The following is a 57,815-nucleotide window of genomic DNA, read 5'->3' as shown; positions in this document are numbered from 1 at the left end:
GACATTGAAATGAACAATGTATTTTCTTTCCTTCCAAGAGAGCAGTCTTTCATTTGGACAGCTGAGGCCATTATCAATGTTTGGCTGAGTTTCAAGTGCAAATGGGTTTTGGCACAGCAGTTGTTCCATTTATCTCAAAATGAATGACAGTTTCAAGAGGTCGTAAAACAAAGGGGGCGATTCTCCCATCTCGCAGCGCTAATTTTTTAGCGCGGTGGGCCGGGAGAATCGTGTGTCGACTGATTTGTGGGATTCGTGCATGTGTTCCTGCCGCGTGCGCATCTCCTAGTGCCGGATATCCGGCACTGTCTGAGCCGGGCTGGAAACTGGTGGGAACATAAGGTAAGTACGGTAGCACAGTAGTTAGCACTGTTGCTTCACAGCGCCAGGGACCCAGGTTCGATTCCTAGCTTGGGTCACTGTCTGTGTGGAGTTTGCATGTTCTCCCCGTGTCTGCGTAGGTTTCCTCCGGGTGGTCCGGTTTCCTCCCACAGTCTGAAAGATGTGCTGGTTAGGTGCATTGACCCGAATAGGCGCCGGACTGTGGCGACTAGGGGAATTTCACAGTAACTTCATTGCAGCGTTAATGTAAGCCTTAGTTGTGACTAATAAATAAATACACTTTACTTTGCATCTGTTTTTAATCGTATTTTAATATGATTAGTGGGCCTGGGACAATGTCAAGGGGATGGGGCCTAGGGGGCGGGGCTTATGGGGGCGATCCTTGAGGATGAGGTGTCCTGCTGCAACTCTGCATTGGGGCCGGAGGGAGGCCAGCAATCGGGGTAGCCTGGGGGGGGTCAGCCTGAGGGGGTGTGCTGGGGGGAATCTGCAGGCGGGGGTCTGCCTATCAGAGGGTAGTCTGCTGGGGGGGAGTGGGGGGGAATCATCACTGCTGGGCGTTGGGGGGCTGGAGATTGGGGCTGCTCTGGGATGGAGGGGGGGGTCGAGGCTGGCCCAGGAATGCTCGTGGGGGCTGCAATTGGGCTGTGGGGGTGTCAGGAGGAGCAGCACTGTGAGGGTCCAGGCTAGCCAGCAATCAAACTGGCCAGCAAACTGCAGGCTCACTGCTAGGGGCCATTGCGAACTGTCAGCCTCTGGCTTGAATAGGCTCCGCCCCTGAGCTTTGAATGAGATTCACGATTGTGACCTCTGCATTGCACAGTGTGTGGGAGATTCTGAGTGTGAAGTTGCTCTGAAAAAACCGGCGTGATTTGCAACAGTTTTCCTGCGAATTCGACATTTAGAACTTTTTTCGCAGGATTGCGGCCAAATTGTCCCTTTTAATGTGGTTCCAGGATTGTTGGCACAGGCTAATAGGATTACAAGTATTGTAAGTTTTTTCACATGGTAGAATGATTTTTTTTCTCATTATCAATCATGTGGAGGGCTTTATTAGATGGTGAGGTATCTATTTTTTCCCAAGGAATGCAAAATATGTTGCATTGATATCGCATGGAATCGGAGGAGTGAACATTGTGCATAGTGGGTCAATGGAGGATACATGGAAGTCATGGAGGTGGCCTGGGTGATCTGGGAGGGCATTGAGGATACATGCTAGGCATGGTGGTTGTACTGACAGCGCTCCGAAAGCTTATGGTATTTGCTACCAAATAAACCTGTTGGACTTTAACCTGGTGTTGTGAGACTTCTTACAAGGTTGTACTGAGTGGCATGGGTGATTTGAGGGGGCATGGGCTGGCCTTGGGGTGGGTACAGTAAGAGTTTTAACAACACCAGGTTAAAGTCCAACAGGTTTATTTGGTAGCAAATGCCATTAGCTTTCGGAGCGCTGCTCCTTCGTCAGATGGAGACTCCAGGTCAGGCTTTCTAAGCCCAGAGGATGATTTGCGCCAAAAAGTCAAGTCCAAACAGCATCCCACTCTTTTTAATACAGAAACTATGTTTAAAGAGTAGATACATACATAAAATAATGAAGATATGATCATTTATATACGAGATATCATTTAATATCCTGCGCTGGATGCTCTACTGGAACAGAATTAAAATAGAGTTTAAAATAAATAGTTGACCATTATAGAGAATTTACAATAGTATTTTCTTTCGGTAAACAAAGCCTTTGCAAAATTTACAATAAATACATTCACTCAGTAATGGAAATAGCGGTGCTGTACCGTGCTGATATGTGGATATTAAGGGGATACATTTTCGCTGTGAATGAATAATGGAAGCTGATGTGTGGGGGAAGAATGGGGTGAGGGATGGGGAAGATACAATGAACTCTTTACAGGCAAACACAGTTCCTGTGGGATGCTGTGTACAGTTCACCTTCTATAGAAACAGGAATAAGAATAGGCAGTTGAGCTGCTTGATCCTGCTTTGACGTTTAATTAAATCATGGCTCGTAAGATGCCCCAATTCCACTTACCTGCCTTTGCTCCATTTCTCTTGATATTCCTACCAACAAAATGAATCTAACAGTCTTAAAAATATCCCCCAGCACCCACAGCTGATTGGGGGAAGTGTTCCTGATTTCTACTGCACTTTCTGACTTCACTTCCAAATCATATCTCTCTAATTTAAACAATATGGGCGGGATTATCCGGCCACACTCGCCTCGAAACTGGAAAATCCCGCCCGGGACAACAGACCTTTACATGGCCCGCCCTTCGCCCGCTACGATTTCCATGGTAGGCGGAATGGGAAAATTCGCCCCTATGTCTCCTTGTTCTTGAATCACTCACCATTAAAAATAATTTCTGTGCATCTAGCTGACTGAATCATTTAACTGTGTCTCTCGGATGCATCTGTGCAGCACCCTCTCCAAGGCAAATATATCCTTTCTGAAGCACAGCCTTGGACCGATTACTACTCCAGATGGGTTCTGAGCAAGGCGCTATACAACTCAAGTACCAGTTCAGTTTGATTAAAGGCTCCGGCTGCATCTTGTTTTCCCAGAAATGTCAAGGGAGCAGTGCATTGCCATATCTTGTTTGTGACACATACCCAGCTAAGGATGAGCAGAAGGTTCTGGCAAGGGAGAGGCGGAACAGCAGCTGGTCAGTGAAGTAGGTGTATTTCATCATGTGAGCGAGTTGTTTGAAGCGGCAGATATCTATAGGTCACTAAGCCCCATAGATTTTTGTCAGGTAAGGCTTTCAAGGGATTTGTAGCAGAAGGGCCAGTGGAGTTGAGATAACTTGATGGAATGGTGAAACAGACTCAGTGGGTTGAATGGGATACTCCTGTTCCTGTGGTCCAGTGTTATAGTGCTGTGGGAAAGTTTAACTTGTAACTGAGTGGGAGTGATTAGTGTAAGGGGAGTGGGCTGGGCTTAGCAGACTACTAAATTCAATTGTGCTTATGAAGAAAAGTAGAATCATTTGAATTTCTGTAGTGGCTTTCACAAGCACCAGACTTCTCAAAATGCTTTACAGCCAATGAGGTGTAGTCACAGTTGTAATGTAGAAAATGTGACAGCCACACAACAAGCTGCAGAAACAGCAATGTGAGGATGATGTTGATTGAGGGATGAATGTTGACCAGGATATAAGGGATGACTCCCATGCTCTTCTTCAAAATGGTGCCATGGGATTTTTAACACCCACCTGAGAGAACAGGCAAGGCTTTGGTTCATCCACACCTTTTCAGTAATGCGCAGGATTGTTAGCCTTGGTTTTTTTGTGCTCAAGTCCTGGAGTGGGACTTGAACTCACAAATCTTTGAATCAGAAGCAAGAGGAAAACCAAATGACACATGGCTAACACCCAAGAGTTTAAACGTTTAGAAGTCTTGCCATTCTCTGGAAGATTCTTGTTCAGATGCTGGAATAGTTTGGGATCACTCGATCTTCATTCTAATACAATTTAGGGAAGAAATGCTTGTGAGATTTGTTTTGGAAATTCTTATCATTTGCCGAAGTTAAATGAAAGGTTATTAATCATGTAAGCTTCCTGAGGATAAATCCTACCTCAAACAGACTTATTTTCCCTGCAGGAGAGTTCACCACAATCCTCGGGGATTGGGGAATTATCAGAGTGTGAGAAAAGCAATGCAGTGGACACCACACATGAGCACAGGAGCCACCTACTAGACCCCAACTGCCGGATCTGCACAGGTAACAGAAGCATCGACTCACGGAGTAGACCACTGTGTTTACACTTTTCTCGAACTGGTCACAATAACAGTTCACAGGCAGCTCCACAGAATCCACAAAGGGATTTGAAATGGGGAAAGGAGAACAATTACTCCCATCTGGCAGGGTTTGACTTGAGCCACTCCCAACATGAGCTATTGTACAATTAAAATCCACAATTTGTAAAAGAAAACATTTCAGTCCTTTCCAGTACTGGACAGCTCATGTGTCCACCAGTGTTGTCTCTTTACGTTTAAGCAATAATTTTTTATGTGCATCCTGACATTCAGGTTTATCTGTAAACTCTAAACTGAAAGCACCACAAGGAGAAAAGCCTTATTCAAGCACAAGATAATTCCCCCCATGTGATGTGTAGGGTTTGAGAGAGGTACACCAGCCCATATCACTCCCATGCTGTGGCTGAACACGTTTCTGACAGTTTGTGATTCAGGAAAACTGGAGTGTGTTGCAAGTCCCTGGCTTTTCTCCAATGGCATTGTGAAGCTAGCTAGTCACAGATGTGAGCGAGTGTGCGCTGCTCTCTCCCCTTACACTAATCAGAGATGTGAGTGAGTGTGCGCTGCTCTCTCCCCTTACACTAATCAGAGATGTGAGTGAGTGTGCGCTGCTCTCTGCCCTTACACTAATCAGAGATGTGAGTGAGTGTGCGCTGCTCTCTCTCCTTACACTAATCAGAGATGTGAGTGAGTGTGCGCTGCTCTCTCCCCTTACACTAATCAGAGATGTGAGTGAGTGTGCACTGCTCTCTCCCGTTACACTAATCGGAGATGTGAGTGAGTGTGCACTGCTCTCTGCCCTTACACTAATCAGAGATGTGAGCGAGTGTGCGCTGCTCTCTCCCCTTACACTAATCAGAGATGTGAGTGAGCGTGCGCTGCTCTCTCTCCTTACACTAATCAGAGATGTGAGTGAGTGTGCGCTGCTCTCTGCCTTTACACTAATCAGAGATGTGAGCGAGTGTGCGCTGCTCTCTCCCCTTACACTAATCAGAGATGTGAGTGAGTGTGCGCTGCTCTCTCTCCTTACACTAATCGGAGATGTGAGTGAGTGTGCGCTGCTCTCTGCCTTTACACTAATCAGAGATGTGAGCGTGTGTGCGCTGCTCTCTCCCCTTATACTAATCAGAGATGTGAGTGAGTGTGCGCTGCTCTCTCCCCTTACACTAATCAGAGATGTGAGCGGGTGTGCGCTGCTCTCTGTCCTGACACTAATCAGAGATGTGAGTGAGTGTGCGCTGCTCTCTCCCCTTACACTAATCAGAGATGTGAGTGAGTGTGCGCTGCTCTCTCCCCTTACACTAATCAGAGATGTGAGTGAGTGTGCACTGCTCTCTCCCCTTACACTAATCGGAGATGTGAGTGAGTGTGCACTGCTCTCTGCCCTTACACTAATCAGAGATGTGAGCGAGTGTGCGCTGCTCTCTCCCCTTACACTAATCAGAGATGTGAGTGAGCGTGCGCTGCTCTCTCCCCTTACACTAATCAGAGATGTGAGCGAATGTGCGCTGCTCTCTGCCTTTACACTAATCAGAGATGTGAGCGAGTGTGCGCTGCTCTCTCCCCTTACACTAATCACAGATGTGAGTGAGTGTGCGCTGCTCTCTCCTTACACTAATCAGAGATGTGAGCGGGTGTGCGCTGCTCTCTGTCCTGACACTAATCAGAGATGTGAGTGAGTGTGCGCTGCTCTCTCCCCTTACACTAATCAGAGATGTGAGTGAGTGTGCGCTGCTCTCTCCCCTTACACTAATCAGAGATGTGAGTGAGTGTGCGCTGCTCTCTCCCCTTACACTAATTGGAGATGTGAGTGAGTGTGCACTGCTCTCTGCCCTTACACTAATCAGAGATGTGAGCGAGTGTGCGCTGCTCTCTCCCCTTACACTAATCAGAGATGTGAGTGAGTGTGCACTGCTCTCTGCCCTGACACTAATCAGAGATGTGAGCAAGTGTGCGCTGCTCTCTCCTCTTACACTAATCAGAGATGTGAGTGAGTGTGCGCTGCTCTCTCCCCTGCCACTAATCAGAGATGTGAGCGAGTGTGCGCTGCTCTCTGCCCTTACACTAATCAGAGATGCGAGCGAGTGTGCGCTGCTCTCTCTCCTGACACTAATCAGAGATGTGAGTGAGTGTGTGCTGCTCTCTCCCCTTACACTAATCAGAGATGTGAGCGAGTGTGCGCTGCTCTCTGTCCTTACACTAATCAGAGATGTGAGCGAGTGTGCGCCGCTCTCTCCCCTTACACTAATCAGAGATGTGAGCGAGTGTGCGCTGCTCTCTCCCCTTACACTAATCAGAGATGTGAGTGAGTGTGCGCTGCTCTCTGTCCTTACACTAATCAGAGATGTGAGTGAGTGTGCGCTGCTCTCTGTCCTTACACTAATCAGAGATGTGAGTGAGTGTGCGCTGCTCTCTGTCCTTACACTAATCAGAGATGTGAGTGAGTGTGCGCTGCTCTCTGTCCTTACACTAATCAGAGATGTGAGTGAGTGTGCGCTGCTCTCTCTCCTTACACTAATCAGAGATGTGAGTGAGTGTGCCCTGCTCTCTCCCCTGACACTGATCAGAGATGTGAGTGAGTGTGCGCTGCTCTCTCCCCTTACACTAATCAGAGATGTGAGTGAGTGTGTGCTGCTCTCTCCCCTTACACTAATCAGAGTTGTGAGTGAGTGTGCGCTGCTCTCTGTCCTGACACTAATCAGAGTTGTGAGTGAGTGTGCACTGCTCTCTGTCCTGACACTAATCAGAGATGTGAGTGAGTGTGCGCTGCTCTCTCCCCTTACACTAATCAGAGTTGTGTGTGAGTGTGCGTTGCTCTCTCCCCTGACACTAATCAGAGATGTGAGTGAGTGTGCGCTGCTCTCTCCCCTTACACTAATCAGAGATGTGAGTGAGTGTGCACTGCTCTCTCCCCTTACACTAATCAGAGTTGTGAGTGAGTGTGCGCTGCTCTCTCTCCTTACACTAATCAGAGTTGTGTGTGAGTGTGCGTTGCTCTCTCCCCTGACACTAATCAGAGATGTGAGTGAGTGTGCGCTGCTCTCTCCCCTTACACTAATCAGAGATGTGAGTGAGTGTGCGCTGCTCTCTCCCCTTACACTAATCAGAGATGTGAGCGGGTGTGCGCTGCTCTCTCCCCTTACACTAATCAGAGATGTGAGTGAGTGTGCGCTGCTCTCTCCCCTTACACTAATCAGAGTTGTGAGTGAGTGTGCGCTGTTGCCTCCCCTTACACTAATCAGAGATGTGAGCGAGTGTGCGCTGCTCTCTCTCCTTACACTAATCAGAGTTGTGAGTGAGTGTGCGCTGTTGACTCCTCCTATGATTCCTCTAACCTGGGTGTAATTTTAATCTCGCCTGTGGCAGGAATTTCATTGATCTCCTTGGCCACCCAGTCCCACCCTGCACAGTTTCACTCCCTGTTACTGTCAGTGGAGAGTAAAATTGAACTGTGTATATAACGTGGCTGATCTGATCCTGTCAGTTTTCTGCCTGAGAGGTTTGACTACCATTGCCACCCAGACTCTGCTCAACAAACACAAGAGCATGACTCACGGTAGGAAATCAGCATGCAGGGACGGCAGGTCGGAAACTTAACCTGTTGTTGAAAGCTGCAATTTGCTTTCTCTGGCCTCTCCGCAGTTGTGTGCCATTTCCTGCCTAACTCCCTCTGCCAGTCACACTTTATATCTGCCTGATGATTGATATGTGTGCTGTGCATCTCTCTGACTTTTCCTCTACCTTTGAAAGGTTTCGCAGAGAGGAAAGCACAACAACTGGACTTTATATTGTATTGATGACCCAGCTGAGATCAGGGCCTGGTTATAGAATCAAGAGTATATGGCTATCATCTAAAAAGTATAGCTCGGCCATTCAAGACTGGAATTGCTAATGGTAATTAGCCATAGTTTACAAGGGATCATTGGCACCTTTCTCCATTAGAGAGAGACAATTAATTGCATAGCTTGATGGGCACTGCTCCACATCAAGTAAGAGGACAGGCTAAAGCAGAGCCAGGAACTACCGAAGCTGGTCCAGGGATTGAGCCCGTGTTGTTGGGATGATATTGTCAGCTGAGCTAATTGACTAATTGGGAAGCATTTTTCACACAATCTGGAACTCTCCCCCCCGAGAGTATCCTTTCTGCGACCCCCTCTTCGGTCATGTGCCATTTCCTGATGAGAGCTACCCAACTCCCTCGGCCAGTCATGTTCTATAACAGCCCAATGACTGATTTGTGAGCAATGCATCTCTCTGACCTTTCCTCTGCCTTTGGAAGGTTTAGTGTATGCACTCAGGAAAGCTAAATAGAAGCTTTCAAAATTGAGGTCAACGATATTAGTGGGGTAAAGTTCTCAAAGATTATGGAGCTAAGGCGGCTGAATGGAGTTAAATTGCCAAACCGTACCTATCCGATTGGTAAAGATAGGGTGGCACAGTGGTTGGCACTGCTGCCTCACAGAACCAAGGACCCAGGTTCAATTCCAGCCTTGGGTCACTGTCTGTGTGGAGTTTGCACATTCTCCCCGTGTCTGCGTGGGTTTCCGCCGGCTGCTCCGGTTTTCTCCCACAGTCCATAGATGTGCAGGTTAGGTTGATTGGCCATGCTAAATTGATCCTAGTGTCAGGGGCTTAGCAGGATAAATTTGTGAGGTGATGAGAATAGAGCCTGGGTGGGATTGTGGTTGGTACAGACTCGATGGGCCGAATGGTCTCCTTCTGCATTGTATGGATTCTATGAATAACAGAAGTAGGCTGAAGGGGCTGAATGGCCTTCAGTTATTCCTGTGTTTGGCTTTGCAGTTTGGAGTGCATGTCGTTATTAGCCAAACTGACTTGACGCTGCTAGTGAGATTTCCACTCCATCTGACGAAGGAGCAGCGCTCCGAAAGCTAGTGGCATTTGCTACCAAATAAACCTGTTGGACTTTAACCTGGTGTTGTTAGACTCCTTACTGTCTTTACCCCGGTCCAACGCCGGCATTTCCACATCTTGACGCTGCTAGGCCAGGTGAACCTGATGTATTGAATTTGTGTGCCCACACCAGAGGTCAGGGTAGCCCTGAGCCACCGAGCTCTGATATTAATGGAAGGGAGTGTGCAGCAACACATACACATGTGGAAAACTTGTCCACACTGAGGGAGTAGAAGCCGTCCCTCAATTAAATAACACACCGCAGTCTCCTGTCCATAGTCTAGCCTGGTTGATAGTCCGTCTGGTACCTGGGATCAGAGACAGCTGGACGCTGCAGTCAGGGCCTTTTGATTTGATTTGATTTATTTTGTCACATGTATTAACATACAGTGAAAAGTATTGTTTCTCGCGGGCTATACAGACAAAACATACCATTCATAGAGAAGGAAACAAGAGAGTGCAGAATGTAGTGTTACAGTCATAGTTAGGGTGTGGAGAAAGATTAACTTAATGCAAGGTAAGTCCAGTCAAAAGTCTGCCAACAGCAGGGAAGAAGCTGTTCTTGAGTCGGTTGGTATGTGACCTCAGACTTTTGTATCTTTTTCCCGAAGAAAGAAGGTGGAAGAGAGAATGTCCAGGGTGCGTGGGATCCTTAATTATGCTGGCTGCTTTGCCGAGGCAACGGGAAGTGTAGACAGAGTCAATGAATGGGAGGCTGGTTTGCGTGATGGATTGGGCTACATTCACGACCTTTTGTAGTTCCTTATGGTCTTGGGCAGAGCAGGAGCCATACCAAGCTGTGATACCAACCAGAAAGAATGCTTTCTGTGGTGCATCTGTAAAAGTTGATGAGAATTGTAGTTGACATGCCAAATTTCCTTAGTCTTCTGAGAAAGTAGAGGTATTGGTGGGCTTTCTTCACTGTAGCGTCGGCATGGGGGAACCAGGACAGGTTGTTGGTGATCTGGACACCTAAAAACTTGAAGCTCTCGACCCTTTTTACTTTGTCCCCTCTGCCAGGTAGGTGGCCCATATCTCTGTTCCGACTGTGACCAAAAACATATTATTCTTTCAAATCTGTTTTCCCTTCCTAGCTCTGCTGGTTCCACCTGTTAAGAGTAGTTTGAGAAGATCGAAAGAATCTTGTGCAGCTTCCCACATGTTGAGTTGGGCTCCAGACATTTCAACTGAAGAGATTTTGCTGCAATCAAAATCTTTCTCACCAATGGAAAGCACGGCTGTATCAAACCCCACCAAATACACTGCAGCTTCCAAAAGGTAATGGGTTTGTATGCATTTCCTCATGAGAGCAAAGTAAATACCTTTTATATGTGTCCTTTGAGACTGGCACCTTGGGCTGCTAATTTACATTTCTCAGAACTTTGTTGCAGAATCACAGCCGGTCAGGCAAGCAATGCCTCAGTGGATATACTTGGCATGTGGTATGAGTAAGAAGTTTAACAACACCAGGTTAAAGTCCAACAGGTTTATTTGGTAGCAAAAGCCACAAGCTTTCGGAGCCTTAAGCTCCTGAAGGAGCTTAAGGCTCCGAAAGCTTGTGGCTTTTGCTACCAAATAAACCTGTTGGACTTTAACCTGGTGCTGTTAAACTTCTTACTGTGTTTACCCCAGTCCAACGCCAGCTTCTCCACATCATGTGGTATGAGTCACAGAGACCAGGGAAGCCCTAGGTTAAACTACTGGTGTGTGGTGAGTTAACTGATGTTGGCTAAAAGGTGCTTTAATTGATTTCAGCGGCCCAATATTAGGAAGAGAAAAACACCCAAGGTCAGACTCTTGATGGTTAACCAGTGACACCTTTTGGAAGAGTGTGTGTGTTTGAGGACATTGGTAAATAATGTCATTGATTTAGCTGTGATGGCTGTTGAGTAGTAAATAGTTTATGTGTGCTCTTCCTATCATCACAAGTGAGGAATAATCATTGTGCGTGGTATCAGTGAGCAGCTGAAACCAAGGCTGTATTCTATAATGAGTTATGTGCATTAAATAAAGAAAGAAAGACTTGGATTTATAGAATGACTTGCATGGCCTTGGGACATTTGGAAAGCATTCCTATTTGTTCTATTAACATTTTTAAAAAATTAATTTATGGGATGTGAGCATCGCTGGCTAGACCAACATTTATTGCCCATCCCTAGTTGTCCTTGAGAAGGTGGTGGTGAGCTATGTTCTTGAACCATTGCAGTCCCTGATGTGTAGGTACACCCACGGTACTGTTAGAGAGGGAATTTCAGGATGTTGACCCAGTGACAGTGAAGGAACGGTGATATATTTCCAAGTCAGGATAGTGAGTGACTTGTAGGGAACCTCCAGGTGGTGGTGTTCCCAGATATCTGCTGCCCTTGTCCTTCTAGATGGTAGTGGTCATGGGTTTGGAAGGTTCTGCCTAAGGAACCTTCGTGAGTTCCTGCAATGTATCTTGTAGATGGTACACATGGCTGCCACTGTTCATCAGTGGTGGAGGGAATGAATGTTTGTGGAAGAGGTAGCCATCAAGCAGGCTGCTTTGTCCTGGATGTTGTCGAGTTTCTTGAGTGTTGTTGGTGTTGCATTCTTCCAGGCAAGTGGAGAGTATTCCATAACACGCCTGTCTTGTACATTCTAGATGGTGGACAGGCTTTGGAGAGTCAAGAGGTGCGTTTACCACAGGATTCTCAGCCTTTGACCTGCTCTAATAGGCATAGTATTTAAATGGCTAGTCCAGCTCAGTTTCTGGTTAACAGTAACCCCCAGGATGTTGATAGTGGGGGACTCAGTAATGGTAATGCCATTGAATGTCAAGGAGTGATGATTGTTCGATCCTTTCTTGGAGGTGGTTATTGCCTGGCACTTGTGTGGCGCAAATGTTACTTGCCACTTGTCAATCCAAGCCTGGATATTGTCCAGGTCTTGTTACATTTGGACATGGACTGCTTCAGTATCTGAGGAGTTGCAAATGGTGCTGAACATTGTGCAGTGATCAGTGAAAATCACCACATCTGACCTTATGATGAAGCAGCTGAAGATGGTTGAGCCTAGGACATTACCCTGAGGAACTCCTGCGATGATGTCCTGGAACTGAATTGATTGATCTCCTAACACCGCAGCCATCTTCCTTTGTGCCAGGTATGACTCCAACCATTGGAGGGTTTTCCCCCTGTTTCCCATTGACTCCAGCTTTGCTAGAGCTCCTTTATGCCAAACTGAGACAAATTCTGCCTTGATATCAAGGGCAGTGACACTCACCTCACCTCTGGAGTTCAGCTCTTTTGTCTATGTGAGTGTCACTAGCAAAGCCAGCATTCATTGCCCGTCTCTAATTGCCCTTGAACTGATCGGTTTGCTCACCCATTTCAGAGGGCATGGCTGTGGGTCTGGAGTCACATATTGGCCAAATCAGGTAAGGACGGCAGATTTCTTTTTTTAAAGGACATTAGTGAATCAGATGGATTTTTATGAAAATGGATGATAGTTTCATGTCCACTATTACTAAAACTAGCACTGAGGCACAGTGGTTAGCACTACTGCCTCACAGTGCCAGGGACCCGGGTCCGACTCCCAGCTTGGGTCACTGTGTGGAGTCTGCACGTTCTCCCCGTGTCTGCGTGGGTTTCCTCCGGGTGCTCCGGTTTCCTCCCACAGTCTGAAAGACATGCCGATTAGGCGCATTGGCTGTGCTAAATTCTCCCTCAGTTACCCAAACAGGCGCCGGAGTATGGCGACTGGAGGATTTTCACAGTGACTTCATTGCAGTGTTGGGATAAGCCTACTTGTGAAACTAATAAATAAACTTTATATTCCAGATTTTATTAATTAAATTTAAATTCCACCAGCTGCCATGGTGGGATTTGATCCCTTGTTTCCAGAGCATTAGCTGGGCCTCTGGATTACTAATCAGTGACTATGCCACCATCTCCATCTTTTGAAAGATTTTTGAAGTATTGTTAGTGTTGTAATGTAGCAACATGGCAGCCAATTTTCACACAGCAAACTCCCACAAACATAAGGCAATAATAATAACTTCAGTACCTCACGAGGTACATTGTCACTTGCTCCTCTCCACTGATGTTGCTCGATCTACTGAGTATTGAGGGTGTTCAATGATGTTTATTGAGGGTTAAATATTGGCCAGGCCCTGGGGGAGCACTCCTCTCCTATTCTTCGGAAAAACGCCATGTGATCTTCCACAACCACCTGAAAGGGAAGAAGTGGCCTCAGATTAATGTTTTATCTGAAGGGTGCCACTTATGACAGTGCAGCACTCTGTCAGTACTGCATTGGAGTGTCAGCCTAGACTTGCACTCAGACATTTTGTAGGAAAGGGGATGAACTTAGGGGAGTAAAACTAGGCAATCGATGAGATTTTTTTGCTCTTGAATTTTGGTGTAACATCTAATCAGTCTGCTTGTCGCGGAGACTCGAAATCTGAGTCAAACTAGGGACTGTGTGAACCCCAGGGACTGCCAGAGACAAGTAAGTGTAACAAATCATAATAAATACATGATCTGTAAAAACTAAAGATGTAAGTAGAAGACCCGTTTAATGCAGAATTGAATTGACAGGCATTTCCTTGGGATTCAAATATTTCCAGTAAAAATATAAGGCAAAACAATGTTCACTGATGTTGAATGCTCCATCCTGTAATGTGCTCTGTGATGTTCCGCAATGAGATCTAGAGAAATGCAGGTTGTTGTTAAACCCACAGTAAAAAGCAAAAATAAAATGCTGAAACTGGAAATTGGAAACAAGCTATGAAGTTCTGCAGAGCACACAGCAGTCAGGCAGCATCGATACACACGTCACAGGAGTTATGTTTCATGTGTGAACCCTTTGATGAAACACTTCTGACAACAGGCCTACACCCTAAAAAATAACTCATCAGCTTCTCTCTTTTGCAAGAGGGGTGGGGTGAGTGACCTGGTTTAAAGTTTATTTATCAGTCTCACAAATAGGCTTAAATTAACACTGCAATGAAGTTACTGTGAAAATCCCCGAGTCGCCACACTACGGCGCCTTGTTCGGGTACACCGAGGGAGAATTTAGCACAGCCAATGTCCCGAACCAGCACGTCTTTTGGATTGTGGGAGGAAACCGGAGCACCCAGAGGAAACCCACGCAGACACAGGGAGAACGTGCAGACTCGGCACAGACAGTGACCCGAGCCGGGTTTCGAACCCAGGTCCCTGGCGCTGTGAGTCAGCTGTGCTAACCACTTGGGTTTTGATTTGATTTGATTTATTCTTGTCTCCTGTATTAGTATACAGTGAAAAGTATTGTTTCTTGCGCGCTATACAGACATTGGGCGCACATCTTCAGTGAAAGAATTTGGAAAGCAGTTGCAAAAGATCTTCCTAGAGATAAGGGGTGACTTTTTTTCAACTTGCTGCTGGATTGTAAAGCTAGCATTGCATGTCGGGTGCTGTTATAGGAGTCACCTAATTTTCTATTGGTTTCAGTGGAAAAGCAAATTAACAGTTTCTGTCAGGAGTACATTGCTTCAGTGATTATTTGAAAATTATTGATAGCAGTGCTTTTTGATTAGTTCTTGGGAAGTGAATATTCTTTTCCTTACCAACTGTGTGCAGATTATTAATGAAATATATTCCCTTTGTCACGGATCAGGAACTTGAGCCAAGCTTTCAGTGAGAAGATGAGATATTTGTGGGTTTTAACGCAGTATGAATTCTAAACAAACTTTGCCTCATCGGTGTTAGGCTTTTTTGGGAGAGGCTTATGATGGGAGATTGCACAGGCAGATGAGAAGTGTTTAAAGTGCAGAATGGGTCGCTGTTCTGCCCAGATCTCAAAGGATGATCAGTCCATTAACAGTGTCTGGCAACTCGGGAGAGTATATATCACCGTGGTGTTGACAGACTCTTTTGATCACAATTAGTCTATGAAAGAAGGCTTTGAAGATCAGGCTACAGTCGCCAGAAAAGTCAGGCAGCCAGCAGAAAGGTGGCAAAGATGTATGTTAATTGGCTGCCATGTTTGCCCATAAAATAACATTCACTTATTTAAATTCCTCAGCTACAGAGTGCTAAGGGACATCCTGAGGTAATGGAAAGCACTTTATAGATGCACGTTATTTCTTTCTGCGCCTGTGAAGTGCTCTGGGATGTCCTGAGGATGTGAAAGGTGGTATATAAATACGACTCATTCCTGCTATTTCTGCAAATGTGTTTCATCTAGAGCTTTGTTCCATTTCTGGAGACAAGTTCCATTTTGAAGCCAGTCTATTTCTGGAATAATGATCTATTTTTGGAGCTGTGTTCTGTTTCTGTAGAAATGTCCTGCAGATTGCATCTCATTTCTGGAGAGGTGTTCCATTTTAGCAGCTAGGTTCTATTTCTGGAGCTGTGTCCTGTTTCTGAAGATGAGTTCTATTCTGGGAGGTGTTCTGATTCTGCAGACATGTCCTGTTTTGAGAGGTGGGCTGTGGAGTTTTGGGAAGGAAAGATGCTTTTCTGGGATAGCTGCCTTTTTTTTTGAATGACAGGTGTTGCTTATTGAGTGAGATATATTTTGGGATGGCTGCTTTTATGAGGAATCGCTGTCTGTTGGGAATTATGTTTACAGGAAACTGATTCTGTTTTAGGAAGGTTACTCTGTTTTGGGAGTTGCTTCTCAGGAGGGTTCCTCTGTCTTGGAAGAGTTGTGCTTTACAATGTGCGTTTTCTTTGCACATTACCCCTCATTACCTTTTTGCCCCTTTCACTCGGACATACTTTTGGCCTCTGTCTCAGGCTACCACCATAGGTTAGCCTAACCCAGTCACACTATCCTGATTTATCGGCAAGCTTGATAACATACCTGAGATAATAAACATAGGCTTTTCTTTGGATTTATTTAGCTGGTGAATCTACCCTATGCCTCAAGAAGCAATGGGATGTCATAGCATTAGGACCTAAGTTTAGGCTTTAACTAACAAATGTTTGCTGAACAGGAGTTGAATCACCTTTGTTTTAATTCGTTCATAGTATGTAGGTATTGCTGGCAATTGTCAATCCCGAATTGCCTTTACAAAGGTTGCAGTGAGCTGCCTTCTTAACCTACTGCAGTCCATTTGGTGTAGGTATACCCACTGTGCTTTTAGGGAGGCAGTGACAGGATTTTGACCCAATGATGACCAAGGAACAGTGATGTTGTTCCAAGTAAAGATGGTGTGTAACTTGGAAAGGAACTTGCAGCTAGTGATGTTCTCATATATTTGCTGTACCTGGTCTTCTAGGTGTTACCGGTTGCAGCTTTGGAAGGTATTGTTGAAGGAGCCTTGGTGAGTTGCTGCAGTGCATCTAATAGATGGCACACACTGCTGCCACTGTGGTGAAGAGAGCAAATGTTTAAGGTGGTGAATGGAGTGCCGATCAAATAGGCTGCATGGTCCTGGATGGTGTCGAGCTGCTTGAGAGTTTTTGGAGCTGCACTCATCCAGGCAAGTGGAGAATGTTCCATCACACTCCTGAGTTGTGCCTTGTAGATGATGGACAGACTTTGGGGAATTAGGAAGTGGATTACTTGCCACGGAATACTCAACCTCTGATCTGCTCTTGTAACTACAGTATTTACGTGGCTCCAGTTCAGTTTCTGGTCAAATATAATGCCCCCCTGCACCCCCCTGGACGTGGGGCATTTGGTGCCAGTGTTGTTATTGAATCATAGAATCATAGAAACCCTACAGTACAGAAAGAGGCCATTCGGCCCATCGAGTCTGCACTGACCACAATCCCACCCAGGCCCTACCCCCATATCCCTACATATTTACCCACTAATCCCTCTAACCTACACATCTCAGAACACTAAGGGCAAGTTTTAGTAACTGGAAGTGATTAGTCTCTTTCTTGTTGGGGATAGTAATTCCCTGACATTTATGTGATGCAAATATTACTTGCCATGTATGAGTCCAAGCTTGAATGTTGACCAGATTTTGCTCTCTGCGGGCACAGACTACTTCTTCATTTGAAGAGCTGTGAATAAAACCCAACACTATAATCATTAGTGAACATCCCCATGATGAAAGGAAGGTCACCGATGAAGCAATTGAGGATGGTTGGGCCTAGGACACTACCCTGAGGAACTCCTGCAGCCATACCCTAAGATTGAGAGGATCAGGCAGTTGTGAGCTTCCCATGATTCTCATTGCCTTCAATTTAAGGGCTCTTTGATGCTGGATTCCACCAACTGCTGCCTTGATGTCAAGGACAGTACCTCTCAACCTAATCCTGGCACTCAGCCCTTTTGTCCATGTTTGGACCAAGGCTATAATGAGGTCTGGAGCTTAGTGCTTAGTGATTCTGACAAAAGCCAAATTGAGCATCAGAGAGCAGGTTTTTAAAAATTCATTTATGGGATGTGAGTGTTTGTTGCCCGTTCCTAATTGCCCTCCATTTCAGAGGGCATTGAGAGTCAACCACATTGTTGTGGATCTGGAGTCACATATAGGCCAGACCAGGTAAGGATGGCAGATTTCCTTCCCTAATGGACATTAGTGAGCCAGATGGGGTTTTTTTATGACGGTCGACAATGGTTTCATGGTCATCCATGATAATTCAAATCAAATTCAAATTTCACCATCTTCTACGGTGGGATTTGAACCCAGGTCTCCAGACCTTGCCCAGGGTCTCTGGATTACTAGTCCAGTGACAATAGCCTCCCCTATTGGAGAGTGAATACTGCTTGATTGCACTGTCAATTACACCTTCTATCATTTACTAATGGCTGAGAATTGACTAATGGCACAGTAATTAGCCAGACTGGATTTGTCCTGCTAGTAATTTTGCACTTTGTCACTCTAGATGCCACTGTTATTGTTGTACTGGAACAGCTTAGCTAGCGGCATGGTGGCACAGAGGTTCGAACTGCTGTCTCACAGTGTCAGGGACCAGGTTCAATGTCGGCCTTAGGTGACTGTGTCGAATTTGCACATTCTCCCCGTGTCTGTGTGGTTTCCTCCGGCTGCTCCGATTTCCACCCACACTCCAGTTGTGCAGGTTAGGTGGATTGACCATACTAAGAGACCTACAATTTTGCAGGCTTTGTTAGTATCAGTGATCAGGTTTCAGAACTCATTGGATTAGGTCTTACCGACAGGCAAAAGAGAAAGTCACTCACGTTTAAAGGGGCTTCAGAGTTAATATTCTGGAATGCCAAATCTGAGTCTTCGCTCCACAGCTGCTATTGCTGCCTCGGAGCTCACAACCCCAATCACTCGCCCCCTGACCTATAGGTTGGGAACTCCTGCTTTATGGGGTCTGGAGTCAGTTTTGGTGATTCCCACGGACATTCGCTCCAGCCTGTATACCATTGTGCTGTCACTTCTGGTGGGTCTGTCCTGTTGCTAGGTGGATGGTGGAGCCTGGGACATTGGATGATTTGCTCGATGTAACTGTTATCAGCTGTTGCTTGACTCGCCTGTAGAGTAGTTCTGTCAAGTCCTCCATTGTTAGTGAGGATGGCTTTACAGGATTGACTGGACTGGGTGTGCCTTTGTTGTATTCAGTGCCTAGATTGATGTCAAATGGCTTCTGGGGGCGGTGGCACAGTGGTTAGCATTGTTGCCTCACAGCTCCAGGGACCTGGGTTTGAACCCAGCCTTAGATCACTGTGTGGAGTCTGCACATTCTCCCTGTATCTGCGTAGGTTTTCTCTGGGTGCTCTGGTTTCCCCCCCAGTCTGAAAGACGTGCTGGTTAGGTGCATTGGCCATGCTAGATTCCCCCTCAGTGTACCCGAACAGGTGCTGGAGTGTGGCGACTTGGCGATTTTCACAGTAACTTCTTGCAGTGTAAATGTAAGACTACTTGTGACACTAATCAATGAACCTTAAATAAATAAACTAAAATTTTAAGCTTCTTTAATTTTATTATCAGACCAGTTTTGAGTAGTAGTTTGGTACACCTAAGTGGTTTGCTGGGCATTTCAAAAGGCAGTTAAGAGTGCCTACAGTGTGTTTGGAGTCACTTTTAGTCCAGACTGGGTAAGTAAAGCAGATTTCCTTCCCTAAAGGACATTAGTGAAAAATAATGTTATGTCTATGAACAGACAGACACCAATGGTAGTTATCGATGAAATATTTTACTGTTGCTGAGAAGTTGCTTATGTATTGATTGTGTATATGTTCTTGCCAAATACTGAAGCTACCTTGTCTGATTTAGTCTCTGAACTAATATATACTAAATAAAATAATTGTCAAATCTTCCTAGATTGTAATAGCTGTCAGCGCCACTCCACAGGATTGGTAATGGAGAACACAGATTTAAACTAATTGGCAGGAAGGTGACAGGGAGATGAAAAGACTTTCCCTTTACTCTGCAAGCTGTTGTGATCTGGAATGCATTGCCTGTAAGGGTAATGGAAGTGTGTTCAATAGTCACTTTCTGAAGAGAATTAGATCTCGACTTGAAATGAAACCATTTCCAGGGCTCTGGGGAAAGAACAGGGAAGCGGGGTTAATTGGTAACTCAGTCAGTGAGCAGAATTACTTTGGGCAGAACGGCTGTCTGAGTTTACAGACATAGGATTACAGACGACATAGACACAGGCCATTCAGCACAACACTCCATGCAAATGTGTAAGCTCCACTCGAACCTCCTCCCATCTTTCCTCATCTCCATCTCTCATTGAACCCTCTGTTTACTTTCCCTCGCTAACCTGTCTCATTTCCCCTCACATGCATCGACACTATTTCTATCAACCATACCCTGTGGGAGTGCATTCCACATCCTCACCACTCTTTGGTTAAAGAAGTTTTTTCTGAATTCCATATTGAATTTCTTGGTATCTTATGTAATGGCCACTAGTTTGGCTGGCCTTCACAAAATGAAACATTCTTTTTTTGTCCGCTCAGCCAAAACCTTTCATACTTAGAAGGACCTCTATTAGATTACCCCTTTCTTCACGAGAGAAGAGACCTATCCTGTCAATCCTTTCCTAATATTTGAATTTCTGGTATCATCCTTGTGAATCTCCTCTGCATCCTTTCCAGAGTCTTTGTATCCTTTTTATATCATGGTACCCAGGTCTGCACACAGTGCTCTAAGCCTGATCTAACCAAATCTGTAAGGTGAGATTCACTCACCTGAAAGATGCTAATGATCTCATCTCAGGGACCCCGCTGGCCAGACCAACTGATCAGAGATCGGGGCTCCGCACTCGAAGACAGGACCCCTTCCCCCAAAAAAATAAAATGGTGCGCCCAACACTTGTTGAATTTTAAAACTATCGTCCCCCTCAAGTAGCCAAACAAAAGTAACAGTGGTTCCAAGATGAACTTTACTATAGCCAGCCACAGACCCTGAATGTCCATTCAGACCATTCAGAGTGAAAAATTCAGAAATACATAGGTAATGAAAGACTCAGCACTGCTTACAAGTAATTAGCATATACCAATATCAGAATAGGGGTTATCTCTATCCAATCAGAATTATGGTTACATCATGCATTCATAAGGGTATAATGTCCAATTAAAGTTTGTGCATGTTATATCATCAAGAAATGATAGCTGTATCTCTGACCAGTGGATCTCAACCTCCCTTTCCATTGTTCCTCATTCTAGTGGGCAGATATGAATTGCACATCATTCGATTAGATCATCCTTGAGTGTTATCCGGGCTTATAGAATCATAGACTGAATCATAGAAACCCTACAGTGCAGAAAGAGACCATTCGGCCCATCGGGTCTGCACCGACCACAATCCCACCCAGGCCCTACCCCCATATCCCTACATATTTTTGATTTACTGGACTTGAATAAGGATTTTACACTGCATCAGTTAAATATAAATAGCAGGAGTAGACCATATAGCCTGTGGAGTCTGCTCCACCATTTAATAAGATCATGGCTGATCAGATGTAGCCTTAATTGCACTTTTCTGCTGGCACCCCATAATTTTCTGATTCCCTTGTAGATCAAATTTCTGTCTAACTTCACCTCAAATATATTCAATGGCACAGCTTCCACTGCTCATTGGAGAACACTAATGGGTGGAGAAGTTCCTTCTAGTCTCCATCTTAAATGTATCCTAGTTCCAAATTCTCCGACAAAGGAAAGCATCCTCTCAGCATCTACCTTTTAAGCCTCTTCAGAATCTTATATATAGGGCAAGATCACCTCTCATTCTTCTAAACTCCAATGAGTATAGGCCAAACTTGGTCAACCTTTCCTCATGACAAACCCCTTCATTCCAGAAATCAGCCATGGGAACCTTCTCAGAACTCCTTCCAATACAAGTATATTCATTCTTAAGTAAGGCGACAAGAACTGCATATAGTATTGTAGGCGCAATCTCAATGTCCTAACTGTAGCAAGACTTAATTTAATCAAAACCTGTCATTTGCACATAGCTTTCCCTGTGTGACTGAGGTTCAGCTTGTAGCTTATGTGATTTCTAAACTTGTCTGATTTTTAACTCTTTCAGTGGGGTTCTGAGGGGGGGTCTCGGGGAAGGGGGGCTGAGTTGGTGGTCTGAGGGAGGAGGGGGGCCTGAGTGGGGATCTCAGGTGAAGGGGGGCTGAGTTGGTGGTCTGAGAGGGAAGGGGGGTCTGTGGAGATCTGGGGGGGGGGGGGGAAGGGGGCCTGGGGGGGAGGAGCTGAGGGTGGGTCAGTTCGGGTCAACCTCATGCTGCGTGGTGTGGGGACGAGAATGCCTCTTGTTGCTGAGGGGTTGGTGGCACTCCCTAGACCCTCGGAGTCCAACAAGTCTGATTCGCGATTGTGAGGACCTGTACCAAAGCCTGCCTGGTGCAGAACACACTAGAGAGGCAGGTAAATAGTGGGAGGAATTGAAGTGAGCTTCAAGCCCACTAATAATATATAAACTAGTGAATTTGAATATTTGTAGCGGATGGGAACCTGATCAGAGCTGGCGGAGTGGGCCAGGAGCATCACGATGGGCCGGTGCCAAATCTGTTTTATGCCCGATGCCCTGATTCTCTGGGCTGTTGTGATTGTCGCTGGGAGCTAGCAGACCTGGAGAATCCTCCTCGTATTCTTTCACTCTGTGAATAAAGGTATTCCAAGTCTGGCTGCAGTTCTTCCTTTACCAATTGGCTATCGGGCTAAAACAATTTGTTATTTTTGTACCCAGTGTTCCTTTTGGAAGGTGGCACAGTGATTGGCCATGCTCAATTCATAGAATCATAGAATGGAAGAAACCCACGCAGTCACAGGGAGAATGTGCAAACTCCATAGAGACAGCGACCCAAACCAGGAATTGAACCCAGGTCCCTGGTGCTGTGAGGCAGCATTGCTAACCACTGTGCCACCGTGCCGCCCCAATTGATTTGATTTATTATTGTCACATGTATTAGTGTACAGCGAAAAGTAATGTTTCTTGCGTGCTATACAGACAAAGCATACCGTACATGGAGAAGGAAAGGAGAGAGTGCGGAATGTAGTGTTACAGTCATAGCTAGGGTATAGAGAAAGATCAGCTGAATGAGAGGTAGGTCCATTCAAAAGTCTGATGGCAGCAGGGAAGAAGCTGTTCTTGGTTGGTACATGACCTCAGACTTCAGTATCTTTTTCCTGATAGAGGAAGGTGGAAGGGAGTATGTCTGGGGTCCATGGGGCCTTGATTATGCTGGCTGTTTTTCTGAGGCAGCGGGAAGTGTAGACAGTGTCAATGGATAGGAGGCTGATTTGCGTGATGGACTGGGCTTCGTCCATGACTCTTTGTAGTTTCTTGTGGTCTTGGACAGAGCAGGAGCCATACCAAGTGATAATACAACAAGAAAGAATGCTTTCTATTGTGCATCTGTAAAAATTGGTGAGAGTTGAAGCAGGCATGCCAATTTTCCTTAGCCTCTTAAGAAAGTTGGTGGGCTTTCTAAACTATAGCGCTGGCTCGGAGGGACCAAGACAGGTTGTTGATGATCTGGACACTTAGAAACTTGAAGCTTTTGACCATTTCCATTGATGTAGATAGGGGCATGTTCTCCATTACGCTGCCTGAAATCGATGACTACCTCCTACATTTGACTGACATTGAGGGGGAGATTATTGTCGTCAAACCAGTTAACCAGATTCTTTATCTCTTTCCTGTACCCTGTCTCTACATTGTTTGAGATCCAACCCACTACGGTGCTCTTATCACCGTGTTGCCCCTTAGTGTCCAAGATGTGTAGGTTTGAGGGAATTAGCCATTGTAAATGCACCGGGTTACAGGGATAGGGCAGGGGCTGGTTGGCCTGGGAAGGATGCTCTTTCAGAGAGTCGCTGCAGACTCGATAGGCCATAGGACCTCCTTCTGCACTGTAGGGATTCTATGGTTTTATGGTATACATCCCCTAGGAATTTGCTCTTCCCGTTAGACCCTGGAACACAGGTTCAGCTTGTAAAAAATTCAAAGAATGACATTTACCCTCCAGAAACAGACCGTTCAGCCCAATGGATCCAGGCTGCTGTTGATGCTCCACACAAGTCTCCTCCCCCTTTCTTCCTTTAACCCTATCAACATATCTTTCAATTTCCTTTCTCATGTGTTTACCTGGCTTCCCCTTAAAGTATTTCAATGACACCTTGTAAATTCACATTCTAACCATTCTGTAGTTTAAAAGGTTTATCCCATATTCCCTGGTGAACATATTAATTGTGATCTTATATTTATTATGATGTGGAGTTACCGGCTTGGACTAGGGTGGGGACAGCAAGAAGTCTCATAACACCAGGTTAAAGTCCAACTGGTTTATTTGGAATCACGAGCTTTGACTCACCTAATGAAGGAGCAGCGCTCTGAAAGCTTGTGATTCCAAATAAACCTGTTGGACTTTAACCTGGTGTTGTGAGACTTCCTATTATATTTATGAACCCCAGTTCTGGTCTCCCCTGCAAGTGGAGACATCCTTTGTGCGTCTATACCCTATCCAACCCTATTGTAATCTTAAAAGACCCCTGTTAGGCCACTCCCTAGGTCTTCTCCTTTCGGGAGAAAAGAACCTCAGTGTGTTCAATCTTTCCAGTCATGTCAGTTCTGGCATCACTCTAGTATTTCTTTTCAACCTGCCTCAGTGTTTATACATGCATTTTTAGAATGTGGAGACCAGTACTGTTCACAGTTGCACACAAGTTACCGTGTATTTTACTCAGAACCATTATCAAAGTGCTTCATCTGCAGGTATGTATAGTGAGGAGTCGAGTGAAGACTTGCTGAGGGTTGATTTTGAGGAAATACAAGAAGAGGAAATGGAAGATTGCTGTCAGCGGCAGGTGAGGGGAATGAAGTAGGGAGCAGAACTTTTGAGTTAGAAAGACACTGCGAATAGCACACTTGAAGCAGAAGGAAGCCATGATCCTGTGCTGAATTAATCGATGGAAAGGAATTCGGAATCTGGGGAGAACTAATAGGGATTTGAGAGGAGTAGACACAGGAGATGGAGAAAATAACGTGGCCAAGGTGGACAATGAGCCAATCAGTTCTAGGACAGTAACCAATATATACACAGTTTAACCACTATTGCTGCTGTTTCACTGTAACACAAACAGTGTGGGAACAAAGGGAGGTCAGCATATATACAAGCTCTTTTCAGAAACTTTAGGGAGGAAGATTAAAAAATCTGGGACATTGGTACTAAATTGCAACCATTCAGTGACACTCTCACATCTATTCCCAAAGATTAACATCCCCTGTTTTGATGTAAAATTAACAGGGAAATGTACATGTATATTAATTTTTCTTTAAAAAAATATATTTTTACAACAGGTTTCGACCTCAGGCCCACACCATTTGGAAGGGATTCATGCAGATGTCAAATATGAAACGATTCTTGGCGAAAGCATACCCTGTGCTTGGTCACACGGACCATCTCTCAAAGGTACGGATTATTAAAGTTATGGGGTGGTCCAGTTTGGACATCATACTGCCAGACACAGGACCTGGTGGCTTGAGGGTTTGGGTTTGTCATGCTGAGAATTGCAAATCAGGGGAGAGTTGATTAGTCCATGTTCAAAAGGCCAATGCCGTTGGACAACCTGAAATGTCTAGTGCTCTGGATGAGTTTTGCCGCTGGAAATGTTCACCTTGTATGTCTTTCATGATGCCTGATACTCTGTATGCCTTGCACACTTCTAATTAATTCAAAACTCGAGCCCAACCCAACCCCAACCCGAGGGCTTCTGTCTGTCTCCCTGTCTGTCTTCCCCTTCCCTTTTTCTGTTTGCCTGTCTCTTTCTTTCTCTCTATCTGGGTGAAATCTTGTCAAATAACCACAGGACATGGGAATTTCTGGGTCCTTACACTGCACTTGCTGCCAACAGGATTTCCTAGGAGGTGGCCTCCAAGTTGACCACTTCCAATAAAGGATGGCAGGCAGACTCCTGAGCTTGTAGGCTATCAATGGCTGGCTGCCTTGGAAGGCCCCACTGGCAGCTGCAGGATGGAGACCATGAGGGTGTCTGTGCATTGAGCTGCTTCCTAAAGAGCCTTGGATTTAAAAAAAAACTCTGACCACAGGATGGCCAGTGGCCGCAGCTGTGGCCCACAGACCAATGCTGCTCCAGTTGGGGGTAAGATGATGTGGTCTATGAGCAGAAGGCCTCATGGTACTCTCCCAACCAATTGCCAGAAAGCCACTTCCAGGCACCTGCTGGGCTTTGGCCTCTGTGTGTTGGGGGGGAGGCATATGGCTGTTGGGAACATCCTGGTGGCATCCCCAACTAGCCCACAAATGGGGCAGTTTATTATTTCAATGGGCTACCTGCTACTGCTGGGCAGGTGTCCTCTGCTCATCATGACTTATCTCTGGGAGATTGCCTAGAGATGAGAATGCTTCAGGCCACTGACTCCAGTTTCAGATAAACTTAGCTGAACAGCTAAAGTTATAGTAGATCTCCTAGCTTGGAGAAAAAGAAGAACACTCAACAGCCACTGGAGGCTGAGAAAGGTATCAAAAGAAGCACCTCCTTCCCTTGTGTACCAAATTCCCGACTCAGCACTCGGTCTTCGTCCTACTCTTTGCTCTCATTTTGTCTGGTAGCAAAATGTCTCTTTTATCTCGAGGGCTGATGATTCACTCCCAGGTTACAACTGTTCAGTCAACTTCCTATTAAAAAAATAAACACCAATTCAGGCAGCTTGCAGTTAATTGATAGATAACTGCTCCTACCAAGCAGTTTCTGTTAAATTAGGTTTTTAACTAGCTTGCAGTTTTAAAGTTACAAGTCAAAGCTTGACTGTTGATCTAAATTATAGTTTGGGAGAAGCTTACCAGAGATTTCACACATGTTCCTCACTGAGCTCAGTCCTAGTCCTCGTCTCACTCTGTGCTCCCACTCTAATTAGTACCTTTTTAGTGGTGGCCATCAGCAGCCGTTTAAGGATTCTGGTTAGATCCTACATTTTCCTGAGCTCACTTGCCTCCTGATTCACATGTACAGAAGAGCCTAATGCTATAAACACCTCTTCTTCAGCCTTTAACCTGTCTCTTTAGTTTTACAATCATGTGTTTTATGGTATTATATGAGTTGATGTCTCATATAGACTTTCAATAACCCATGCTACAATGTTATCTTGATCCTTGTGTTCTCTTCAGTACCTCTATCTACGGAAGAAATTCTACACCCTCACTAAACCCCCCCCACCCTGCTTCCCCCTCTCTCCCCCGCCACACACACACACGCACACACACACTGATCTTGCAGGGTGGGGGAGTTAACATTTCTCCCTATGTGACTAGCTTCTACGTCAGGCCCATTCACTGTATGGCGGTCGCTGTCCTCTCCTGAACTATTGCTGTCCTCTTTTGACTAGGTTTTGTCTACTACCATCACTGTGGCAAAGTGTGTTCGACCTGAAGCGATTTGGGATTCTGTGGACAGGTTACCCTTTTCTGGGACAAAGGTAATCTTGCACCTGCAAAATAACAAACTGCAAGAACTCAGTGCTGTGTTTATGGTGATACTGACACAAATGGATTGTACAATTGAACGAATAAATTGTTGCCTTTCACCAAGTGTGTAGTTTACATGCACAGGAGCTTATACCCACAAGCATACAGACAGGACTAGATGGTTCCCTTTTATCCAGTGTGTACTGTGTAGATACAGGAGCCAACATTGAAACACTCACGAGCCGTGCAGTACCAATCATGAATGAATCGCTTCTTTTCACCTCTTGTGTACAGTAGATGTATACGCCAGCTGTACAGTATCAGAGAGGAGTGAATTCTTCCCTTCAAGTGTGCACTGTGTAGATACTCAGGAGTCATAAAATACCTGTCAGGAGTGAATTGCTTCCTGTTGTGTACTGTACACTTACAGCAGGAGCTGGGACTGACATAGATGTGTGCTCAGTGCCAGAGTGAATTCTTCCCTGGTACGCAGGGTTTACTGTAGAGTGGTAATTTTCCAACTTGACTCTAGCAATTTCCCAACAACAGATGTTTGGCTAACTGGCCTATAATTACCTGGTTTTGTTCAGTCACATTTCTGTGAGAGGATGAATGATTTCCTTCTGTGCTGTTAGATTCTCTGATTGTTTGAAGCGACCCTGCCAACGTTCTATCACAGGAACCACCAGATAGAAGGTGGGTAGACAAAGCGATTGGGACATAGATTAGGTCAAGGGTAAGTAATATGACAGCAACCAGTGCAAACAGGGCGGCCAGGGAAGCTCAAATTGTCTGGCTGAGAAAGTGAAGCAGCTACTAACACTGAGTGAATCTGATTCCAGCTTACGTCACTGGCTGAGCTAAAGGTTGAAGGAGTAAGGCAGCTGGGGCAGGCTCTGACCTTCAGTTGGTAGTTTTGGAAGATGGGTGTTCCATGAGAAAACAAGTGCTGTCAGTTTACAAGGAAACCAAAACATTACAAAACCGGACAGTTCCCACTTTGAAGTTAGAACGCACACCTTCTGGTTTAACTACTGAAAATTACACGGCTTCACATCAGTCCCAATGAACCAGATGGATTGTTGTGTGTTCCGAAGGGAAGAGTTCTGGATTAAATAAGACTGATTATATTTACTTTCAAATCTTCCTGGCCAATAGCTTCTGGCTGTAGTTACATTTATTATTATTGGAGACTGAAGTTACTTGGCCATAAACCAGGTGCCTGTCAACCAGTCATTGACGCTTGGATATTGTTATTATTGAGTTAGAACCATAGAATCCCTACAGTGCAGAAGGAGGCCAGACAGCCCATCCCAGTCTGCACCGACTCTTCAAAAAGCACTCTCATGAGTTCACTGCAGGGTGCATGGCACAGCCAGAATTACTCAGTGTCCTTTGGCAACGTCACAAAATCAGTTATTTTGGTGCAAAAGGAGACCATTTGACCCATCGTGCATGCATCCTGTCCCTGAAATTCACCAGGAACCTTCGAGGGGTTAGAAAGCCAGAACTATTGCCCACGAGTTGAGTACATCACCTACCATGTTGCAAGGCAGCCAGTGTCAGTGAGGATTTATTCCCCTTTAGGTGGAGAGGCAAGAATCCCCACCACCTGACAAATCCTGGTCCGTTTTTCCCTGACTTCTGGGATCTAACCTCCTGGCAGTTACAATGTTGAACTTCAAGTTCCTCCACCTTCATAACAAACAAGTCTTCTTCCATCCTGAATGGAGGTGTCCGACAGGACAGAGGAACCGACAAAGGAAATTGCAGTACACCCCCTTGATCTGCCAAGGCATCTGAACCTTTCCTTCAGAATCCTGGTTTTCTTCTCAGTGGGCACTACGTGGAAATGTTGACAGTTTAAATTTCTTTGCATTCGTGGGTTAGCAGTGCAGTATAAATACCACACAGCTATGTTAATCCACCACTAGCCTGGAGCATTTTCTCCCAGGCCTCTTATTGGTGAAGTGTGGTGGGTTTTGGATATTAACACTGCTCCTGGTAGATTTACTTCTGCCAGCAAGGAAGGAACAAGTTTCATTTTTGGTTCAATGCAAGAATATCTGAAACAGCCTTGTGAGTATCAGAATCTGGAAGGGCTCCTTGGACACTCCCCTGGACTTGCTTTTGGAAGAAACCAGGCTGGAAAAGCAAGATTGTTGGACACTGGGAGCTTGAGATGTTCAACCCCACATCCCCTACTGTCACATATAGATGGGGAGATGGGTCAGATCAAATTCACAGCAGAGCTCAAGGAGCGATATGGACAGAAGAGGAAGAAACTGAACTTTTTTATTCTCTCCCTATCTGTCCGTAAACTGAGGTTTTTTTGAATTATTTTTATTGTAGGCAATGTATTTTTTTAGACCTTCAGTTTGTGTGATCCAATTTAAAAATAACTCACAACAAACTCATGTTATGATGAACTTATTTACATTCCAGTGCAGGGTGGGGGGGGGGGGGGGAGGGGGCGTGGTATGGTTGTGGTGTGAGTGCTCGCAACCTCCAAACCATGCATGTACACACACGCATACACTCACATACAGTGAGGGGGGATGGACAAGAGGAAGATATACACTGTGGGCAATAACAGTAAAAGAACCACAGGAATGAATATTAGTTCACATGATTTCCAGAGTCCGAGAAGTTGAAGCCCAGACGGTGTTTCCTTCATGGTAGACTTCAGCCCAAATGAGTATCTGGTTGGAGACAACAAGACAAAAGTCCTTGAAACAAATTATGGTGCAACATGATGGGCTTTCTTTCCTTAGGCCACTGGCAGACAAGGATCAGAGACTTCTAAAATCAAACAGGCTGCTTGGCTAATCAAGAGCTGTCCGAGTTTTCCCCAGTTGGTGTTGTGCAATATTCTGAGCTGTGAGGCTAACAATGTAATATTGATTCAAAAGGCTGGGAGCGTGGGTCATGTAACGTGGCTCATCAATGAGTTAATTGCAGCTTCGCAAGCAGTTTCTGTGCTCCTGGCAAAACTCATTGTTTCTCTTAGGAGCGAAATGGTGGCTATTAACACTTCTTCAGGGAAAATGAGTTTAGATGTTTCTGTCTTTGCTTTCATCCTGGATGGGGGGAGTAGGGGGGAATAGTTAGTTTGTCTGTTAGTCATCTAGTTAACGTGGCCTTAAAATGGGGTGTGAAGTTGCGCAGGAATGGGAGTGGAACTGTTGTGTTCTTGTAGTCTCTGTTGGACCCTTCTAGAACAGATGACCAATCTTGTGAGTCATGTGACCAGTAGCAGCCATTTTGTGGTTGAGCAGAGGTCCATTTTGTGATGGTACTATGCCTTTAACAAATGTACTTTAATCACGGTTCTCTGCAGGATATTTTACCATTCCCTGGGATATTGTCGGCATCATGTTGTCTGTTGCAGTGTCCTTTATTGTTACTGAAGCAGTATAATTGACATTATGTTAGTTTTAATCGGGACTAATGCAGTGTCCTGTTGTTTCAGTGTTCCCCTGGAATGGCGGAGTAGAGCTTGATTTGGGATAACTGCCAGCTCAGGTGATATGACTGGGGACAGCTATTTTTCACAGAGTATTCCAGTTTTAGTTTCGTTTTTCAAAAGCTGATTGAAGCTGAGAGAGACAGCCGTGTTTTTCCCCTCTCAGAGGTTGGAGATTCTGTTGTCTGGGTGGCTGTTTTTGGAAGCTGCCAGAGATTGAGTTTACCTCTCTGAGGTTTTGCTGCTTGGAGGATATATCCTTCTCTGAAAACTGCTGTCGGGTTCTCTGTTCAGAAGTGTTCGAAAGCTGGAATCTGGCATCACGTGAGCACACTTGTTTTTGTGCTCACTGATGCTGACAAAGGGTGTATGTCAGTGGGATTTTGCTTTAAACTGGAACAACAGAGAGAGCTAATTTTAAAAGTTACACTGTGTATGTTTGAATTTTGTAATTGGTAAAAGTTACGCTAATTACTTCTGTTATATTTTAACTCTGTTCTTAAATAAACTTTGTTTGATAAAGGCTTCCAAGTGGGTCACTTGAATCATACCTGGAGTGAATCACCTTAAGCTCACCCCAATGCCAAAATCAAATATGAAATTTATTGTCTAGGCTAACTTAACAAAACACCCTAGAGTTTCTGGCCTGAGTCTTAACAATTTTCAAATAACAAGAAGGAGTAAAGTTTTGATACAGAGAGTTTTGAGTATTGTGAAAATGCTAGGCAGGACAAATCAGAATCACAAGAAGCCAAGCAATGGACATCAATAGATGCTACATTTTTAACATGAAATGAGTGAGTCTCACCCTAAATGAACAACAGTTCAATGAGATTAGAACTAATTCGTAAGATTGGTTAAACGAAGAAGGCTCTTTGAATTTTGATCCACTTGATCCCAAACTTCCAGGACATCAACCATATTGAAGTCTTATTGTAGCATCTCACTTCTTAGTGAGATGCTACAATAAGAGTCCATTGTCCTGGCTTCAATCATTCCTCCTGGCAAATAGTCCCTGTTTTTGAGTACTCATTATGTAAAGAAGTGCTTTCTCATGTCTGACTTGAACATATCTATTACAATCCTGAGCTTGAGCCCTGCTGTCTTCACACTAATGTTAAAGTATATTATTTTATCTTTAAGGCCACTAATGTCCCACATGGGGGAGTAATAATTATGGATTGTAATCAACACTAGTTCATCCCTGATATATATAAACAACGTAAGAGTTTCAACAACACCAGGTTAAAGTCCAACAGGTTTATTTGGTAGCAAACACCATTAGCTTTCGGGAGCGCTGCTCCTTCGTCAGATGGAGTGGAAATGTGCTCTCAAACAGGGCACAGAGACACAGAAATCAAGTTACAGAATACTGATTAGAATGCGAATCCCTACAACCAGCCAGATCTTAAAGATACAGACAAGGTGGGTGGAGGGAGCATGAAGCACAGGTTAAAGAGATGTGTATTGTCTCCAGACAGGACAGCCAGTGAGATACTGCAAGTCCAGGAGGCAAGCTGTGGGGGTTACTGATAATGTGACATAAATCCAACATCCCGGTTTAGGCCGTCCTCATGTGTGCGGAACTTGGCTATCAGTTTCTGCTCAGCGACTCTGCGCTGTCGTGTGTCATGAAGGCCGCCTTGGAGAACACTTACCTGAAGATCAGAGGCTGAATGCCCGTGACTGCTGAAGTGCTCCCCCACAGGAAGAGAACAGTCTTGCCTGGTGATTGTCGAGCGGTGTTCATTCATCCGTTGTCGTAGCGTCTGCATGGTTTCCCCAATGTACCATGCCTCGGGACATCCTTTCCTGCAGCGTATCAGGTAGACAACATTGTTCGAGTTGCAAGAGTAGGTACCATGTACCTGGTAGATGGTGTTCTCATGTGAGATGATGGCATCCGTGTCGATGATCCGGCACGTCTTGCAGAGGTTGCTGTGGCAGGGTTGTGTGGTGTCGTGTTCACTGTTCAGGAGAACAGAAACTGATAGCCAAGTTCTGCACACATGAGGACGGCCTAAACCGGGATGTTGGATTTATGTCACATTATCAGTAACCCCCACAGCTTGCCTCCTGGACTTGCAGAATCTCACTGGCTGTCCTGTCTGGAGACAATACACATCTCTTTAACCTGTGCTTCATGCTCCCTCCACCCACATTGTCTGTATCTTTAAGATCTGGCTGGTTGTAGGGATTCGCATTCTAATCAGTATTCTGTAACTTGATTTCTGTGTCTCTGTGCCCTGTTTGAGAGCACATTTCCACTCCATCTGACGAAGGAGCAGCGCTCCGAAAGCTAATGGTGTTTGCTACCAAATAAACCTGTTGGACCTTTAACCTGGTGTTGTTAAAACTCTTACTGTGTTCACCCCAGTCCAACGCCAGCATCTCCACATCATATATAAACAACCCCACGAGTCCTGAATCATAAACTCTGCTGTGAGCATGTATGGAAGAGAACCCTAGTCAAAGACTCTAGAGGTGTGGCAGCAATCAAAACCCAATCCAAGCAGGCCCCTTACTCATTTACCAGTATGACAGGCACAATTACTAAAGGTAGTGGAGCTTAATTGGTGGTTTTAAGACTGGGGTTGAGAGATTTTTCTTTGGATTATCAAGGAATACAGATCAAAGATGGGCAAATGAAGCTGAAATGCAGCTCATCTCTGACCGTTGAATGACACAACATAATTGAGGGCCAAATCCTGTTCCTCTGATCCTTTTGAAGGCAATTTATTATAATACATACGTGTCAGTGATTTAATAATTTGTTCCTAACGTAGATTCTTTTTCTATAGGAAATGTGTGTAGTGTGTTTTAAACCTGCCAGCAGAGGAGATGCTTGCCCTTACTCCTTGTATTACTCATATTTAAACAGCCGACAGAGGTATGGTGTTGTGGCACTTGAGCAGGAATCGCCTGAAAATGTGTATCTCATACCTCTCCCCGCATTACAGAAAGTTCCATCCAGATTGCCACCTCTCAGTGGACCAGGTAAGGCAAGATGTTAAATAGAAACATGATTATCACTGGCCTGCTACATTCAGGGTTCTATTAAGCCTTCGGAATCCCGCAGGATTCTATTTAACACACCCTTGAAGTAGCATCAAGAATTTCTCACATTTGCATTAGAAGAAAAGAACTTGCATTTCTAGAGCGCTTTTCGTAACCTCAGGACTTCCCAACACGTTTTAGAGTGGAATCCAATTTTTACAGAGTAAGAGCTCACAAACAGCAAAGAGATAAATGACAAGACCCTGTTTCCGTGATCTTGGTTGAGGGCTAATTATTGAGTTGGGCACTGGGGAGAACTAATTCTTCTTCAAAATAATGCCACAGAATCTTCACCGTTCATTGGAGAGAGTGGGTAGGATGTGTGATTAACTCTAAAAGACTGGATGGACCTCCAGCAGAGCAGCACTGCTTGAGGTGCCAACCTAAGTTATGTGCTGAAGAGTCAGGAATGAGAATGAAACCCATGACCATTTGACTCAGAGGTGAGAGTGCTGCCCATTCACTTTATTATATTGTCACACTGGCTAATATCTGATTTTTTTCCTAGCGCTGTTGCAGCTGCTGAACTTCCTTTCACTCGCATGGTTCTCTTCTTACAACAACTCAGTTGCTGCATCTCTTCCCAACTCCTTTTATCCTTGTGGATAATCCCATTAAACATCACCCACTGCACCACGTCCTTAACCAATGACCTAACCTGCTTCTTACTCTCTCACTGTATCCCTCCTATTATCTCAGGCTCACAGACTTCCTCTGCTTCAACTTAGTCACCCTTAGCTGGGTCTACTGTGGAATATGATGCTTGCTCATCCAACTCGCATTGCACCCACCTTGTCAGCTGCACTCCCTGGAAAATGCTTCCTGCTTTTATTTCTTTTTTCTTCCTCACATTCTTTCATTTCTCTTCAGTAATCACTCCATTCTGCATTTGATGGTCCCAAGCAGCCTCTGCTACCAGTGCTCCGTGTATAGTGAACAATTCATTCTCCTTCATCTTGGATCTGAACATTGGCATCTGAGACCTGACTGAAACTTGGCTCACTGACAGCAACTCTTCCCCCTCCGTTCTGACTGACTGCACATTTAACCATGTGCTTCTCTATTGTGAAGGTAGTTTTAACGTGAGTTCCACCTCTCACCTTGGTTTACCGTCACATTTCTATCACACTGCTTCCTTGTTTCAACACCTCAGTTGCTTCTCTCTTCCCAATTCTTTTTGAAGATCCATTAGAACCTATCACCCTTCTACATCCATTGGCTCTTCTGTGTCTTCCTTGCCAGTTGTAGTCGTACCTCAGGTGATGTTGAGCAATCCCTTATTTAATCCTTTTATCCAATACTTGAACTCACCCGACCTTGTTGCCTCACATTACTCAACCTGACCCTCTAAATGTAATAGCCTCACCAGCTACAAATTGACAGGGCCATTTCTGAGCACTGCCTCATCATCCCTGACCCCTTCCTGTCTCTCACATCTTCATTCTCTTTTTACACCATGAAAACATTCTCCCCCAACTCAGTTTGGAGGAAAGTGTTTTTCAATTCTTTTTCAACTCTTCTTTGACCTGCAGTGATGTTATCTCTCAGAAAATTGCTCAGCTGCCGCTTAGCCTCCATTTTTGATGCTGTCAGCCACACTGGATTGAGCAGGCTTCCCAACCGCACTATCCCTTCCGTACAATATCTGATCGCTGCTATCAAGCTCTTGCCCTGGAGACCAGAGCACATGTACCTCTCTCTTTTCTATGGCCACAATCTCTGTGCATTCTAGAGTCAACCTGGAGAGCAAGGATAACCAGAGACTCCTCTTTGTCACCACTAACCACCTTCTTCATCCTTTCTCTTGCACACCCTCTGTTCTTACCTCAGGTTCGAGATGTGACAAGTTCGTGGCTTCTTTGTTTTCAAAATTGAGGCCATCTGTTTAACCATTTTTGCCTTCCTCATTTCTCTCTGTTTCTCATCGTTTTCTCCTCTGATTCCCGTTCTGGATCTAACTTCCACCTTCCTATACACCCTGCAAGTTCTCATCTGCATCATTTCCTCCATGGAATCTGGCCTCCTCCTCAACCACCTTCCCTAATAGCCTAAGGTTGCTCAATGTTCCCTTCCTGCCTGTGTATTCACAGACATTGGCAACCTTTTACTTTCAATCAGGGTTCTTCAGTCCACTTCACTGCCCTTGCTGTCTCTTTAAAAAGCCTACCTGTGGTCTATTTATTTTTGCAACCTGCCAATATATCCCGTGAAGGTTTGGTTCAGTATTTCAGCAGGTTTTTATGGAAGTGTGGTTTTCACCCTGCGAGGGTTAATGGTTGGTTTCATATCTGTCAATCTTCTCCCATACTTACCAAGATGTTTGACTTCCACTGTGTTTCAGTTCCAAGAGCAGTGACTGATACTTCACAATACTTCAGGGGTGAGGCCAGAGTGTTGGAAAACTTGGAAATATGCAAAAATAAAACTCATTTTATCTTGGCATCTTTCATGACCTGAAGAATTTGTTCAGCTTCATTTCACATTGAGCATTTACCAATAGGGGAATTCATTTTTTAAAAAACAATAATCCTTTCCATTCTATAGTGAAAGAGGATTTAAAGGTTGGTGAAGAATTGGCAGAATATTTTATTCAAACTCTGTTACTATCTTTAACAGGGTTGGAATCATCTCACCCAGATCTGTTGCTGGCATTAGCATTCCCCAAGAAACAACACTCAGCAAGTACCTTCAGGAAAACCTGTGAAGATAGAAGGGGGCCTGATAGGTGCCTGCAGGAAAACAAATCCAGACAAAAATATATCGAAGACACTCACAGAGAGCACCTTTCTGATCATTCCCAGCTTTCTCCATTTTTAGCTGAACCTGGAGCTTACCCGTGCATCCTGCCAATGTTGCCCACCATGCCCTTCACTCAACCAAGGGAGTTTCTTCACCATTCATGTCAAGTCAAGCTACCAGATTTGCAATTGGGAGATGTATTGTGCAGTGAAGAGCAATTCTCCCTGACTGACACAAGTAACTTTGCTGATGAGATGATGCAGCCTTTCTACTGTGCAGAGCAGGAGTCAGATGGGATAGAAAATGTGTTTGGAGCTTCTGCTTTTATAGGCGATGGACAAAACGAGGACTTGGATACAAATAAACAACAGCATCATGGGGATGATGCAGGCAAAGAAACTGAAAGCACAACAAGAAGTGGAAGTTTAAACTTCGAAACAAACCTATTAGCTAATTTTAAACCAGCAGATATCCTACCGGAAAACTTTCTGCTCTGTATGACTCAGTTGAATTCAGTCCTTCAACCGGGAAATGAGTTGCACAACACAGGGAACATGTCGACAAATGAACAGGAGGCTGATGGGGCTGCAAGTGCCCAATACATAGAAGATATGCAAAGCTACATTGAAGAACTGAATACGTTGTTCACGAATGTTCCTCTGGGCACACTTTCACAACGTGAAGATTGTCGTCATCTGTGCTGCAGCATCCACTGCTGTGCTAATGTTTTGAACCATCCTTTATCTACTAGTGCCAACAGCCTAGCCCCTGAGGTCCAGATCCCGATGGGCTCACATGGAAATCTAAATAGTACTATAGAAAGTCGGGAAGGTCCTCAACATATCACTCGGCCTGATAGCCTACTTCCTTTATTCACACCTCAGATGCTAAGTAACTTTTAACATCTTAGCCACAGTGGAACAGTGACTCTTGACCCTGGAGTTCCCTTTCAGGCTTTGCTCGCGAATGAGGTGTCGAGACAACAAGCAGAGGTTCCATTTCAAATTGGAACAAAGTCGTATTTTCTGTTTCGGATTCACTCTTCCCATCACCAAAGAGGAATAGATGCAGAAATGCCCCAACTTCCAGGGCAACACTTGTCGTCACCCTATTGTCCCACCCAACATCATCATTGTACAAATGTACACTTAAACATTGGATAGGGTCCAACAACATTCTCAGGAGCTCCCTCAAGCTGCAGTCTTCAAAGTCCCAATAGTCTAGAGTAGTAACACAGTGAAGGGTCATAAAGTGGGTCAACTGGACGGTTTTGACAAAGTGTTTTTCGAGAATGTAAAGGCCACTTAAAATTGTAAGAATTTGGAAGCATAGGAGAAATAATGCACGTTCAAATGGAAATCAAGTGTCGAATGGGATTGCAATAATTTGAGGCAGGCAACAGAAAGTAATGGCTAAAAGTTTAACGCAACGCTATTTTCGGCGCTTCTATGTTGCAGTTGTAATTTTGGCAGTTAAACCATGTCTATAGAAACTGCTTTGTTTGAAGGCCTGATATGATCTTGAACTCAAATTTGATTTACACATTTTGGAAGAAGAGATTCTGTCCAGAATCAGGGAGTTTTATGTAGAGGAAGAAGCTGTGCTCTTTTAGAAAGTACCTAAGGGAGGATGGATGATGACATTAGCTCCTTAAAGGCTAAGCTCATCCATGATTTTGAGAAATTGATGATTTAATGACAATGTTATTTTAATTCCTAAAATCTTGCCAGAGTGGTGTAAATAATGTCAGGAGGAGAGAGATCGAGACAGTTAAAAGCGTATTCTGGGCAAAATTCCAATTTTTAGCATGCTGCAGAAGTTTCAACTAGTGAGGATAGTGAAAGAAAAGTACGTGAAGAGCAGGTGCAAGGATGCTCTCAGCTGGTGCAGAAACCCATATTTAAAATCAAGATCATCACTAATTTCGATCCAAAGTTTGTGAATATATTTCTGTTTTGAAAGAATTATTTTCCTGGATGGGGAACAAGTCAGTGCGTTTTTATCTTCTCACTGGCAGATGGGGTTCAACTTTTTATCTGATTTCCTCATTGAAGAAAAAGGTTGATTTTTTAAAAATAGGCAACAGATATTTGGAAACCCATGTCTTGAGCTTGATGAATAATGTTTTTAAGCAGAAAGCTTCTGTCAATCATCTCGATCTTTCCTCTAATATGGCCCTTAATTCATTTTTTTGCAATTTCATTTATACTGGAGACGTAGGTTTCAGAGTAGACATTACTGACTCTCTGACAACTTCTGCAAGGTTCATAAAGTCCTGTCTCTGTTTCACAATGTTTATCACTAACAATTGAAATCCTTGGAGGGACTGGAATTATCGGCACATTTCCTTATTTTTGTTTTCAGTTAAGAATGGGGATAGGCCTCTCTCTATTCAAATAAACAATCATTGCCGATTGTATCTCTTCAATGGAACAGGTTTCCAAGGTTTAACAGTCTTTGTAAACCTCTGTTTAATTGTACGTAGAGTGTCAAGAAGTTATTTATTTATCCATGTGTATTTTTACGCCTATAAGTGAGTGTGACCCAGTGTCTTATTTAAAAACACCTGCTTACTCATGAATGAGCCCACGTTTATGTGTTTGACACTGTAACGCAGTAGACATGGGTTTGAGTAAATTTGAGATGGTGTGTATGAGGCAGTGTGCTTGACTGTGAGACAGTGTGAGTACTTGTATGTGTTTGAGTCCCTGTCCCTGTTGTGAGACTTCTTACTGTGTTCACCCCAGTCCAACGCCGGCATCTCCACATCACTGCTAATGTGCGCAAGGCATTGTAAGCGTGTGTCAGAGAGTAACTGACAGGCAGTTTCAGTGGCACTGTGTGGCACACCCTGTTTGCTGTGTTTCTGTTGCAGTGGCTTTGAAGTACATTTTCAAGGAATGCTGGATCTTTGTGTTAAGGCTATTTAAAATACACTGTTCTGTTTATTTGATGTTTATACACTTGACAAAGAAGCTTAAGGTGGAGAGGGTCACAAATTATAAAGCTTAAATGTTTTGTATTTCTTGTGCTACTTTTAAGGAGCTGTCACTGAGTACCGTGGTGATTTTTCCTCATTGACAATTTGTTTTAACTGAAGCAATGGACCTTCCACTTTGGGTATTCCTGATACTCCCTTGTAGGAATCTTGAAAGTTATGAATGTCCCTAGGGATGCAGTGGTCAGAGTCAGAATTGGGCAGGTAAGATTTGGGATATAATGTACCAAGAAGAAATCTTATTTTGTTTTTAATATTATTTTACTGGACGTGAGCATCGCTGGCAAGATCAGCATTTATTGCCAGTCCCGAGTTGCCCCTGAGAGGGTTTGGCGAGCGGCCTTCTCGAACCGCTGCAGCCCACGTGGTGGATCATGATTAGAAAATCATTTAGCCAAAGTCAGATTCCAACACTCTTCTGTTTTCAAAATATTTCTGTTTTAATGATGCAAATTTTTTATTTCATTTTATAAAGAAATGCGCAACTATTTCTAACTGGCTGCATTGGACATTGATCCATCAAGCATGACACCAAATCACAGTGACACAGGGCTGGGAACCAGAAACAGGGTGACTGTTTAAAATCTCAGCTGGAAAGAAGATAACCTGCTGGGAATCCGAAATAAAAGCAGAAAAAGCTGGAGGTTCAGAGAGAAAGATGGGCTCACTATATCGGAGGGGCTGCATCCTCTAGCTGGTCCAGTGGTTAAAGCCTCAGCCTTCTTCCAGTGAATGATAGTTCAGTACTGGCCTAGGTGAATTATTTCTAGAAGCAGATTTCACTGGAGATGTGGAAACAACTGATTATAAATCCCCTTTGGTCATGTTTGCTCTCGTCAGGGTGAAGTTGATTCCCATGCGCTTCCTTTTTACTGGGTAATCTGCAAAACTTCTGTAACTAAAGACACTTTATGCTGCTGCTGTTTAATTCTTATTCCAGCAGATAGGCTCCCTGTGTTTACACTGCTAAATTCAGACTCCTGGTTGATATCTGTATTAAAATGTTCAGGAATTAAAAGCAGCTTAACTTTTGGTACACTGAATGCCAAGCGCTGAGAATTCTTGCGCTTTTCTCTTACTCAGTTTCCACTTTGGCAAATTGGAGGCATTTTGATTAAGCAGTTAAGCCTTGTGGCTTTTCTAAGGGGCGTTGAAGAGGGAGCTGGTAAATCTCTGCGGGAGAGAGAGTACTGAAATAAAGATGAAGCACTAGCTAATGATTGAGCAAGCAGTAATGGAGTTGTTACTGAAATACCATTGTTACACATCCCAGTTACTGACTCCAGAACTCATTCCCCTCTCGGATGCTGTAAGTTTTTTTTACCAAAGTATTTTTTTTCTGATTTGCAAGTAGATTTTTTTGGGTGACAAAACTGAATATTTAACATTTCACTGAACAATGCAGGGACAAAGAGTGCATTTTAATATATTATTTCCATAACACTTGAATGAACATCTGTACTATTTTAAGGTGCTGATTTGGAATTGGACGATGAATAAAAGCAGAAGGTGTTAACAACCGCAGTGCTGTCTGAACTCATTGCATCATATTTTTATAGTTCTTTGATTTTATTTTATTACTGTCACATGTATTAGTATATAGTGAAAAGTATTGTTTCTTGCACGCTGTGCAGACAAAACATACCGTTCATAGAGAAGGAAACAAGAGAATGCAGAATGTAGTGTTACAGTCATAGCTAGGGTGCAGAGAAAAATCAACTTAATGCAAGGTAGGTCCATTCAAAAGGCTGATGAGAGCAGGGAAGAAGTTGTTCTTGAGTCGGTTAGTACGTGACCTCGGACTTTTGTATCTTTTCCCCGATGGAAGAAGTTGGCAGAGAGTATGTCCGGGATACGTGGGGTCCTTGATTATGCTGGCTGCTTTTCCGAGGCAGCGGGAAGTGTCGACAGTGTCAATGGATGGGAGGCTGGTTTGAGTGGACTGGGCTACATTCACGACCCTTTGTAGTTTCTTGCAGTCCTGGGCACAGCAGAAGTCATAGCAAGCTGTGATACAACCAGAAAGGATGCTTTCTATGGTGCATCTGTAAAAGTTGGTGAGAATCATAGCTGACATGCTAAATTTGCTTAGTCTTCTGAGAAAGTAGAGGAGTTGGTGGCTTTCTTAACCATAGTGTTGGCATGGTGCTATCACAGTGCTTAACTATAGTGTTCTCATGAGAAGATTGAATTTGCAACACTGATGCAGGCCATTTGGTTCGACAAGACTGTCAATGTGTGGTCTTGCAACGCAGTGGTGGCATCCCTACTGCTGGACAGGAGCTTCACGTTCGAGTCCAACACCAGCTCTTGTTGGCTATGGAAGGAACATCCAACAGGCTGATAATCAGCTCGGGAATCCTCCCCACCCCCACTATTCCCCAAAAGGTAAAACAGTGTGGATATGATCATACGCTTAAAAAATAATTGCTGAAATGAATGCTCCACATGAACCTCCTCTCAACTTCCTTCAGCTGCTCTGTTGTTGGAGAAGTACCCAGCTCAAATGCTTCTGAATTTTCCTTGCTAAATATCAGATGAGGAAGGTTATCTCCAATTGCAGCGGGATGTTGATCAATTGGGCCAGTGGGCTGACGAATGGCAGATAGAGTTTAATTTAGACAAATGCGAGGTAATGCGTTTTGGTAGATTGAACCAGGGCGTTTTGGTAGATTGAACCAGAACTGAACTCAGTTAATAAGAACATAAGAACATAAGAAATAGGAGCAGGAGTAGACCATCTAGCCCCTCGAGCCTGCCCCGCCATTCAATAAGATCATGGCTGATCTGAAGTGGATCAGTTCCACTTACCCGCCTGAACCCTATAACCCCTAATTCCCTTACCAATCAGGAATCCATCTATCTGTGATTTAAACATATTCAATGAGGTAGCCTCCACCACTTCAGTGGGCAGAGAATTCCAGAGATTCACCACCCTCTGAGAGAAGAAGTTCCTCCTCAACTCTGTCCTAAACTGACCCCCCTTTATTTTGAGGCTGTGCCCTCTAGTTCTAGCTTCCTTTCTAAGTGGAAAAAATCTCTCCACCTCTACCCTATCCAGCCCCTTCATTATCTTATAGGTCTCTATAAGATCCCCCCTCAGCCTTCTAAATTCCAACGAGTACAAACCCAATCTGCTCAGTCTCTCCTCATAATCAACACCCCTCATCTCTGGTATCAACCTGGTGAACCTTCTGTGCACTCCCTCCAAGGCCAATATATCCTTCCGCAAATAAGGGGACCAATACTGCACACAGTATTCCAGCTGCGACCTCACCAATGCCCTGTACAGATGCAGCAAGACATCTCTGCTTTTATATTCTATCCCCCTTCGATATAGGCCAACATCCCATTTGCCTTCTTGATCACCTGTTGCACCTGCAGACTGGGTTTTTGCGTCTCATGCACAAAGGTCCCCAGGTCCTTTTGCACAGTAGCATGTTGTAATTTTTTTCCATTTAGATAATAATCCAATTTGCTGTTATTTCCTCCAAAGTGAATAACCTCGCATTTGTCAACGTTATACTCCATCTGCCAGATCCTCGCCCACTCACTCAGCCTGTCCAAATCTCTCTGCAGACCTTCTACGCCCTCCACACGATTCACTTTTCCACTTATCTTTGTGTCGTCTGCAAACTTTGTTACCCTATACTCAGTCCCCTCCTCCCGATCGTCTATATAAATGGTAAATAGTTGAGGCCCCAGTACCGATCCCTGCGGCACGCCACTAGTTACCATCTGCCAACCAGAAAAGCACCCATTTATTCCGACTCTCTGCTTCCTGTCGGATAGCCAATCCCCAATTCACGCTAACACCCTACCCCCAACTCCGTGTGACCCAATCTTCTTCAGCAACCTTTTGTGAGGCACCTTATCAAACGCCTTTTGGAAATCCAAAAACACATCATCCACCGGTTTCCCTCCGTCAACCGCACTAGTCACATCTTCATAAAAATCCAACAAGTTCGTCAAGCATGACTTTCCCCTCATGAATCCATGCTGCGTCTGTTTAATCGAACCATTCTTATCCAGATGGCCTGCTATTTCTTCTTTAATGATGGATTCCAGCATTTTCCCAACTACAGACGTTAAGCTAACCGGTCTGTAGTTACCCGCCTTTTGTCTATTTCCTTTTTTAAACAGCGGCGTAACATTAGCCGTTTTCTAATCCGCCGGCACTACCCCAGAATCCAACGAATTTTGATAAATAACCACTAATGCATCCGCTATTACCTCTGACATTTCTTTCAGTACCCTGGGATGCATTCCATCCGGGCCCGGGGACTTGTCCACCTTCAGTCCCGTTAGTCTACCAAGCACTGCCTCCCTGGTAACATTAATTGTATTGAGTACCTCTCCTCCTACCAACCCTCTATCGTTAATATTCGGTAAACTGTGTCTTCCACCGTGAAGACCGACACAAAAAACGTATTTAAAGTTTCAGCCATTTCCTCATTTCCCACTATTAAATCCCCCCTCTCGTCCTCCAAGGGTCCAACATTCACTCTTGCCACTCTATTCCTTTTTATATATTTGTAAAAGCTTTTACTATCATTTTTTATATTTAGAGCTAGCCAAGCTTCATAACCTATCTTTCCTTTCTTTATCGCTTTCTTAGTCGTTCTTTGTTGTTTCTTAAAGTTTTCCCAATCTTCCGATTCTCCACTATTTTTGGCCACTGTGTACGCATCAGTCTTTAATTTAATACTCTCCTTAATTTCCTTCGTTATCCACGGCTGGTTATCCCTTTTCTTACAGTCCTTCTTTATCACCGGAATATATTGCTGCTGAGTACTGAAAAGGATCTCCTTAAAAATCCGCCACTGTTCCTCAGCTGTCCTACCTACCAGTCTGCTCTCCCAGTCCACCTTAGCCAATTCAGCCCTCATCCTATCATACTTCCCTCCGTTCAAACAGAGGACACTGGTATGAGACCCTACTTTCTCCTCTTCCATTTGTATCAGAAATTCGACCATATTGTGATCACTTGACCCAAGAGGGTCCTTCACAAGAACATCCTTAATTCTACCTACCTCATTACACATTACCAGATCTAAGATAACTTGTTCCCTCGTCGGTTCTGTAACATACTGTTCAAGGTAACTATCCTGACAGCATTCTATGAACTCTTCCTCCATCCCACCCCTTCCAACTTGAGTCAGCCAATCAATATGCAGGTTGAAGTCCCCCATGATTATTGCTGTTCCGTTTTTGCACGCATCCATTATTTGCTTGTTTATAGCCCTCCCCACCTCAACATTATTATTTGGGGGCCTATAGACCACGCCTACTAGTGTCTTTCTCCCCCTACTATTCCTTATCTCTACCCATAACGATTCCACGTTTTGTTCCTTAGAGCCTATGTCATCCCTCACTATTACCCTGATATTATCTTTTATTAACAGAGTTACCCCACCACCTTTCCCTTCCTGTCTACTCTTCCTAAATGCCTGATACCCCTAGATATTCATCTCCCAGTCCTGGTCTCCCTGCAGCCACGTTTCTGTAATGGCCACTAGATCATACCCATTTATGCTGATTTGCACCATCAACTCATTAACTTTGTTCCGAATGCTTCGTGCATTCAGGCAAAGTGTCTTTATTCCAGCTTTTATCTGGGCCCGATTTGATTTAATGGTAGGGCATTGGGGAGAGTTACAGAACAAAGAGATCTAGGGGTACATGTTCATAGCTCCTTGAAAGTGGAGTCACAGGTGGACAGAGTGGTGAAGAAGGCATTCGGCATGCTTGGCTTCATCGGTCAGAACATTGAATTCAGGAGTTGGGACGTCTTGTTAAAGTTGTACAAGACATTGGTAAGTCCACACCTGGAATACTGAGTGCAATTCTGGTCACTATTATTGAAAGGATATTATTAAACTAGAAAGAGTGCCGAAAAGATTTACTAGGATGCTACCGGGACTTGATGGATTGAGTTATGAGAGGCTGAATAGACTGGGACTTTTTTCTCTGGAGCGTAGGAGGCTGAGGGGTGACCTTATAGAGGTCTATAAAATAATGAGAGGCTTAGACAAGGTAGATGGTCAATATCTTTTCCCAAAGGTAGGGGAGTCTAAAACTAGAGGGCATAGGTTTAAGGTGAGAGGGGAGAGATACAAAAGTGTCCAGAGGGGCAATTTTTTCACACAGAGAGTGGTGAGTGTCTGGAACAAGCTGCCAGAGGTAGTAGTAGAGGCGGGTACAATTTTGTCTTTTAAAAAGCATTTAGATAGTTACATGGGTACAATGGGTGTAGAGGGATATGGGCCAAATGCGGGCAATTGGGATTAGCTTAAGGGTTTAAAAAAAAAATAAGGGCGGCATGGACAAGTTGGGCTGAAGGGCCTGTGTCCAAACTGTAAACCTCTATGACTCTAGGAGGAAAAATGGGTGCATGCACTTTTGTCATTTACCATTTTAAAAACTTAGGTTGAAAATAAATGGCGGATGGTAGAGGTCGTGACTCCAGCCGGGTCTCAGCAGCAGCAGGATGTTCCAAGCACTGGTCAACAAGCATCTCTTTCCTTTGGCTTAACAAGATGAGAGCTGCCATATTGATAGCTCAAGAAAGGTACAAGCTGATAACCTCTGCCAACAGAGGTCACGTGGAGCAGTGGCATTGGGAAATGGTAACAAACTATCTGTATTTAACAGTGATAATTACTCTGTTAGAATAATGGATTCAGGGAAATAAGTGAAAACAAAGAAAAAAACTTTTGTTTTCTAAGGCCTTGTTGAAGGCCACTCAGAATGTGCCGAATTACAGTCCAGAGACTGGGGGAAGTGAGCTGATCAGAGGGGGAGTACTGAACTTCAGGTCATATTTGACATTGGCAAGTGCAACTGAGTAGTTGGCGGGTTTCAAAGTAACATCACAACTTTAGGGAGGCTGGATAGATAAGCAAGGGATTATGTAATATAGTCAGAGACACCGAGCAATTATCTCATTAAGGTTACTCACTGAACTGTGCTCCCTTAGAAAAACAGTGCCACTGGTAATGAAATGCATGATTCATTCCACGTCGATTCACTCAGTCTCTTCCTGTGGTGCTCCTCTGCAACTCTCCGCAGGCCAGAGAATCTAAACATCAAAATCTCACCACTGTACTGAAAACAGTGTGCCCAGCACACACCGACCGTCACACTTGGTTACGGGTGCCATGGTATTTTTAAATTCTTGAGAACTGCCAGACCAATTTAACGGAGTGATACAGGTGAAATTTACTTACAGCACCTAGTCTCTGTACCTTACAGGAACCAACTATATTAAACACAGCACACCCAAAATAAAAAGTGTTGCAGTTGCATTGATATAGCACTTTTCAGAACCACCAGACATTTCAAAACACATTACAGTCAATGAAGTACTTTTGAAGTGTAGTCACTGTGCTAATGTTGGAAATGCAGCAGCCAATTGGTGCACAGCAAGATCCCAGAAATATCAATGTAATCATGACCGGATAATTGGTTTTTGTGATATTGATTGAGGGATAAATGTTGGCCCAGCCACTGGGGATAACTCCCCTGCTTTTCATCCAAATTGTGCCATGGGATCTTTTATGCCCACTTGTGAGGGCCTCAGTTTAACATTTCATCCAAATGACAGCACCTCTGACAGTGCAGCACTCCTCCAGTACTGCAGTGGAGCACCAGCTTTGACTTATTTGTGTTCAGGTCCCGAAGTGGGGTTTGAACACAGAATCTGGTGACGCAGAGGGGTAAGTACTACCGAATGAGACATTGCTGACACAAAAGACTTTAATGTATGTATTTTAAAAATGCCCTGTGGCTATTTCACAGCCATTACAACCCAAATGTCAACCAACACACTTGTTTATACCTGTGGATATCATTTTCTTAAAAGCTAGTCATTGAACTGGAGCATGTAATTGATAAATAGGTTATTGACCTCTACTTAACCTCAGTACAGTACCTGGATTCCCTCGGGGAGTGCCCATGCAGCGGCCTCTCTGTGCCACTGCTGTTCATTTTGTGCTCCTGTTTACTGGAAGGATGAAACTAGATTTGTCCTCATTTGTGCAGGGAATGCACTGTTTGGATGACACAGTAGCAGACAGGAGTGCATTGTCTCAGTGTTGATCACATTCTCGACAATGAACTGTGGATAAAATGGAACAATTTGCACATAACACACAGTACAAGATACAAATGAGTTTTCCGCTTTTACCCTGTTTCTACTGTACATCTACAGGAAATAGCAGTGAGATATATACGAAGCGTACTGTACCAGGCAAGAATGGATAGAATCTTTTTACACGGGCTGCACAGTGGTTAGCACTGCTGCCTCACAGCGCCAGGGAGCTGGGTTCGATTCCCGGCTTGGGTCACTGTCTGTGCAGAGTCTGCACGTTCTCCCCGGGTTTCCTCCGGGTGCTCCGATTTCCTCCCACAGTCTGAAAGACGTGCTGGTTAGGTCCATTGGACATGCTAAATTTTCCCTCAGAGTACCCGAACAGGCGCTAGCGTGTGGGGATTTTCACAGTAACTTCATTGCACTGTCAATGCAAACCTACTAATTAGTGGCACTAATAAATAAACTGAAACTTGTGGTGTGCCCGGTGGCTGCAGGGTTTGTTGCATTGGCCTCGGCAGTCGAATACCCCCGCCAGCTGATCTGCGCAGGATCTGAGTGCTCGTCCGGGTACCCCATCCGGGCCAGTCGCTTTCCGTGGGTTGACCTTCGAGAAAGCTGCTCTGACATCTGCAGTGGTGACCCCAGATACAGGTTCATCCAGGACTTCCAGGGTGGAGGGCATGCTCTCGCTGACCTCTTGCTCAAAACGGGCGTATGGTAGAATTCTTCATTAAGATGGAGAGTGACACAGTTAACTCTGAGACTAGGGTCCTGAACTTGAGGAAAGCTAACTTTAATGATATGAGATGTGCATTGGCTAGGATAAGCTGGCAAAGGATACTTGAGGGGTTGACAGTGGATAGGCAATGGCACGCGTTTAAAGAACACATGGATGAACTTCAACAAATTACATCCCTGACTGGCATAAGAGTAAAATGGGGAAGGGGGCTCATCCATGGCTAACAAGGGAAATCAGGGATAGTGTTAAAGCCAAAGAGGAGGATATAAATGGCCCAAAAAGCAGCAAACCTGAGGACTGGGAGAAATCTAAAATCCAGCAGAGGAGGACAAAGGGTTGAATTCAGAAGGGGAAAATAGAATACGAGAATAAGCTTGCAGGAAACATAAAAACTGATTGCAAAAGCTTGTATAGATATGTGAAGAGAAAAAGACTGGTGAAGACAAATGTGGGTCCCTTACTGTTAGAATCAGGTGAATTCATAATGGGCTACAAAGAGATGGCAGACCAGCTGAACAAATAGTTTGGATCTGTCTTCACTCAGGAGGACACAAATAACCTTCCAGAAATATTAGGGGACAGAGGGTCCAGCATGAAGGAGGAACTAAAAGAAATCCTTATTAGTCAGGAAACTGTATTGGGAAAATTGCTGGGATTGAAACCCAAAAGTCCCCTCGGCCTGATTCTCTGCATCCCAGAGTACTCAAGGAAGTGGCCCTAGAAATAGTGGATGCATTGGTGATCTTTTTCCAGCATTCTATAGACTCTGGAAGAGTTCCAGTGGATTGGAGGGTAGCTAATGTGACCCCACTTTTTTAAAAAGGAGGGAGAGAGAAAACTGGGGATGATAGACCGGTTAGCCTGACATCGGTGGTGGGGAAAATGCTGGAGTCAATTATTAAGGATGTAATAACTGAGCATTTGGAAAGCGGTGACAGGATCGGTCCAAGTCAGCATGGATTCACTAAAGGGAAATCGTGCTTGACAAATCTTCTGGAATTTTTTGAGGATGTGACCAGTAGAGTGGACAAGGGTGAACCAGTGGATGTTGTGTATCTGGACTTTCAAAAGGCTTTTGACAAGGTCCCACACAAGAGATTAATGAGAAAAATTAAAGCTCATGGTATTGGGGGTAATGTATTGACGTGGACAGAGAACTGGTTGGCAGACAGGATGCAGAGAGTGGGAATAAACAGGTCCTTTTCAGAGTGGCAGGCAGTGACTAGTAGGTTACCGCAGGGTCCAGTGCTGGGACCCCAGCTATTCACAATATACATTAATGATTTGGACAAAGGAATTGAATTCAATATCTCCAAACTTGCAGATGACATTAAGCTGGGCGACAGTGTGTGCTGTGAGGAGGATGCTAAGAGGCTGCAGGGTGACTTGGACAGGCTGGCTGAGTGGGCAAATACTTGGCAAATGCAATATAATGTGGATAAATGTGAGGTTATCCACTTTGGTGGCAAAAACAGGAAGAAAGGTTATTATCTGAATGGTGGCAGTTTAGGAAAAGGGGAAGTGCAACATGACCTGGTGTCATGGTGGAAGAGTCGCTGAAGGTTGGCATGCAGGTACAGCAGGCGGTGAGGAAGGCTAATGGCATGCTGGCCTTCACAGCAAGAGGATTTGAGTATAGGGGTAAAGATGTCTTGCTGCAGTTATACAGGGCATTGGTGAGGCCACACCTTGAGTATTGTGTGCAGTTTTGGTCTCCTAGTCTGAGGAAGGACATTCTTGCTATTGAGGGAGTCCAACGAAGGTTCACCAGACTGATTCCTGGAATGGCAGGACTGATATATGAACAGAGACTGGGTCGACTGGGCTTGTCCTCACTGGAGTTTAGAAGAATGAGAGGGGATCTCATAGAAACATAAAATCCTGATGGGACTGGACAGGCTAGATGCGGGAAGAATGTTCCCAACGTTGGGGAAGTGCAGAACTAGGGGTCACCGTCTAAGAATAAGGGGCAAGGCATTCAGGACTGAGATGAGGAAGAACGTCTTCATTCAGAGACTTGTGAACCTGTGAAATTCTCTATCACAGAAAGCTGCTGGGGCCAGTTCGTGAAATATGTTCAAGAAGGAGCTGGATGTGGCCCTTGTGGCTAAAGAGATTAAGGGGTGGAGAGAAAGCAGGAGTGGGATACTGATCAGCCATGATCATATTGAATTGTGGTGCAGGCTTGAAGGGCCGAATAACCTACTCATAGAATCATAGAACCCTACAGTGCAGAAGGAGGCCATTCAGTCCATCGAGTCTGCAAATCCACCCAGACCCTATCCCCATTACCGCATGCATTTACCCTAGTGTCCCCTGACACCAAGGGACAATTTAGCATGGCCAATCCACCTAACCCACACATCTTTGGACTGTGGGAGGAAACCAGAGCATCCGGAGGAATCCCACGCAGACACGGGGAGAACGTGCAGACCCCACACAGACAGTGACCCAAGGCTGAAACTGAACCCGAGTTCCTGGCACTGTGAGGCAGCAGTGCTAACCGCTGAACCACCGTGCCGCCCCACTCCTGCGCCTGTTTTCTATGTTTCTATGTTTTAATCAGGACCAAGTGCAGTTTTCCATTCTATTCGAATATGTCTGCCGCTCTGAGTGACTATGGAACCTCAGGTGGATGCAGTGGTTCTTTGGTTTGATGAGGCTTGAGTGTGTTGCATAGTGCACATCTGGACACTTCCCTCTCTATGTCCCCATACATGGAGGGCCAGTACAAGGATTCATTTGCCCTATACCATGTTGCTTCCAACCCTCGGTGCATTTGGTGGAGTTGCTGGGTATGGCACATCTCTGACCACTTAGTATCAGTCCATCTTGCACAGTTAACACCTCTGTCAGAGCGAAGAAGGTGTGGAGCTTGTGGGGAAGTTCCTTTGATGACTCAGGCCAGCCTTTCATAATGATGTCATAGAGCTGCCGGCATGTGAGATCCTCCTGTAGGGTTTAGAAGCAGGGAAAACAGATATTTACTGAAGTGAAGTGGGGAACAATAGAGTATAGCATTTTAGTTGTTAAAACCGCAGAAGAGATGAGTTCAAAGTGGAGACATGAGAATACAGTTCACACTTATATGCTAAAAGCCTGGCTTCTAAGGTGAGTTGTTTAATTAGGAAGAGATCAAAAAGGAAATGTGGTATATCAGTAGCGGGAAGCTTGTACTGACAGGTGCAGCAGGAGAGGGGGGAGGAGAGAGGAGAGGAGCAGCTGGTAAACAGTTACAATCATAGCCACACACAGCTGAAAAGAAACACTCTGCCAGAAAGCAGAATTCTAGGCTAGAAGCTGCTAATTTGAAAACCACAAAGAAAAACTATGCTGAACCGAAGAAAGGCTTCTTACACTTGAAGATAACTCATGGATGGTAACTGTTTGTTGGATTTAGAGTTATACCGTATGGGATGTTGTTTTGGGACAAGCATTATTTCTCAGAGTTCAGGAATGTAGATAGATGGGATGATTGTACTTAAGTGTACCTTTGTTGTGTATTGTGGCCTTCCTTATTTTGTATTTTTACATGTTAATAAACATTTTTTTACTTGAATGGTTACAAGACATGTCTTTTCTTCACTGGTTTGCAAATCTTTCTTCACGTTACACAAAATTGAAAAATACACTCTTAAGAACCTGTGCTCCATGTTACCCTTCTGAGTTTTGGGATACCTCGCATCTAACATCAGCGAGGTTCATAAGTTCATAAGATATAGGAGCAGAATTAGGCCATTCGGCCCATCGAGTCTGCTCTGCCATTAGATTACGGCTGATATGCTCCTCATCCCCATTTTCCTGCCTTCTCCCCATAACCCTTGAGACCATGAGACTATTGGATCCTCACAAAAACCCATCCTGTTCATTAACTCCCTTTCGGGGAGGAAATCTGCCACCTTCGCTGGTCTGGTCTATATGTGACTCCAGACCCACTGTTGAGTGGTGATCTCTTAACTCCCCTCTGAAATGGTCCAGCAAGCCATACAGCAATTCAGCAAACCACTACAGAAGAGGTTAATATGAATAAAACTGGATGGACCATATTGCATCAACCTATGCACTGGACATGACAAAGGCCAATCCAGTCTCATTGACCCTGCAACTGTTGTCCTCCTCATTAAAATCTGGGGCTTTGTGCCCAAATTGGGAAAGCCGCCCCACAGATTAGTCAAGCAACAGCCTGCCATAGTCACACTGATTGAAGCAGCCAAGGTCCTAGACTCTTCCATCACCATCCTATGTCTTGTTCCACCAGCAGGTCAGATCCACTAGAGATGGAGGCACAGTGGTATACAGATGGGAGGGAGTGCCCTGCGAGTTCTCAACATTAACTCTGGATCTCACAAAGTCTCTGCAGATCCACAGCAGTGTGGTTGACTTGTGCCACTCAGTTTGAGGCCAATTGGGGATGGGAAACAAATGCTGGCCCAGCCAGCAATGCCCACATCCCAGGAAAGAATAAAGAAAAAGGCACAAGTCAGGAGTTTGATGGAATACTCTCCACTTGCTCTCCATGAGTGCAGCTCCAACAACAGTCAGGAAGCTCAACACCATCCGGAACCATGCAGTCTGCTTGATTATCATCCAATCCACCACCTTAAACATTCATTGCCTCCACCACCAATGCACTACAGCAGCGTGTGTACCATCTACAAGATGCACTGCAGCAACTCACTGTGGTGGACTTCAGTTGTGCCTTTGTCCTACATGGACCCCACCGTTGTGTGTTTGTTATGCCTGGGCACATCCCCTGCCAGCTCGGCTCCTCCCCTCGTCACCTAGTATAAAGGTGGCTGTCTCCTCCCCCTTGTTCAGTTCGGGTCGGTTACCTGTTGCGATGTGCTCCTGATTCTGTTATGAATAAAAGCCTACAGTTGTATTGGCACACAAGTAGTCTTTTGCCTAATTGACAGCGCTTCAATTTTATTCATAACGTTTGACCGACATGGAGCAGCTTTTAAAACCCGACAAGTTAACATTAGACCCTCAAGATGTCGGAGTCTCTGATAAATTTGACCATTGGCTGGACTGCTTTGAAGCATTCATCGACGCCGCTGCGGCTGTCGACTCCGACGGAGCTAAGCTCCACGTGCTCCGCGCCCAGGTAAGCGATGCAGTCTTACAGTATCTTCCGGGACGCCTACGTGCGGGCGTTGAGTCTACTTACATCCGGCAGCGCCTGCTTGAACCGGATGGCCTGGATCTCCGGAAAACGGCCACGATGGCTGAATCACCAGAAGCAGCCTCTCGCAATCTCGGGGCCTACCCCGCATCCCGTTCCATCGACGGTTCCACCGCGACGGCTGTTCCAGTGGGGCCCAAATGCTACTTTTCTGGCCTATCCAAGCCTCCTCGGCGTCGCTGCCCAGCGAAGGATGCGATCTGCTCCGGATGCGGTAAGCTAGGCCACTTCGTTAAAGCCTGCCGGGTGAAGCCGATCCCGAAGTCTCGTGGCGCCACGTGTGTTCCGCGGGCGCAGCCATCTTTGATGCAGTCGGCGGCTGCATGCGAATCGCCATCTTTGATGCGATCACCGGAAGTGCGGGAGTTGCCATCTTTGATGCGGTCACCGGATGTGCGGGAGTCGCCATTTTTGATGCGGTCACCGGATGTGCGGGAGTCACCATCTTTGATGCGGTCATCAAGACGCGCCGAGCAGGAAGCTTTATCCGTGATGTCATCAGACGCGGACGAAGATGGATTCTTCCTGGATTCAACGGTGGCATCGATTTGCCTGGACCAGTCGCAGCCTCACCAACTCTCCAGGTCGATAATGGAGATCAAGGTAAATTACCATTCAGAAAACTGCCTGTTCGACTGTGGGAGCACAGAAAGTTTTATACACCCTCGCACAGTGCGTCGATATGCCCTTCCCGTGCGGCCCTGGAGACAGACCATCTCCATGGCCTCGAATTCCCACTCAGTGGAGGTCCTCGGGTGCTGCTTGGTGACGCTGACAGTACAGGGCACAGTCTACGAGCGTTTTCGGCTCCTCGTGCTGCCGCGACTCTGTGCAGCTGTACTGCTGGGGTTAGATTTCCTCAGCCATCATAGGAGCGTCACCCTGCAGTATGATGGCCCTTATCCCCCGCTCTCCGTCTGCAAGGTGCCGTCACTGCAGCGCCCCTCGCGCACCACCTGCAGTCTCTCGACCCTCAAGCTTACCCCCCCCCCCCTTTATTCGATAATCCCACCCCGGATTGCAGGCCTATAGCCACCAAAGGTAGGCGCTATAGTGCGGATGACCGGGCCTTCATTCGGTCCGAAGTACTACGTTTGCTCAACGAAGGGATTATCCGGGCCAGCACCAGCCCCTGGAGGGCGCAGGTGGTCGTAGTTAAATCAGGGGAGAAACACCGCATGGTGATTGACTACAGCCAGACCATAAATAGGTATATGCAACTAGATGCTCTTCCCCGCAACTCTTCCCCGCATCGCGGACATAGTCAACCGCATCGCGCACTATAGGGTTTTCTCGACGATCGATTTAAAATCGGCTTACCACCAGCTCCCTATCCGCTCGATGGATTGCCCATATACTGCCTTTGAGGCGGACGGTCGCCTCTACCAGTTCCTCCGAGTCCCCTTTGGTGTCACCAATGGGGTCTCAGTCTTCCAGCGGGCCATGGATCAAATAGTGGACCAGCACAGGCTACAGGCCACTTTCCTGTATCTGGATAACGTCACCATCTGCGGCCATGACCTGCAGGATCATGATGCCAACCTACAAAAATTCCTCCGTACGGCCACTCTCCTGAACCTCACATACAATGAGGCGAAGTGTGTCTTTCGGACACGCCACCTCGCCATCCTTGGGTACGTGATAGAAAATGGTGTCCTTGGTCCCGATCCAGCCCGTATGCGTCCCCTTATGCAGCTTCCCCTCCCTACTACTCTCAAAGCACTGAGGAGATGCCTGGGCTTCTTCTCCTATTATGCCCAGTGGGTTCCCCGTTACGCGGATAAAGCCCGTCCGCTCCTACAATCGACCACTTTTCCCCCAGCGGAGGAGGCCCGTCGGGCCTTCGACGACATCAAAGCGGACATCGTGAAGGCCGCGATGCATGCTGTGGATGAATCCATCCCATTCCAAGTGGAAAGTGATGCGCCTGACTTTGCCCTAGCCGCCACCCTTAATCAAAGGGGCCGTCTGGTGGCCTTCTTTTCCTGGACCCTACAAGGCCCTGAGATTCGACACTCCTCGGTTGAGAAGGAGGCCCAGGCCATCGTGGAAGCCGTCCGGCACTGGCGCCATTATCTTGCGGGCCAACGGTTCACCTTAATTACGGACCAGTGGTCAGTTGCCTTCCTGTTTAACACCAGGCAGAAGGGCAAGATTAAGAATGACAAGATCTTGCGGTGGAGGATTGAGCTCTCCACCTACAGATATGACATCATGTACCGGCTTGGGAAGCTCAATGAGCCCCCAGATGCCCTGTCCCGTGGAACATGTGCCAGCGCCCAACTGGACCAGCTACAGTCCCTCCATAACGACCTCTGTCATCCGGGTGTCACCAGATTTTTCCATTTTGTCAAAGCCCGTAATCTGCCCTACTCCCTCGAGGAAGTGCGGACGATTACCAGGCGATGCAGGGTCTGCGCTGAGTGCAAACCGCAGTTCTACCGGCCAGGTAGGGTGCACCTTGTAAAGGCCACTCGCGCATTTGAGCGCCTCAGCATTGATTTTAAAGGCCCCCTCCCCTCCTCTAACCGCAATGTTTATTTCCTGAATGTCATTGATGAATACTCGTGTTTCCCTTTTGCCTTCCCCTGCCTGGACATGACCACGGCTACGGTGATTCGGACCCTGAACACGTTCTTCACCCTGTTCGGCTTTCCATCCTATATTCATAGCGACAGTGGGTTCTCATTCATGAGTGACGGGCTGCGGCAGTACCTGCTCGCCAAAGGCATTGCCTCCAGCCGCACCACTAGCTATAACCCCAGGGGTAATGGTCAAGTAGAGCGGGAGAACGCAACCGTCTGGAAGGCTGTTCTATTAGCGCTACAGTCTAGGGGCCTTCCAGTCAGCCGTTGGCAAGACGTCCTCCCGGACGCATTACATTCAATTAGGTCACTCTTGTGTACAGCGACCAATACGACCCCTCACGAGCGGATGTTCTCTTTTCCCAGAAAGTCCTCCTCGGGTACTTCGCTCCCAGATTGGCTGATGTCCCCGGGGCCCATTCTGCTTCGGAAGCATGTCCGGACCCATAGGCAGATCCCTTGGTCGAGGAGGTCCAATTGCTCCACGCTAATCCTCAATACGCTTATGTAGCGTATCCTGACGGACGGGAGGACACGGTCTCTGTCCGCGACCTGGCACCCGCAGGTGCCCCTGAGGCCACCACGTCCCTCCGCCCCTCAGTCCCTTGTGTCGAGTGCCCAGAGCCCGCTACGGCCCTCCACCCCCCAGCGCCAGTTCCAACTGTTCTTCATACGCCACCAGGGCCACAGCCCACTCCCCTCACCCCTATGTACAACTCGCTTGAGTCACCGGCGCCGTCGCCACGCAGTACCCGACTACTGGACTGGACGACGGATGGGTCCGCCTCACACAACCTGGCGCCTCCTCTCGACGCTCACTGCATGGAGCCTGGGCTGACTCCGCTCCCTGCTCGGACGACTCTGCGACCTGCACTACGACGATCACAACTGCGGATCAAGCCACCGGTTCGTCTGGACTTGTGATATTGTTTCCGCTTCACCCCCGTGTTGTTTTTTTTAAAGGAAGGGGTGAATGTGGTGGACTTCAGTTGTGCCTTTGTCCTACATGGACCACCGTTGTGTGTTTGTTATGCCTGGACACATCCCCTGCCGGCTCGGCTCCTCCCCTCATCACCTAGTATAAAGGTGGCTGTCTCCTCCCCCTTGTTCAGTTCGGGTCGGTTATCTGTTGGGATGTGCTCCTGATTCTGTTATGAATAAAAGCCTACAGTTGTATTGGCACACAAGTAGTCTTTCGCCTTATTGATAGCGCATCACTCACCAGATCCTTTAACAGAACCTTCCAAACCTATGGCCTCTACCATTTAGAAGGGCAAAGGCAGCAAGCGCATGGGAACACCACTACATGGTAGCTGATGGCATAGTGTTATGACATCACTGGACTAATAGTCCAGAGACCCAGGGAAATGCCCTGGAAATCTGGGTTTGAATTCAATAAAAAACTTTGGAATTAAAAGTCTGATGATGACCATGAAACCATTGTCGCTTGTTGTAAAAATCCACCTGGCTCACTAATGTCCTTTAAGGAAGGAAATCTACCATCCTTGCCTGGCCTACATGTGACTCCAGATCCACAGCAATGTGGTTGACTCTTAAATACCCTCTAAAATGGCCTATCAAGCTACTCAGTTCAAAGGCAATTAGGGATGGGTAATAAATGCTGGCCCAGCAGGTGACAGCCATATGCTATGAATGAATAAAATAGAATCCCGACAGTGCAGAAGCAGGCCATTCATCCCATCAAGTTTGTACCGACCACAATCCCATCCAGGCCCTATTCCCATAACCCCACACATTTACCCTGCTAATCCCCCTGACACTAGGGTCAATTTAGCATGGCCAATCCACCTAACTCGCACATCTTTGGAATGTGGGAGGAAACCGGAGCACCCGGAGGAAACACACGCAGACACGGGGAGAACATACAAACTCCGCACAGACAGTGACCCGAGGCTGGAATTGAACCCGGGGCCCTGGAACTGTGAGGCAGCAGTGCCAAGCACTGTGCCACCATGCCGCCCACAAATAAAAACCTCCAAGTCACACACCATTTTGACTTGGAAACATGTCATAATCCCTTCACTGTTTTTAGGTCAAATTACTGGAAACCTGATTCCTAGCAGCTGCTCTGTGGGTATACT

At 45.5% G+C, this 57,815-nt stretch overlaps 1 protein-coding gene across 2 annotated transcripts; it reads left to right on the top strand.

Annotated features, from left to right (window-relative positions):
- The first annotated feature begins 15,082 nt into the window (after positions 1-15,082).
- On the top strand, positions 15,083-40,610 carry LOC144509214 (uncharacterized). Of its 2 annotated transcripts, none has more exons than XM_078237714.1 (5): positions 15,083-15,165; positions 24,725-24,836; positions 26,771-26,860; positions 33,117-33,312; positions 35,989-40,610. In XM_078237714.1, the coding sequence occupies exons 2-5, from the start codon at positions 24,762-24,764 to the stop codon at positions 37,011-37,013; spliced, it is 1,386 nt and encodes a 461-aa protein (XP_078093840.1). In that variant the 5' UTR covers positions 15,083-15,165; positions 24,725-24,761; the 3' UTR covers positions 37,014-40,610. The 2 variants fall into 2 exon arrangements, with proteins under 2 accessions (XP_078093840.1, XP_078093839.1); XM_078237713.1 differs by lacking the exon at positions 15,083-15,165 and adding an exon at positions 15,339-15,458.
- The last annotated feature ends 17,205 nt before the right edge of the window (positions 40,611-57,815 follow it).

This window comes from Mustelus asterias, chromosome 21 (genome assembly GCF_964213995.1).
Source record: "Mustelus asterias chromosome 21, sMusAst1.hap1.1, whole genome shotgun sequence".
NCBI classification, from domain to species: Eukaryota; Metazoa; Chordata; class Chondrichthyes; order Carcharhiniformes; family Triakidae; genus Mustelus; species Mustelus asterias.
This window is presented reverse-complemented; position numbering and strand designations above follow the sequence as displayed.

Coding starts and splice junctions, on each gene's coding strand:
- LOC144509214 (XM_078237713.1), top strand. Junction 26,861..33,116: donor TACCCTTTTCTGGGACAAAG/GTAATCTTGCAC, acceptor CTTTTTCTATAG/GAAATGTGTGTAGTGTGTTT. Junction 33,313..35,988: donor GCCACCTCTCAGTGGACCAG/GTAAGGCAAGAT, acceptor TATCTTTAACAG/GGTTGGAATCATCTCACCCA.